This window comes from Ischnura elegans, chromosome 12 (assembly GCF_921293095.1).
Source record: "Ischnura elegans chromosome 12, ioIscEleg1.1, whole genome shotgun sequence".
Lineage (NCBI taxonomy): Eukaryota > Metazoa > Arthropoda > Insecta > Odonata > Coenagrionidae > Ischnura > Ischnura elegans.
The window spans coordinates 33933267-34005355 of NC_060257.1; the positions used below are offsets into that span (position 1 = coordinate 33933267).

The window sequence follows — 72089 nt, forward strand, 5'->3', positions numbered from 1 at the left end:
TTAAGTTTTGCCATTCAATAAGAACCATTCATTGCGTGAAGTAATAGCTATTAAATTAGAGCATAGAACCACAACCACATAAGGCAAAATACTTCAATCAAGGAGTAGAATGTCTACAAAATCCCCCATTTCTTTAAATACTTTCCCAAGTTAAGAGATGAAAATCTTATATTATGAGAGGTAAAATATGAAAGATCATTTTCATATCCTTCAGAAATCACTCATTCCAATACATGTCTTCACTGAAAGACAACAAAAACAGGAATATAGAAATATCAATTTTTTTCTGAGGTACCCTTCCATGGGAAATTCTGCAAGGGGTAAAAGGGATACTTTATAGTATATACTAAAGGGATACAATACACCAAAACTCAAAAAATTGAAAAAAATTAATATTTCCATAGATACTTCTCCTGGAGTCTCTAAATAACTTTAAATGATACTATAACTGTTCAACTGCTTATTGAAGGTGAAAAAAATGGATACTGATTTAATACAGCAAATATTTAGTGTTCCAAGGATAGCTTTAACAAGCGTCTGAAGCAAGGTCAACTTTTAACCACTTTTTTTTAATGGGTGGGATCAGAGAATTTAAAAAAATATAAATTTTGAAATGACATTTTGAAGGTGACTCGCAGCAGTGGCTCTAGCATGGGTGGGCCAGATAATAAAATGATTGAGCCTAACCTCGAGTGAACATGGATAAATAAGAAGGACAAAATACAGTTTATAATATCTATTTATTAGGTAACCTTACACTAGGGGCACCCCTTTCCTGACATGCTACGCAACCAAAATAAATTATACCTCAGACCTTAACGTGTGTTCAAGAGTGCTTTTCACATTATATTTACTTGAAAAACAGCATAATTGATTCCACTTATGGGCGTACCCAGTGAGGGGCAGGAGGGGGCAGCTGCCCTCCTAAGAAACAAAAATCATGAAAGTCTCAAATGAAAATCAGGACCGGATTGAAATGAAATTTTTCAACAAATTTTCTTTAAATCCACGAAATATGATATTAGCATAAGATATGTAACAAAAATTATTTTTAAAACTAATAAAGCACTGTTATAGTTTTCTTAAAATGTTGGCTTCATTCATCTAATCCATGCTTAAATGTTACAACTTGAATAACCATGGCTTGCCCCCCCCCCCCTAGTTTTGATCCTCATGGGTACACCCTTGATTCCACTGAGAAGAAAGCAAAAAACTGTGAAATATAAATTAATTAATGTGGGAAATAAAAATTTTTATGGCAAATTATAAGAGTGGTATTCCATATGCCTCTAACTGTATACAATTTATTTTAATTTTATACATTAGGGTAGGCCTGAGGGTGGGCCAAAAAAAATTGTTATGGCCCACTCCTGGTGACTTGAGTCTTGAAATTTCCTTAATAATCACAAGTTTTGAATGAAAGATTTTTTTAAAAACTTATCAAACTAATCTTATCAAGTACATCATTAAGTTCACTAAGTCAATTAAGGTCACTACATATATGTATTATTAAGAAAACTCACCTCACTTCCCCTCATTTTCAGGAATCCAGGGATTTGTTGAACACCCAAATATAACTCAGAGATTTTAGTTTTATCCTTCAAGAATCTTCTCCAAATGAAATTTGAAGTGAAGTTTGCCCATGTCTTGATTTGAACATACGAGTAAGTAAAAATAAACTGAACAACTGATTTGGAGGACCTGTAATAGTAAGGGTTCATGCATTTGTTTATTTTATAATTTGTTTTATTAATATATTTTCTTATTCACTGATTTAAATACGTGCTTCTATACCTATGCATCTATTCTATTATTCATCTTGGTTATTTAGTTTCTATTTATGATTTATTTTTAGTGATCCTACCCTAAAGTTAGTTTGGATAGGCAAGGATAGACCTCACCACAGACCAGTGGCATAAACAGGGGGGAAGGTTTCCAGGTTAAACCTTGAGCCTTTAAAAGAGGCGCCAAGAATGAGTGAGATGGCCTCAATGAAAAACTTTTAATAAATATTCGTACAAAATTACTGTTTTCAAGTCCAAAAATCACATTTTCCACATCAAAAATCCCAAAATTTCCAACGGAGGACCCCCATTTGCCCAGGGATATTTTCCGTACACCCCAGAAGAGCCCCAAAATCTCCAGTAACCCCGGATATGCCCCTGCCACAGGCTATGTGACATTGGCACAAATATTTACAAAAGTTTGAGCATTAGTTTGCTTAAACCAGTGAGCTGGTAGAATTGAATAACAACTTAGAAAAACAACAATATCAAAAGTCTTTTACTTTCTCATTTATTCAATTACTTAATCATCTCATTATTTATTAAATCAAGAATTTATTGATAAAAAGATTCAACCAAAGTTTGTTGGGGTTGGGAAGGTTAGTGGGTCCCTGGGGGGGAGGCATAATGTCCATTGTAGAGCAGTTAGAAAATTCTTCCAGATTTCCTGGAGAATTGCTTTGTTTTTCAGGGTTCTACCTAGTCTTTAAGATATGCATTTTAGCTAAACATACATACATGAATGAAGAGTAGTGCTATGCAAGAGTCTCCCCTTGATAGTGAAAACAAGGCTTTCATTTCTTGGCATCGTCGGGATGAGACTCTTGGCACGGGAAGAGTCTCACCTTGGTCAGAAGTCTTGATGGGACTCGAGAAATATCATACTTTCTAGACTCCCAAGCGAAGGGGGAATTTACAATGAATACCAAAATCAGTCGATAAAAAGTTTACTAAGCTATCACTTACGACTTTTACGGATTTATTTGCACTATAAAAATATTTTATTTAATGAGTTACCCTCCGCATCCATTTTTTAAAATGTGTGTGCATGATATACTTTTAGAGTTCCCAAAAATATATTTGGAAAGGTTTTTTTATTTCCCTTTCCTGACCTCAATATTTAATATTAAATTTGAATCTTGGAGTATAGACCTTAAAATTGAAATGAAAGTTTTTCTGATGCTTCCGTTTATTTATAAACCATTTTCAGGGCTTAAAATTAAAATGAGCATATGATTTTGATACATAGACATATTAAAGGATAACCTACATAAATTTTCTTATTACAGTAATACAATAAAAAAGAAACATTCTGTCATCCAGGAAAAAATGAGTCAACGCAGAATTAACCTGGAAATGTATCAAGAAACATTCTGTAGTAAATTAACAAAAAAGAAGAGACTTTAGTCTACTGCTGTAGAATTTTTATTTATCTTTCAACAATGATCATTTATGGTAACCAAGGTTCGTGGTTACCTGTCAATTTTGGTTAGTTAAATAAGAACAATTAAATTGTCAATGTCTATCTTTTATTACAACTGTTTTTGGTTTTGGAAAGATATACCATTTCTTTAAATAATCTTTTTGCTACCTTATTTTCTAAAATGAATTATTCATATGTACATAAATTGTTTTATTTTTTGCAAGGACCTGGAAGTCTTGATGGGTGTCGAGAAATCTCGAAGGGACAAGACTTCTCGAGTCTCATCAAGACTCTCCACCCAAAGAGAGGGGTGTTCAACTGTATACATTTTTTTCAAATATCCATTTACTACGCATCCTGGAGCCTAAAATTTAATTTTTATTCTTAAATACAAAATAAATAGAACAATTTTGGACATTCAAGGATACAAAAGCCATTAAACTTATAAAAATGGAAAAATTGTTATAAAATATGGGTTATGACCCCACTGAACCTCTCCTGAATCCCCAATTGACTACATTGTGGTCAAAATATGCGTATCCGACACTCACCCTCATTCTTAAATACAAAAATAATGGTGTGTTTGTGTAATTATTGACCATGCCCTCTCTGAGCAGTTTCACTGAAAATGTGTGCCCTATTGTGTGTGTGAGTAAAAGATTTGAGTATTTATGAGTGAGATAATAACTCATCCTTAGCAGGGCTCCATTAGCTCTGCAAGGCACCACAAGTTTTCATCGTTACCTTATTGAGGGCACTTCAGCCTCTCAAAGGATAACATCTGGGTGTCGTACGTAATCTGTGGTGGTCCCTGACATGGAAGTGACATTCCCAAACCACTACAGAGGTGTGATAGTGAAAATAACCCAACAACTCCAGTGGGTTCTTATCAGTTCTAAGAAGAAACCAAAGTTACTATAGCGAGATCCCTACATCTCACAAAGGTTTCCATTAAGTTGGTGCGTACGCGTAGTAGCTGTTGTAGTCCCTGGTGAGGAAGTAATATTCTCGTAAACGACCTCAGGAAGGTTTTCCGGTTTTGGTTAGATGAGTGGTGCCAAATTTTATGGCCATTTGAGACCATTTTTTCACAGTTAATCTGTAGTAGCTGTAGAGATAATTTTCCTTTATTTAAGATGGCAGTGGCCTCGTGGGGTGTCCCAGGCACCCCAGCCTAATATTAGTGCTATTTTTTCTTGCAGTTCTAACTGTAGTGACTTATGATTTCCTCTAGCTGAGTTTCTAAGCTTTCATATGGCGCCTATTAACTATGACTATAAAGTCACCACTACTTTTTATACAAAATTACTTTTGTTACATCTCCACAGAATGGGGTGAACTAGACACTCCATGCGACCTTTCTGGTTAAGGTTTGCCTCCTCAGATTTTTAATCACCATGTGTGTGTCACCATGGTGTGTCAGTTAGACCACAATCCAATATCTGAAGGATTTTAGAAAATTTTACAATCACTAGATCTACAATGCGTTCGAGATGTGGGTATGGAGAAGAATGGAGAAGGTGAAATGGGCGGAGAGGAAAAGGAACGACGAAGTGCTGGATATGGTTGGCGAGGAGAGGCAGCTTTTAGATCAGGTACGGAGGAGACAGAATGTATGGATGGAGCGAATCCTTAGCGGGGAGGGAACGTTGAAAATGGTGTTAGAGGGTAGAATGTTAGGGAAACGAGGGAGGGGAAGGAAAAGAATAGGATTTTTAGATATATTGAAAGGGAGTAGGCCTTGCAGTGAATTGAAGAAGGTAGCACTGAAAGGAAAGGGAGGCTCCCAGATCACTTCTTTAGTACTCCATGGAAACCTACCTTAATCAGTAGAATACTGTAATAATAATAACTGTTTTTCAGCCACTTTCATTAGATTTGATCGTTACTCTTTCTGAAACTTACTATAATACATAGTTGTCCTTTTATAAAATATATATATGCTTATATGCATAATTACAAAGGGGTAGTTTTTTGCCTAAATTCATATAAAAAATACAAAGTTAGCAATTTCTAATAATATTACAGAAGTTTTTCAGTTTGTTTACCGCAAAAGACAGATCTTATTCTAGTTAAAAAAAATAAATTATAGATTTCTGCAGCCTTTTTTGAAAAACAAAGAGCTGAAATATTTTGACATTTGATTGTATATTTAGAAGAGGAATTATTTGTTTCTTATATTAGTCTTTGTAGAAATTCAACAGTTTTAGAAGTTTCAAGGCTTAGTTCAATAAGGTAAGCACAGTACTTATTCACGTAAATCATTATTCACATTTTTCCATTAAATTACCATTGACGGCCTTCTAATACAAACAACCATAGTATTCAATTTATACAAGATGAAAAAGAACAAGCCGAGATACTGTGTCTTTAGAATGAACCTTCGGATGATGGAGTGATTTATTCTAATGAAAATTCTGATGAGGAAGAAGATCCATGGTCTATAAATGAGCACATAAGCTGATTTAGGGGGGGGTACAGGGGCACATGCTCCACCCTAGTCTAATCTACAATGACATCTATGATGATCAACTGGAAGCCACAATAAGAAACTGTTGCGAATGTGCCAGTTTCAAGTTCACCTCAGTTGCGGAAATGAATGTTAATACTTTCGCTACCAACTACGAAAATATGCGGCAGGACGTTTCTTGACCCGGGAGACAAAAGCTGCAAATTTTCGTCGGAGATTTTACTACGCAGGCAAATGAATGCCTAAAATATATTTCTCCTTGCTCTCCCCCTTTTATAACGGTCGTGGGTACAAGAAGTCTTAGTTTTGTGACCCAACAAAGCGGGACTTAGGCCATACTCTCAAAATCTGTGAGCAGTTACCCGGACCCCTCGTCTTATATTACCCCTCTTTGTGGTAAGGGACCGCGGCAATAAAATTGTTCATTCAGTCAGTTTTCGAAATAAATATTTGCTCCCTTCTCAAGAAACATAAACAATGAATTGTATTCTTTGCCTTTTCAGCAGTATATATAATTTTTAAATGAAATTGTACAATACATAGCAACTTATACATCGATTTCAGTATAAAAGTCAGCATGGGAATTGTCGCTGGCATTAGCATTGACAGTAGAGCTTCATTTGAAATTTGACAATTTTCAGAATAAAACGAGGAATTCAATTCTAAGTCTGCAATTTACATGAAAGCTACAATTACTCCTGTATAGCTTATTCATATAAAAAAAACATGATTGACCGCAAACTAATGCCGCTGGTAGGGTTATAAACCCCAAAAGGAGGGAGCCCAACTACCCTCGGAGTCTGAGATAAAGCGGAGGTCCCGCAAGGGAGGGTCAAAAAAGGTTTGTACTGAGAGCAGTGGCGGGTACAGATGGGGGATGACTCCGCTTTATCTTTCAGGGGGCATGTACCCCGGCCCCTCGTGGGCCCACTTATATTGCCAAACATTTCAGAACCACAATTATAACTTTTGTATACCATAAAATGGTATTGTCTTGTATATATATGTTATAAATTTAACTAAAATTTTGATTATTTTTAACTAGAATTTCAATCAAACTTGATTATTTTTTATTAGGATAAAAGTAAAGGTAACTCAAGACTCTTTTGCATGCCCCCCTTGAGTTTTTCTGTATCTGCTACTGACTGAGAGTGAGTGATTACCTGCGATACCCTTCTTCATGAATGTCCTGCAAAAATGATCCACACAGAGGGAAAGGAAGAGTCTTTTGGAGCTCAGTCGAGCAGTCATGCTAGGCATACCCCTCAACATTGCCCCATACCTCTCACTCACCTCATGTATCAGTTACGGGACAACCCCAGCCTGCTCCACTGTACAAGGGTCCTTTCCACAATGGCATTTGTTGGACAGATATTGGTCCACATCTGAAACACACCAGGGGCAGGTAGGTGCAATATCTCGGGAGATGTGATGATCATGACTCTGTGACACAACAAGGAAATTCTCACACAGGTGGATAAGGATGTTGGAATGCATCTCACCTTTGACGCTTATTTTCAGCAACCTTTCATTATCTTGATATCGCAGCAAATTACAGTACACCAGTAGCAAGGCTGATGAAATCAGTTCCCAGCATTGCAAAAAAATCATCCCTGAAAAAATATTGTGAACAATTTACATTTTAGCACATATTTCAGACCCAAATTAGTTACACTGTTCATTTCCAGCAGTTAAATTAAAAATAGCTACCTTATTAGCAGAGATTCCCAGTTAAAGTAGAGCCTCGCAGGTTATGAGTGATTAATCAAATTTTCACTTAGGAAACACTCCTTTTCTCAAATATGAATGGATAGTTAGTTCTTTGGTTTGCATTTAAAATGTACTAAAAATACCTTACCAAGATTAAAGTTCATGAACGTTTAAGTCATTGAAAGAGAGAGAAAATAATTTTACAAAAATGGAATGGTTGGCAGTAAAGAGATTCTCAACAGCTGTCAAAGTCAGGCCGATATTACAAACACCAAAGGATCGTTAATACCCTACACCACACTATACATTAGTTGCCACTCCATCTCACTCAAAAAAGAAACTTAAAACTGATCGAGGAAAACCGCTTTTTTACAGCACATAACGAACCACACACCCAGACATATATTTGACCCACCACGTTTGAGACTCCCATTTACTGTCGAATTATTGACCACTCCGGAACCTCTCGAAAACGCTCTTGTGAACCACATGACCAACGGCTGTAAACCGATGTTAACAAGTTTGACGACAAGATGAAAGGAAGTCAAACCACAATGTTGCACGATGTTGTATAGATCTTATAAATCAAAAAGAATAAAATAATCAAGTTTATGAGAGACAGAATGCACTAAAACATCAGTGCAATCATTTTACCTTCAAAAGTTTTCCATTCCTTACCAGATTTAAATTTAATTTCGGCAGATATATAAATAGGGAAATTGCATACTTTTTATAAACAGTATGCTGATATACTACAGTAAACACTTAGTACCATAATATACTTTTTTCCGCTTAAAATTCAGTTTATACACTAGAAAATGACTCCCAAAAGTCTCCCGAGTTTCGAGGGCTAAAAAATACCGCCCCCACTAATCTTTGGCCGTGACGTCATAGTTCAGTAGGAGTCCAAGATCCAAGCCCAGTAACTGCAGGTTTGGAAGAGCCGCGTTGCGTTTAAAGGAGAACATGGGTGAAATAAGGGAAAATTACAAGTGGTGCATTGTTCCTCTGTGCAATAACACCCCAGAAAAAATTTCGTCTGCATTCCCACGGAGGAAATTAGAAGAAAAGCCTCGATGCATGCCGTCTGTCGGGATGAGCGTTACGGACAAATAAGAGTATAATAAACGGAATGATAAACCCGTGTGCTATGTGAGCGAAGATAACTTTAATATAAATAATATTTCCATATTTCATCGAATGAATAACTTGAAACTGAGATTTTTTTATCATTCGGGCGCCGTAGAATAAAAACTCAACTTCTCAACAAAAATCGAGATACTTGTTTCTCGATGGGTACGATGGACGCGAATTATTAATGGCCCTTGTTCAATTTCAGTAACGGAAGGACAGAAAATTTCATGATGTTTAAAATCAAGGGAGGAAATATGAAAATATCGAGCAACGTTGATCCTCATGCATTCGTTAAGGCCAGCCAAGAAGACAGCGTTTTCTTCTATACTGTCGGCGTCAAAATGATGTTCCGCTGTACTTTGCAAATTTATATCCTGGCTTCACTGCATGCTATAATAATGAACTATACGTCATTTTAAAGGAAATTTTATCCTAAATTCTGATTTATTTTATTACCAAAAAAATTGAAAAATGTAGACACGGCCAGTGCAATAAATGACTCCGCGCACCGAAAAATTAGCCGTTTTGTCAACTTCATGAACTTTGCAACTCAACCTAAGGAAAACTACTACCGCTACTACGTCTACAGCATTCATCTTCCACATTAATTTACACTCATCAGTGCGGATTAATAAAATGGCTTTTGGGTATTTTTAGAACTTATATTTTGTTATAAATTAATGAAAATATTTAAACATTATCTTGTCCCATAGTTTACCCCGAAAGATAAAGGAAGTTGTAGATGGAAAAAGAATGGAATCCAGAGGTGGTCACAAAAAATGAATCGCAGCATTCTTTGATTTTATTCTACGCCGTTGCTAGCTTTTCAGAAAAAGTTGAGTCACAAGAGGAATGTTCCGCGGCCCTTGATTTGGAAACTGTGGAGATAGAGGAAGACGTGTGGATCAGCAATGTCCATTTAGTTGGTTGTCAGGATAAACCAAGGATCCATTTAAAGGTTGTCAGGCCATCGTATAAAGATAGGACTGATGTGCACCACAGGGGAAATGGGGTGTTTGAGGGAAAGTCAAACCCAAAGTTGCCCAAAGAATGTGGAGTTCTATGTTGCTCTTTCCCCAGTTAAAACCAAATAGAAATTGGATTGGGATGATATTTTCACCACGGGTTCCAGTGATAGTGAGAGTGCAGGTGATCATGGTCATCGTCGATGGTCATCCCTCTAGGATTTTCGATGCGGAATTTTTAAGTGACAACCGATCGCAATGACGATGAGCTCGCCTTTAGAGTAGGTTGCAGATATATCGTGAGAAAAGCTCCCAAAATGTATTAAAGACTCTGTTTGGAAAACATTCACATTTTAATGCCACTTTAGGAAGGATTTCATCACAAAAGTAACTTATCAACACCTGAAGACGTTGTATTTATTATATTGATCGAAGTGCGATTGACCGATTCTTTCTGCAGAATAGGAAGTGGCTTCGGGGTTTTTGAGTCACAAGATGGTAGATTGTGTTGGAAGTTCGTCTATATTATCGCTAATAAATTGAAACATTAATAGTCTGGCTTCCTCAGAGCTTCCTGTCGCCCTCCAGGCAAGGTATTTTTAAGTTGAAAGTATCATCGACAGCTTCGAGGTGGAAATAAGTTCACCATAAGACTCTACCGGACTGCCAAAAGAATACACATTTCACATGAGTATACGCTTTCGCCAATATTATACGCAAGTCTCACTTTGTTATGAACTATAAAACATTTCAGATGCACATCAGCTACCTTTCCATTTCTCGGCATCGACTTTCCGCGCCGACGAAGTCTATAGTTTCACTAAAATACCCTGTTATCATGCCGCCGTGCCTCCTCGTACTGAACTATGACGTCACTTTTCTACCGGCCAATCATCGGGCGTTTTCGCTTCTCACTTGCATTTGAAAATTCTCGTGAACTTTGTTGCATTAAATATCGCAAACCACGTCATAAAATAATAAAAAAAAAACTTTCACCGAGGTATGGAAACATATATTTTTATATAATTATGGGGCTATTGATCATATCTGAAATATATGCAAGTTCCCTATTCTTCAATATGCCGTAACCTAGCGTAATAATATCAGAAAAGCGAGAGATAAGTTTCACATGGAAATATTACTTGAAAGATAGCATTGAAATGCAATGCTACGATCGAGCAACCTAGAGCAAAAAAATCTTAATATTTCCTTGGCCTTCCTTCTTCGCTAAGGCATTTTGAACACCAACTTTTCAACATGCTGGTTCCCTCCTTTCAGACGATATGAAATCGGTAGTTTCGACTTAACTCTATCGAACTCAATAATGGACCTAGGCAAACTACAGAGCGAATTAATTTGTTTTATTCCTACTAAAAAATAATTAATATGTATTTTAATAATTACTTTATTAAATATTTCTTATACTTTCCATTTGGACTCCGCAAATCGTCTTCGTTCGATATATCGAATTACAAGGCGAACTTTTCGAAGTTCCTTCCTTGCAGCACATACGAAACATTGCTTTAAAAAATCAAAAATAGAAAATCAAGTACGCGTATTTAAATCTTCAGGAAGAGTAAATTTGTAATTATTTGCAGGAAAATATTAAATTAAAATCGTCCATATATTTTACATATACTTTTATAGCTGCGAACTTTTATTAGTTACTTATAGCCACCTCATGCTATATAAATTACAATCAGATATTGTAAACAGGCAGCAATGAGCAAGTTTGATCCATTTAAGACCTTCAAAATCTTCATTAGATTTATATACATATATAAATATATATATTATTACCTGATATATTTGGCCTCTCTATATGTTCTCTCTTTGCAGGTTTAGCATTCACCAAGCAATGTATTTGCCATTGGAGGATGATTGAAAAGACAGCAAGAATTAACTCATTTACATTGGTAATGTCAGATATCTAGTTAATTTAGAATCTAATTTGAATCACCGCAACCAATAACAGATTAAGTTTAAAGCACAGGCGGTACAAAAGTGAGGGGTTTGAGGGGAAAACCCTCTAGTTGAAAGAATAGAAATTAGGCCCTAAGGTTAAAGCTAATCTGTTTTAAATGCATTGTACTAAATGAGTTTTCCAGAAAAAATGACTAAATTCTTGAACAAAGTGGTACTAAAAAAAATTTAGATTTTATCTATAGTGCAGATTTTGACACTATACTGGATAGAGGGGATAGGATCAGTGGGGTAGCCACAGGAATTTTGTTCGGGGGGATCCAAAATAAGGGGAAAATGTTTTGAAAAGTAGGGTACTAAATAGAGGGTTTTAAACTAATTTTATCACTTTTCATGATCGAAAAAACTTCATTTATCAAAGAAATCTTTTGTAAATTCATGATATTTCAATATTTTGTTATCTTTTAGGAAGGAAGGTAATGGTGTTTTTGTATCTCGGAGGTGGCCCGGAACCCCCTCCCCCCCCCCTCACTACGCTACTGGATAGGATAGATATGTCAGTGACCATAACTTATTTGGTGAGGCAGCTTATTTTTGCTTTAGTACTTTCCTGCTATCTTAGGGTCATGGGTGTTATAAACTCCTGGTGGCTTCAGCCTTTGAGACATGGGCATATCCAGGGAGGGGCAGGAGGGGGCAGCTGTCCCCCCCCTAGAAGCAAAAATCGCAAATTTCTTTTAGGAAAATAATATTTTTTCAAGCAAATAATTTGAAAAACTAATAAAGAGCTGTTACAGTTTCCTTAACCCTTTCGCTGCTGTTCAATCTCCGAAAACCTTCTTCTCACATGCGGCAAAAATGTTAAAATGCATTTCGTGGGCCCATGGAGCAGGTACTTTAATAATGGGCGTGGTACACTCTCCAAAGGGTCGTTAATCCGGGACCCTATCCTTGACAAGCTCACCTTTGCAGGGCCGTCTCATCGACCCTACCAGCGGGGGCCTCCCTCCCGAAAAGTGACCGCTCTGACTGCAATTTGAAAATCAATCAATCAATCCGATCATCACAAAATGATTGTTTTCATCACACTCCTGCCAATCAAGAAAGTCTTTTAACCGTGTTTCTGTGATGAAAAATAATGGTTTTGTTAACTTTGCAAAAAACGTGGCTGCGGACCACCTTTGAGATATTACAAAATGGTTTAAAACTGGTTATGAAGTAACATTAAAATATTTTTGGAAAATTGCCAGTAAATTTTAAGTTAAAATAGTTTATTACCTGCTTGGGTAGATGGTGAGGTCAAGGTTAACCCTTGGGGTGTGGGAGTTCACTATTTTAGCTGCCAGCCAGAGCAGAAGAGACCCCCCCCTTAGGGTGGCCCAAAAAAAACTTTTTTTTGGAAGTTTGTGGGGCGACTTCATTTTATGGTGCAATTTCATGTATAAACGACCCACAAAAAAATTCGGCTCGATTGCACAATATTTGACCCTGCCGAAACGCGTTTAAACATTTTCGGCTAGGATGTAAGGCATTTTGCCTACTTTACAGGGGCTATTTTCCGTTTTCTCCGGTATTTGCTGCAGAAATTGTTGTTAAATAGAATAAATACAATACTTGTTGATAAAAATTATTATTACAAATCAGTTATTTTATTATTAATTCGTTAAAAATGGTTTACATAAAATTTACAACCTTTTTTTTCCGTACTTATCGAACATTCTTCTGTGCTTCTGCACCACTAATAGCAAATGCTGTCTCTCACGTTCATTACAGGTAAGGTTCTTCTGTAACAGATATTTTTTGATGAGGGACACACCCCTTTCGGCGGTGTCATTGACGACTTTAATATGTTTTATAACATTAAATCCTTTCAGGTACCTTTCATCGAAAATCCAATCTTCGGGGTCTCTTGACAAAAAGCCTTGATCAATGCCCGTAATGTCGAAGAAACGTCGAGAATTAGAGGAAACGAAATCGCTCAATTCTAAATCCTTAATGCCACAATTGGGAGGAAGTTGCGCTCGAGGACTGCAAACATGCACTTCCTTTAAAAAAGAGTTGACCATCGCCCTCTTACAAGGCAATGAAACATTGGGATCAAACAAAGATAAGCAAACTAATGTTTCTGATAAATACCATAAATGGTTGCAAAATTTTTTTAATGCTGCTTGGTAGTGTTTCTCTTCTCTACTAGCCAACGTTTTCAGAAGTTCAAGATCACGGGCTGGCGCACTAAATGCCACTGGACATGTGTACCAGGACTTAATGTACACGGAAGCTACAAAACAACATATTTGAAACACGTTGTCACTCTCTTTGGTTGAAAGGTTCAATTGCTTTCCAAACATCCGTACTTTGAATGAATAGATTGCCTTTGCCATCCACCGCGACTTGCTGATGGAGCCAGGCTTCTTAAACTGATAGGCTGTGGTTCCTGGAACTGAACCACCCAAGAAAATAATAACCAACTCCAGAAGTTCCCTGTAGTCGTCACGCGGCTGAAATACCTGGAAATAAAGAAATAATGATCAATTAAGGTGGAAATAGATGTGGGTGTATAAAATGTGAGGTAGTTTCTTACCTTAAGTTGGTTGCAGCAAAATATAATGATTTCTTTTTTGTCGTTGATCTTCCGCAAACTACCCCGTGTTGTCGCTGCAGTGCGGTACCGCGCTGTAAGCATAGTAAAAATAAAAGTTTAGTTAATGTCCCTGCATACGTGGAAATATATTAGCAAGCGTTTCAAAATACCTTTGTCGATATTTTTCCAATTATCCTTTAGACAATCAACAAATGGTAAAGTTGCCTTCTTAGAAACACTTATCAATGAATCAAATACAGCAGCGAGGACTAGTTCAAGTATATGGTGTCTGCAAGCAAGCCCCAGCAGCTCTTTTCCCAGTTTTCGCTGAATATGAACACAGGCTCCATTTACTCGTCCACTATTCACGGTTGTGGTATCGAAGACGAGGCCTATAACTCGCTCCTGAAGTTCCCAACTTGTCAAATATTCAACCACTGCAGTAGCTTCCTGAATCCCAGTGCCCCTTTTCAATTCCGGAACGCCAAGAAGCTGCTCAACTCCTTCTCCAGATACCAAAATTGGCAACCGATCAGCATTGCCTTCTGCATCTAAAGGAAGGAACGAAACCGCAATAAATGGTCTGATGTGCCTACAGACTATGCAAGATATTGAAAATAAATAATGGAAAGGACAAATAAATTACGATAAATACCTTCACTGCTGGGCATTAGCTTTCCATCCCAATGGACGACCAAAGGAACATCCGGAGTGAACTCTTGTTTAATCATAATTGCCATTTCCTCTCTACATTCCGACCTTTTTCGCTGTAATTGTGAGCGGGAAGAAACTATCTGCACCTCCTTCTCAGCAAAACCCAAAGATTTCGCTGTGGCCTGAGCAACCGCTTTTATTAGCATGGATCCCCCACCGGAAGACGTCAGAGTTCGATCTAACGCAGCAGATACCATTGAGTCATTTACAATGTGAATCTTGCGCTTCTTAGGCTTGCTCGGTGTAAAGTCTGTAAAATGTGTAGTGCAACAAAAATTATATGACCTACATAAATAAAATTATTCATAAATTTTAGCTTTATAATTCATACATACAAAACTACATACCATCATCGGTGTCTTCAGCCGTGCTCGTATCGGAAGCCTCGGAAGAAACATGGTTTTTAAAGAGCTCATTCGTCTCCTTTGTACTTCGTTCTTTCGCCTTCTCCGCTGCAAGTTCCTTCTGATGATTCCTTTTACGATTGTTTTCCTGCATGGCGCACCATTCCTTATCGATGCCGCCCATATACCCAATGCGGTCACTTTGCATGCTCACGTAAAATTGGCGGTCATCATCTATTTTAATGAGCTCCATAGCTTTCTTATGACCAATGTCGAGCAGCCTGTCCAGCTTGGATGTAAATAATTGTATCTTCATATCACTCTTCCTGCATTTGAGGCCCTTATCTTTTCCTAACCTCCTATATTCCCTATACACGTTAAATAGTTTCTTAATAACATCACGGGCGTTTTGAGTTGGGATGTTTGCTTCTGCCCAAAATTCCAGCAATGCGCTCCCCGTGTGTCTGGCGACGTCTTTGGATTTAGCAGTGCCCGGCGTGGAGTGCAGTCTAGCAAAGAAACTCTTCAAAACTTCTCGTAATGTAGGAAGTTTCCCATTTCTCGGCAAGTTTTCATCGAAACAGTCACCAACGAGCCAAATATTGGTATTCCTCCTAGTGATACGCCTATAACTCTTCTCAGCCATTTCGAAGAAAAATCACTTCAACTCCTAGAAAAATAACTCAGAGACACACGGTTTCACCTCTGAAAACATGAACTGCTTTCACGAATGCTACCGCTTGTTTTGTCACTGGAGTCTTCAGGGGCGGGAGAGTCGCGCAACAATATAGCTGTGATCATGAAGTGCCGTTGTCTTCTTGCATCGTCGTAGGACAATGATGCCGCCTTGCAACATTGTTCTAATGAAGCATTGACTGAGTTTACTTTTGCCGCCAAACGATAACCGTGCTGCTTTGAACGCTTTCTTGATTACCTTTTTATCCAATTATAACGAGAATAAGCGAAATCTATCATGCCGTAGAAGGCTTTTTGTCAAGAGACCCCGAAGATTGGCTTTTCGATGAAAGGTACCTGAAAGGATTTAATGTTATAAAACATATTAAAGTCGTCAATGACACCGCCGAAAGGGGTGTGTCCCTCATCAAAAAATATCTGTTTTAAGTATGGAAAAAAAAGGTTGTAAATTTTATGTAAACCATTTTTAACGAATTAATAATAAAATAACTGATTTTTAATAATAATTTTTACCAACAAGTATTGTATTTATTCTATTTAACAACAATTTCTGCAGCAAATACCGGAGAAAACGGAAAATAGCCCCTGTAAAGTAGGCAAAATGCCTTACATCCTAGCCGAAAATGTTTAAACGCGTTTCGGCAGGGTCAAATATTGTGCAATCGAGCCGAATTTTTTTGTGGGTCGTTTATACATGAAATTGCACCATAAAATGAAGTCGCCCCACAAACTTTCAAAAAAAAGTTTTTTTTGGGCCACCCTACCCCCCCCTGTGCATGTGGCACCCCCTGCCACAAGGGCTGATCTGGTAGAGTTAAGCCCCAAAGCGATCCTTACAGTGAGAGAAACAAGTGCAAGATATCCAGCTTGCAATAAATCCACTACACTAATTTCTCTCTTCAGTAAATTGGCACAGGAAAATTGCAATGGTCAATAGTTCAAAGCCCTGTACAGGAATATATTTTCTAATCGCAATTATAATGTGCTAAGAATGTGCGGAGAGGATGCTGATCAGTCTGGTTTCCAAATAAAGGTTCAGTGAAGTATTTGTTACACAACCTATAGCTTTTGGGCCCCCAAAAAAATTGTCAAGAGACCAATTGTTTTGTACATTTATATATATTGCAGCATTACTTATCCCAATGCTGCATGTCGGAGACGACCCACACTATCCAATCACTTGTGTTAGCCATCTCCTTGAAGACCATAACACTGCTAGGCCTAGTGTTCGCATAACAAAGCAAGAAATTAGAGATTACCAAAGCCTTTGTAAACTGTGCCTTTTGTTACATTTCACCCAAGTGAGCATTTTTAAGTTCGTTGTGAATAAAAATGATTTTAAATTCATTATTCCACTATCTATGCAAGTACTTTCGAATTGTATTATAGCTTAACTCTCTAGGTGCCTGAAAAAACATATTTGGCCCTGACACAAAATATCTGACATACTAAGGGCCCCAGATCTTAGGGCTTAGGGACTTATCAAGTATAAACCTGCTCAGCAACTGGAAAGCCATCATTCAAAACTAAAGAAAATCATTTGAAGATAGAACCGAGCATGAAATCTCCTCCACAGAGAACCAATAATGGCACACCTGCATGACTTGCATAAGTTAACAGCCACATTAACCCTCAGGACCACTTCTGATTTTAAAACATTAACACACTTGCATGAAGACTTATCTGACCCAGTTGGAGCTAAATTCTTTCATGCTATTCACTGCAGTTGTAAAAAAAGATTTACCTTTATGCTACACAATTCTTTCAAAATTAGGACTTAATCTCACACAAATCAAAAGCTCCAAAATAAATCACAAGATTCCAACAGAAGTTTAGAAAATTTGCAGTTTTACCCTATTCATGAGTAAAATGAGTTTGTGCTGTCACAAGCTTCACATTTCTCTTCATAAATGAAGAGTTATGTGTTTCACCCTTGTTTCCAGACACTTTCTTCATGCCATAGAGTAAAAGAACTGATGTCTGACTCATGTCAAAGAGTAAAAGAACTGACACAGAGAAATGGGTTAATTGAGGTCACCTAGTTAAACAGGGGCCATAACAACTGACATGGCAAATATTTAATTTGGAATACCTATCATGTTGTTCCGCTTGTGCAACATGTTTGAAAATGAGGATACATTACAAGACAAGAATAATGTAAAAAAAGCAGACCCATTTAGGTAAAGCAGGAACAAAAGAGAAGGGGAAAAGTAAAAGATTTTGGAGGACAGTGGATAAAACTGAAAATTACTGTGTGGAGATATAAACAGAAATAGAAGAGGATTACATTTCTATGCAGATTGTAAGATTCAACCAAAGAAAGAGACCACTAATGCAAGACAACCAATTTAGGGGCCATCAGGTATATGTGACATTATAATTGTAGAATTACCTTAAGAGTGTAACCTAAAATAGATTGAACCAATAAATAAAAATGAAGACATTTTTCCAAAGAATAGTGCTCTAAAGAGTACTACTGAAATTACAACATTCAATCATATGAAGATCTTACTGTTAGTGATGAGGATTTATAAAGCATCGCAAGTAAGGGATGTGAAAATTAAAAATTAAAGTGGGTGGTGACTTGAGCAGGGGGAGCATTTTATCAATTTGGGAAGCACATTAGAGGAAATGGATAAAGCATGAAGGTCATAAGGAAGAAAATTGTGTCAGCTAAGGAGGCGTTTATGAATAGGAAAGAGCAGCAGATAGGATCATTAAAACAGTTTAAAGTAAATACTAGTGAAGAATGTGATCTGGAGTACGGCACTTTACAGCTCAGAAACATCGTCACATTGAAAGGAGGACGAGAAAAGGCTTGAGGCTTTTAGAGATATGGGCATGGGAAAAAATGGAGGTGAAATGGATGGACAGGAAGAAGAACAAAGAAGTTCTGGACATGGTGGGTGCGTAAATTCTAGATGAGAGGAGACAGTTTGGATTGAATGAGTATTGAGCAAGGAGGAGATGTTAGAAGTATGAAGTAATAATGGGAATAATGTTAGGTAATCAATGGTAGTTAAGGAAAAAAAATGGGAGAAGGGAAAAATGATATGGAGTTAGTCTTAATAAGAATTGAAGAGGGAGTTTAAAAAAAGAGGAATTCACACTACAGCAATGATGTAGCAGGCTAAATTATGCAAGAATTATTGAAGCTTAACCAAGACCATTAAATGCTTCACTCATTCACAACTGCAAATTCTTCCCTCTGAAATCTTTCCATGTCCTGAAATTGTGACTCTAAATAACTGAAAACCATGTATTCATTGCAAACTCAACAGGAGCAGTTCAGTTAAAGAGAGATATTCATCAATTTTGACAAAGAAAATAATTTATAGAATTCCCTCATATATTTATTTAAAGATCCAAGTCAACGGTACATATGTTATCTGATTTTCTGGCAAATTCATCAATAGTTACACCTGCCAGCTGGTTGCCATACACCCAAAAAACTTAATGACAGATACCATATAAACTCCACTGGAATGTATACATTATGATCCACAATTCATTTCTCGTTTAGTTTTTAATCAGACTGAACCAAAGGCAAAATATAGCAAGGTTGAACAGAAAGTTACTCAGAACCAAGAGCGGCCTCCCACTAATTAAAACTCATCTGCACTAGTAACAGAGGTGCTGACAATGCATCATATGACTGGAACACTAACAAAGTAACAGCATGAGGATTTAATACATACAAATACTTCATGCATGTACTTCACGTAGACATTAGCGTCACCCAATGCTGCATTTAGGATCAACATACTTCATTAGGTGTATGAAATGCAAAATCTCTGTCAATATCTAACAACCAACATCTACAGAAAACAAAAGAACTCAAAAATACATAAAATATAAGGTCACTTTTGCTGTCATTAGATCAGAAATGCTCTATCAAATGGCAACACATCAACGCTACCATCATGGCAAGAAACAATACTGCATCTCAAACAAATTCTTCAAAGGAACTTGTCACTTATCTAATTCTAACAATCGCTCTTACTGAAAACTTTCCACGGGGTTGAGTGAACTCGTGTGTACACAGGTTTTTCAGATGCAAGTATAAAGCTAGATACAGCACAAAAATCCTCTGACACTTAAAAAACATCACACCTAATATTTACTACTTGGAGGCATGTGGACAAAACCCTTGCACCCTATTCCACTGGAATTTTTCAGTCCTTTGGAAAAATATTTCCATGATTAAAAAATGTACTCACATTCATTAAACATATTCATTCTGATCGCCAGTTTGAAGTTGTACCTTCCATTATGTTAGTGTCTCAACAAACATCAAGCTTCAACAGAGGTATTCTCATAAATTAAAAAACAAGCCCATAATATACACAGCACTGCTCCAAGAGAAATAGTCTCGGAGGGCTATGAACATGGATTATGCAAGACAGCTGCCTCAAAACTATATCTCCAGAGGGAGATGTCTCCCACGTGCAAATTAAGCAATACTAAAATCTATGGCTAACTAACGTAAATTTTTCATTGTACTAACACAGCTTCTGGAGCTTTTGATAAAAGTGAACATCTGTTTAACAGAAAAAAAAACTAGGTAAAATCTCTCAAAATTCAGCTGTAAGTACAAAACAAATCACAGTTTTATAAATAAACTCGGCATTTATTTTTTTATCTGTACAGCTACTTTCCTAATACTTATCATTATTTAAAAAAATGATAAAATCAAGTTTTTTAAAATTTTCACCTATTTTTACGACTTTTTGACAAATGACATAAATGTTTTAGCGCATAATTTCAAATGCTAGAAACGATTTCTTTAAAAAAAATGGTAAAAAGCAATCAACGAAAAATACAAAGTGAGAAGGTATGATTTTTTATTCATACAAAACAAAACAACAATTTTTCACCTATCTTAAAACATGAGCACTAAAATGCTGATGGAGAATACGCCACAACGCCTTATATGCGATGTCCACCCAAGGGCCCACCTCCAGACTAGACAGGCAACCCATTACACCCATACCACCAAATGGGAAGGCAGCATTTCACAAATGGAGCACCAGGAGAGGACCACAGGAAAACTTGAGTGGCATGAAACATGATGATAAAACTAACTCCACATCGCGGATGAATTTCTCGGTTCACTACTAATGCACAAACCACTGTTTAACAAACATATTTAATGCAAGAAAAAATGAGAGAACAGGTAAGAAAACACCTTTTGAGTTGAACACTCTTATTGACACGAAGAGTGATAATCAAATGATGCCACTGAACAATGGTAACGGCAGAGGGTGCAGGAAGGATTAATGGAAAAGAACAGAAATAATAGGTAGGTCATGGTGGTGGGATGGGATGGGATAGTGGAGCAGATCCTAGTTGGGTTTCCCACATTATCGATGTCCTGGACCAGGTGGTAAGCCACCAGAAACTGCAGCATTCGGTCCGAGTAGAATCTGGAATGAACAAAAGAAAGAGATCTTGCTTAACATGAAGTTACAGTAAAACCTCTACATAGTGAACCTCTTTAAACATCATAAACCTCCATACTTCACACCAACCCTATGGTCCCGTCAGATTTACATGTAAATTTTGATGCAGGTGTTTTTATTTGATGCATGTGTTTTTATGATCGGAATCACTTTTGTATATGTTTAGTTTGTTTTCTGTTTTTGAGTTCATTTGTTGTCGTGTTTTATTTATCTGTGAGCCTGTTTGTTTTTATTTTGATTTCTTTTTGCTGATTTGATGCTATGGTGATGAGAGATAAATAAGATTGTTAGTTAGAGAGCCATCTTGAAGTGAATGTAGAATATGATTAAGATTAAAATACAATTTGTCAAGTGATATTTTCCTTTGGTTTAATCGCTGTGATATGTTAATTTATAGGCAAACCTCTTTGTAGTAAACATCTTTATCTCGTAAAACCTCCACTTATCATAGCAAGGAGACTCCCACTAGATGGCCTAACTGCCTCTGTAAATCATACGGAGACAATTAGAGACTATTAATGCAGCCGCGATTATGTACATGGAATGATATTTTCAGCGATAGATGTTTCATGCTTATTTTTTTTCTTTTACACCTTTAACATGCTGTAATTTTCATGTTAACCATTAGTTATGGCCATTTTGTTCCATATGAGAGCATACCAAACAGTAAATAAGAAAAACGGTATCCAACTATTCTAATAATTTTAAGTGACTGTTCAATTAAGAGAGCACACATTATTTTCTCTCTAATCATGGTAAAATCACGCAACAGTGCTCGCTTTCTGTTACTATTAAATAATAAATATATGTTCTCTAATGCATGCATGCTTGTTAGAACACATAAATATAATGGTTTAAAGACAGTATGTAGTGCCTTTCATTTCCGAAGGATATGAAAAAATGGTGCCTGTCACTGAAACCTCTCTATAGTGAACCTCCAAACATCAATTTGCCCAAATTTTGGTCCCTTCCATTATGAGGTAAAGACGTTTTACTGTATTTATCAAACAGAGTGACGAACATGTGTATAGTTTAGACTCGCCGCGCTGCTTTTATGAGTGTACTGACTACGGTCACAATCATCCAAATAAATTCCTTAGCGATGAGTCATAGGAGGAGGGAATTACTGCTAAAATATGCGAAAACACCAAAGAACATGCTATTTACAGAAAAAAATAATTTTTTCCCAGGTCTTCTAGGGAGCCACGTGAAATTTCGAGGGGTTTTCTTGCATAAAAGTTCTTTGTCTACCTACAGTAAAAATTCCAGCGATCTAGCTTTAGGGGAACAATGAATTTTCCCGTATTACTCACATTTAGATTACCAATTCTGTGTTCTCCACATAGCGGTACATAAGCGCTGTAATAAGGCAAAACTCATGTGAATTTCGTAGCCGTACCTTACGGGGAAGTGGTTTAAAAAAATCGCTTTTAGGTGTCCATGTCCTGGAACCCCCTTTACACCTCTACTATTTTGTTAAGAAATCTACATTTAAAAATTTGAAGTTTTATTGCGGGTGTGTTAGTGGGCCTGGATAATTGAACATGACATGTAAATATAGCCGACACAATTCCCATTCCGAATCAATAACAACGATACAACTGGGATGAATGGTATGCGAAATATGCGACTTATTAGGTAATTTTTATTTTTTTGGGGGGGTCACATGGGGTTATCGGGGGACTTTAAGTGCTTGTCCCGTATATCTCGGCATCATTTACCTTCGATAAATATTTCGGCTCTTTAGCTGTAGTGCAAGCATGGTTTTTCGATGGTGTCACCCGTTAAAAATAAATATTCTGCGTTTCTCCGGGTAGCGGCACGTAGGGGCAGCAAAAAGACGTCACTCACGTTATTTTGGTGTCCGTACGTCGTCGGGAAGTGGCAAAAAAAAATTCCGAAATATTTAAAATCGTGTGTTGAGGGAATGCAAACTTCACGGCGGATGTGTTGTAAGTTACCAAACGTTGTAGGAGTCGCGATTTCAATGGTAAATCGATTGTCGTTAATTACTCGCAATTCGAGTGACTTATGGAAAATTAAGGTAGCCAAAAAATTGAGTAAAAAATCTAGTATCTTGCATTAAAAGGAAGTTGACCTACGATTATTGCAAATAGGTCAAAGAAATTCCGAAGTTCGGGCCATAAGAAAAGCATTGGAAATTTTAAAAAGTTAAAAAAAACACTTTAAATCAAAATATTGCAAAGACAACCACACCAAAAAATCAACTAAAAAATCTAGTATCTCATACGTTAAGGACTTATTCCTACAACTATTTAAAGGTTGTTTTAAAAAAATCCAAAGATAGGCCCATAAGGAAAGCATTGGAAATTTTAAAAAAATATAAAAAATACTTATAAACAAAATATGGCAAAATGTTTCACATCAAAAAATCGGCCGAAAAATCTAGTTTCAGTCAGTGAAATTTCATGTTCCCGTGACATTTGCAAGTAGGCAATGAATGGAAAAAGTTTTAGTCCCATAAGGCTCCAATGTTAATTCGGATCGATATATCTCGAAAACCGATCGACTTTTTCGAGTTTTCGGACTTTTCCCCCCGATGAATATTTTTTCTCCACCCACGGTGAAAATTTCGTCTTCCCAGCACGTCCGGAAGTGGTCGGGAATTTGTATACGTGAATGAGTGAGTGAATGAATGAGTGAGGTATCTGTCACACATCGGGTTGTATATAATATAGATGTACAAGGTGTCTAAGGTGGAATCTGCAATACTTCAGGAGGTGGTACTGGAAACAATTTAAAGCATTTTTTGCATTAACATGAGGTTGCAACTCCTTAGTTACTGAGCTACGGCAACGCAAACACTTTTTTGGATGCACTTTGCAGCTATCTACCATGAAAATGTTTTATCTTGGGTGCCCAGCCTTTTCGATATTTTATTAAATGCTCTGGATTCTTAAGGTTGGACAAAAATGTGGGGATATAATTGTCTGTAATGGTTAATCTCAAAATGGGTGAGATTGCACAATCGTGTTGTTTAATTAGGCTCAAAGATTTACTGTTTCAGACACTTATAATAGCAAATTTTCATCCAACCTTAATTATTTAATGTCCTTAAAATACAGAATATTAAATAAAATGTTGTAAAGGCTGGATGCTAAAAAAACCATTATCATGGTAACTGCTACGTGCATCCAAAAGCATGTTTATGTTGCCATAGCTCAAAAACTAAGGAGTTGCGACCCCATGTGTACTTACAACAAATGCTTAAGTCTCCCCTACCACCTCCTGAAGTATTGCAGATTCCTCCTGATACACGCTGAATGTATATCTTATTATTACAGGAGATAGGTCACTATTTTTTTATGAAATCAACCAATCACCATGCCAATGTTCAAGCTAGGAAAGGTTTTGAAGTTTCAGTTATGCGTCTAAAGTGATGGTAATTACATCACAGTGGTTCAACAGGGTGTTGGTAGAGAGTACCTATTCTGGATGACGCTGTCTGTTAAAAATATTGATGCAAAATAATGGCAATTTGGTGATTCAGCACCGATGACTATCCAGCAAAGGAGAAGATAAGTTGGCCTTTTTAATTCTGGACACAAGTTAGACAAAAAAATCAACCCTCTGCAATCATGGACCGCAAAAGTTTTAATAACCCAGTTACATGTGTTAATTTGCATAAAATCTCAAGCTCCACAGTTGCAAACAAAATGTTTCCAAATGTGTCCGCTAAAGGATTAGTCGATTTTATAAAATACATCTGAGTTATCTAAAAAAAGCAAGATATATATACAGTAACATTACGATTAAGATATACATATTTACTAAAAAAAATTAAATATATACACAAATAACCAACCATGTAAGAAGCCACCTAACATAATGGAGCAAAATTGTTGCCAAGCTTTGACCACTCTTCCTATCCAATACAAGACAGTGTAAGAGTTATGCAATCAAATTTAGAGTTTTAAAATAATGGATGGAATCAGCTATCCACATGAATTTTCTCAATAGGTTTGAATTTCAAAGATCTGTGCATACGCCTATAAATACCAAGGGCTTCAAATGTTCACTGGACCACTTCACGACAATAAAGAATGAGCAGAATGTTGTTTATGCTGCCTCAGTTGCCCCCATAAATTTCTCATAACAACCCTGGAATTTTCGCTGTTATAATTTTCTTTTCCTTCAATATTGATAATGATATTGGCAGAAAATATAATGGCATTTGAAACATATTTACCATTGTCTCAAGGAAAAACATTTTATTGAAGTGAATCCTGTCTCGTGGGCAAAGGGAAGATTTTAGATTCAAGCACAAAAAAATATGATGTAACGATAAGAAAATTTTTCTTCCCACTAAATTTTACACTCAACTGGGAAAGTAAGAGAAAGCCAAATACATATTTACTACTTTTTATGGCAAGATACTCGAGGTTCAAGGTTTTAACACAAAAAATATCATGAGTGTCAAAGACACGCGCAACAAAACAATTATTTTTAGGTTCTTCATTTTTTGGCCAGTTTTGCAATAAATTATCCCAACAGAATCAGAAGATACATATTACAATAATATTCCGCCCATTACATCAACAAAATGCGTAAATCAGATAGTTATTCCATGTATCTCCACCAAATAAATTAAAAATGTGACATCTCAAATTGGCTATTCTCTGTTCATTTTATCTTTGCGGGTGAGCTGGTGTGGCTAAAGCAAGTGGAGATGAGGGGAGGGAAGGTTTCTCGACATGTGACTTTCCCTTTGCAAATCAGCAGATAGCAGGCGTGGCCTCAGTCAGTCACTCTCAGACCTCTGTTGAGTTAACAACGTGAATCTGCTCGGGGAGCAGTGTTGCCAAACCGCACGCATTCTCCTTGTATGCCTTTAACGCATTCACTGATGTGAACATACCTGGTACATTCGCATGGCAGGCTGCTGTAAATGTACCTTTTCTTCCTGCCTGTAATGCGCTTAGCGCTTTCACCACATGTGACGGGTTTCCGTAGAGTGCACCGCAGTGAAAGGGTTAAGTGCCTTTCACCAATGGTGCCGCATTCAGCGTGGTAGCTGACAATGTGATGGGCTTCCGTGAAAGGATTATCCTCAATACCTTCCCAATTAGTAGCTATAATGTCTTGGCACCGGGGCCAAAATACTAGTGGCCGCCCATGACTCACACTTTTTCAGTCACTAACTGGAGCGGATATGTACATTAGGCAACGTTCAGTTCCCCCTCCTCTCTCTCTCCGCACTACTCCCACCCCATATGCAAAGCCTTCCGAGAGTGTCTGCGCTATCACGAAAGCTCACCCGCAAAACATAAAGTGAATAGATTAAAATAATGCAGACTCATTCTGTAGGAGGCTGCGAAAAATATCAAATAAATTAAACTTTCTCAGCAAATATAAGAATAGAAAATAAAACAAGCTACAATTAATCAAAAGAATTGTAAACATATGTTAGCAAAAACTTTCATAAAAAAATGATGATCAAGCAGAGACTAACATACAGGCTGCCATGGAATAACCCTCAAAATGAAGGGCCCTCACAATATGCTATGACTTATTTCTCTGTATGACACCAAAATGTCTACCTTAATTATGGGCCACTTAAGTTAAGATGCACACACACCTGTCTTTGCTGTTGCTTCTGCATTTCTTCCATTTGTGACCTCTCAATTTCTATGATGACAGGAGCAAATAACAGGGCTGATGAAGTGAAGAAAATCCAGGATGCATTGCAGCTAAATTTATACAGTCCTGAAACAAAGCACGAAGTATTTAGTAAAATAATGTAACATCAACAGGAACAAATAAAATAAAGACCCCAATAATACTATTCGTGACATTCTCATATTCTGAGCTTCAATATTCATTCACATCAACATTCACAGCAACCAAATTTCTTTTTGACATCTTCCACACTACAGTGCCTCACTACACCGTCTGTTTAGAAACCAACCCTGTGTCAACATACACCCAAGCAAAGTAGAGCTTTAATTAAGCCTGAATCACACGATCATTTTTTTTCGTCGCGAAAGTGATCATTATCGCGAGCACTGCGCAAAATGATCGTCGGCGGCAATTGTTTTTCGCGATGGCGATCGCAATGTGGATTCCCATCGCTATTTTCTATCACTCGTCCGGTCGCTTTTTCCGTTGCTAAAACCGTCACTAAAACCCCATATCAGCCAATCAGATAGCATGACCGTATGGTGTGATTGCAGCGCCACGTTTGACAAATGTGGGAACGGCATAAATAAACAAACACGCTATATAATTTCGTAATGAGGGTCCTATGACAACGAGCTGTGATATTGGAAATGATGCGAAAAGCGACGGCGGGAGTGACCGTGTGATTCAGAAAAATGATCACAAGAGCGATTGCTTTTCGCGACGGGAAAAGTGATCTCGATAGTGATTACTTTCGCGACGAAAAAAAATGATCGTGTGATTCAGGCTTTAGATTCCAACATTTTTTCATTTCATTTTATGAAAAAATTACAAATAATAGTTGCACACAGTTCAAATATATTACAAAATGTTCAATAAAAATGATGAAAGCAATAGCATGGATGGTTATACATATTTTACAACTTACACTTCTGTTACCATTAGAAAGATTCAGTATTTTAGCTAGTTTACTATACAATTCAGATAACTGCCACCCCGTTCAAACCATCTCTTTAGAACAACTAGGTCATCACTGATTGATATAAAAAACAACACATGCACTAGTTACATAAAAATCTCAACAAAGGCATCTGTCAGAGTGACCCTCAAAATAATTATTAAATATAATAATGACTCTAAATTATATCAATCTAGGGATAATGGCTTAAACCATAATTACCAGGTCAGTCATACCGTGGTAAAGTCATTACATAGTTATATATTCAGGGATAAGCTAAATGAAGGAAAAGCAAAATGGATCTTTATTGCAGGGGCCTTTCCCCATTCTTATGAAGGTCAAAGAGTCATTTTTAAATGATAATACTGGAGCTACAGCCAAGGGGTAATGAAAATAATTGTGTGATTCAGACTGGTCTCAAGATTCATACTACCCTAGTGATCTGGGCAGGACACAACACCACAAGAATCTAAACTGGATCGTTTCCAAGTATTCATACTAGTAGAGTCAGATTGAGCAGGGGTGCAGAAGAATTAAGGCTATGGAGGGTTTTAGGCGCAACTAATACTGGGGGATCTGAGGGTGTGAAATACCTGCCGGGGTAAGTGGGAGATGCAGGGGCCCTACCCCAAAAAATTTTTCAGATAAATTGTTCTAAATGGCTAGTTTTACAGTTTTCTGAGGGATATTTTATTAATCCTTACACAAATCTATTAGTAATATCCAATTGAGTGAAATGGATTGAACTTAAAAATTTCTCTAAGCTCTGGGGCAGGCTTTATCCCCCAAGCCACCTCACTGTACCACTGAGATTGAGTAGTTCATCTACAAGTGGGTCTAGGATCTTCACTACCACTATCTCTGAAAATGAAAACTAAGGACATAGTATACAAATGCACCACAAAGGAGTGAGGAAATAAATCAATCAAAGATGACTGTGGCACACTTCAAAAGTGAATTTTTTCATCATTTTAAAAGATTTGTGACATTCTCACCTCACAGCCTTTGTAACATAAATACATTCTCAACTTGTATAGGCATGTCAGCTGGCAAAACAAAATATAAACAAACCATTTGGAAATAAAAAACTCATGACCAAATTGACAGATTAAAAATGTTGTAACCAATACATAGTATTTTATTCATCTGCTACACAAAAGCATTGTGGTATAAATTGTCAAAAAATCAAAACTAAGAAAATCGAAATCATAGCAAAGAGAAATCAAGTTCAAACTATTCCTCTCGTGAACAAAAAGGTAGAAATACTAATAGCCATTTCCCTAAGGCTTTGAGGAAGACTTTGCTGCTTACTAATCTTGCGATGTTGTGCAGCTTATTTAAATAATTGGTGGCCAAATTCTTAACATTAAAATATTTTACAATCTATAGTGAGGCATATCAAGTTTTTCATTGGCATGGGTGTCATGGTTACGTATATCAGCCCTTTTAGAATATGTGAGCAGATATTTCTTTGCTGTAAACCGATCCTTTCCTTAAGCCATTGTATTGAATATCTTACTAGTCTCAGTAGCATTGAAACCCCCATGCAAGAAAGTTGTGTCATCAGTGCATAGAACACCATAAGTGGATACATTCACTGGCAAGTCACTGATCATCAGTACGAAAAGGAGGGGAACAAGTACTGACTCTAGAGGAACCCCATTCCTCACCTTGGGGAATTGGGTACTGTAATATCGTTCGCAGGGTCAGTTTATCCATTATTCAAGAACACATAAACTAGCAATAGTCATTACTTTTGTAGGTATTTATAATACTTATTTATATTTATTTGTAATATTCGAAGGCAGCTAGGGAATTGGTTTTTCCTCCTAACCATAAAGGATTTTGATAAATGCTAGTTGTACTTTTATTTGAGCTTCTGCTTTTTATACATAGATAGCTGGTGACTTAACACCCTTTTTAGTCAGCTTGAGGAAATAAACCCACAAAAAAACTTTAATTGGCTTTCCATGCCTTTTCTGGCAGCTTGCGGGGTTAGATGTAAATGAGACATCAGCCGCCGAATTCATATAATTCCCTTTGATATACTGGAAGGCATAGTCACACCCACTAAGGAACTATGCCCACCTTTGTAACCTTCCTAGAGTCATCTTGAGTATGCCTTTGTTATCACCAATAACGGCAAGGAGTGGCTACAAAGACAGGCATTGTTCTACACAGTACATCAAAGGGAATATAAATTCATCAGCCGATGGTTTATCCTGACTATGTTCAAATGTTATAAGCTTTGAAAATAATGACTATTACTAGTCAAACATCTTGAATGATGAATAAACTGAGCCTGTTAGCGATATTTCAGGTATCATTCATCTGCACCAGTTGCTTATGATTGTACAGATAAAGAGGATAGAATTTTGAGTTCAGCGCTATAGAAGCCATAACATTGCAGCTTTTATTGAAGAATTATATAACCCACGCAGTCAAAGGCAGGTGACACATCACATAGGTTCACATTTGGTAAGAGACAAACTTGCTTTTCTTCATACATATTGATAATGTGCGTAATAATACTTTCAACTGCTTGAATTGCTTAGCCAGTGCTCTCAAATTTTATTATACAATCAGTACACACCCATGTGCTATAACAAATCTGATGTAAGTTTTGATGAGATTCATTGGCATACAGACAAATGATGCAATTACAAATATGAATACACAAGTTACAATACAACAATATGGTAAGCAATTCGTAGAGAACCACTGCTATGCAATATATACACACCTTTAATGGCAGTCCATGTAGCATTTGCTACCACACCACTCGTCTCTCTAACTTTATCAGGAAACATTTCAGTCAGTCCCCAGAGTCGCTCAGAAAGGGTCTCATCCAAGTCCTAGTAAAAATTAAAATAACATGCCATGAATGTTACATAAGACATAAAAAACAAACAGTTTTACTATCATAATGTGGACAGCACATCTCACGGTAATAACATAATCTAATTTTTCATAAGAAACCCCATGTTACACTTAACTAGTGAGAAACTATGTAATCTGTCTTTAGGAGATATAGATAATAAAAATGCCATAAGATAATTTACCTCTGAAACGCTGCAATGAATGATTTAGTACTCTTTCCGGTTAATAAAATAATTTTATCTTCATCAAGCTAACAACATATAGAAAGCCATCCCGCAAAAAATGAACTCCATAGGAATATGAAAAGACCTCAACAATACATATACAGCAAATAGGTCACAGATAGTATAAGTATGTGGCCCTTGAGGAGCTCTTCGGTAAGACACAAGCTAGTCAACTGGCCATGATTATTCCATTATACTACTAAACCAAGAAGACAGGTTACAGTCCGCATTTTCCCCTCATCATAAAGCTTAGCCAAAACAATTTAAATATGATTGTTCCTTAAGTTAACAACGCAGAAAAAATTCATCACATTTAGCATGGATGGGTTCAATGAAGCAACCTCAGGCATTTGAGATTAATTGAAACATGGCTTAGGTCTCGTAATTCGTCAATTGACAACAAATGAGCACAATAAAAGTAAAAGCTTTGAATAAAATCAAACTTCGAGATAACATTAAAGCACTTAGATAGCCAGGATGCCTTGGTTGCCAATGTATGTCCATTTACTTCTTTGTATGGCATAGAAATCTACACCGAGTAACTAATACTGAGTAATTCAAACGGCAAAAATTAATATGTAAACCGCAATAGTGACAAATTATTGAAGGAAGGTACTAACTAAAGCCAAGTTTCATAATCCAAAATACATAATCTAAATTCATACCTCATCATCGGAGTCATCGTCGGTATCTTCAATATCTGGCGTCAAGTTAACTTTTTCTGGCGTCAAGTCTTTACTACTCGCGGTCAGTGATTCCATTCCACTATCTCCTCCGTCCTCAGCAGGAGCCATAAGAACAACAGATGATTTAAAGTTGCACAAAAACCTGAGGCACTTTTAATTGAATATAAAGAAACCTCGAACGGCTGAAGACCCTCGTGTGGTAGATCGCAGGAAACTGCTGAAGTCAACTACTGAATGCTGAAAATCCGCAACTCCGCTGTTATAGAGAATGTCCAGTGATTTAAAGTATCAAAGAAGATATGCTCTAAATCAAATACAATGTGAAAATCTTGAATTCAGGCTTCGGCCAAATAAATTTACAATTTTGCTATAAAAAGATTTTGCTAAAAAACGCGGGATATTTGAAAGGACTGCGAGTCCTCTACAATTACTGCAAAGGTAGCTGTTACTTGCACCATATTTTCTTACATTTCATCAATTTTAGGTCGCTATGGAGTCTTCAGGACAACAAAAATACAATGGGAGCAACATTGGGAGCAGAAAAAATGGAAAAATTCCTAAGATTCCGAAACCGACTTCCAATCAATACGTGACGTGTTTGAGGCCTTGGTAAGCGGGTGGAATTGGAAGTTGTTCTCCTTCATCCCAAGCGGTTTTTCTTTAGTTTATCTCTTCTAACATTCAAGTTAATTCCTTAGATTTCTTTCCACAATCATGGCGGCAATTTCGATTACCTCATTTGTATAATTTCTGGAAGTATATAACATTACATATTCATTTCACTGTGCCCAAATCCACGAAGGTTATATTTATGAGTTTCACAAATATGATGAAAAAGATTTTTTTTCGTCGAATAAGGTGTAAAAATTGAAAAGTCCAGTCTAAAATAATATCATAAGCTCCTATGTAAAATGTGGCTACTTATTGAATAATTACAATACTTTATTTGAATTGAAACTGCCAGGATTAACTACTATAATTTGTGCATTGTGTATCTGATCCAAAAAGGATATCCTTGAAATATTAAAGGAATATGAAAAAAATACTGCTGCTGAGAGTAATGATGTGACAGGAACACATTGCTCATGCTATTTGCATTTGACTGGAGAGGCATTTTCAAGCAGAAATTTCAGGGGTATTTCAAAACCTATTTTTCAAAATAATTTTGGGCGTAACTTTGAATGGTCCTACTTCTGAGCATGTGCGAATATAACATTATTATTATTTCCAAGCTGTCATGACCCAGACAGCACAGAATCCTCCGTATCTAATTCGTATGCAGATAGTATCCATTGACGGAAAGCGACGGAGCGGTAGTCAATGGATACTATCTGCATACGAATTAGATACGGAGGATTCTGTGCCATCTGGGGAGGGACAGAACCACATTAATTGATGTGGTCCTCCCCTTGCGTAACTTTGAGATATTTCCTCTTTGTGTATCCAAGAAACTTGCTCGGCAGGGTCGCCTATGTTTACATGGTTTTGACCTTAATTGCACTCCATATTTTTGCATGAAGGAGGGTCTCTGTACGTCCCCCCTTCCAGAATTTGGGTATTTATTTGATTGTCGATATTATAAACAATGTACTTGAGAATGACGTCTTAGCATTGAAATGCGTCATACCAATAAGTAATTTTTCCAGTGAACAGTTACCAAGGTTGTGTATTTTCATTTCTGGGTCTCTGTACTTCGAGCAGTGGTGTAACTATGGGGGGGATTAGGGGATAGATGCCCCCCAAAGACTCAGAGAATTATAAAAAAAACATTTAAAACTAATGCCTAGTTTTGACGGATTATAACAGCATCTGCTAAAAGTTAAAATTTTAGTGCCGAAATAATGTAAAATGTATTTCCAGGCATGTCATTTTTTCAAAAATTTTCCAAACTCCTCAAGTATGCTGGTGGTATCCCCTCCCCTCATGGACTTCTCTCTTCTAATCACAAACAGGCCCCCCTTTCATTCTATCTAAAAATCCTAATCTCTTCCTCCCTCTCCCTCGTTAACCCAACATTATTCCATCTAAAACTATTTCCAACATTCGCTCCCCACTCAGTACTCATGCCATCAAAACCTTCTGCCTCCTCTATGTCTCATTAACACATTCAGTGCGGAGCAAGTCAATAGGGTGGTTTCCTATTATTTTTTTATTGCCTAAATCGAAAGATTATTACTCCTGGAGTACGTATTTCGCGCTTTTAGATTTTTAAATGACGATATCTATTTTTCGCGATTAAATGAAAAGTGAAAAATTTCAAGCGCGCAAAAACGCGACGCGTAAGTAGGAAAGTCCGTGCGCCGCATTTCTGGTTCCCCCTCTCTCCTTGTGAAGTGACCTTGATCGAGGCTCTGAGCGCTGATAGGACGCAGGATGCTAGCGGATAGCTGAGTACCTTCCTGTCTGGTAGCGCATGGCTTAAAAAAGGTTTATTAATACCTTATCAAGCGAAGAAAACTTTCCGACCTTAGCCAGTTTTAATAGGTGATTATTAAGACATGTTTCCCTGATCTCTGTGCCTCATGCATGCATTGGTAACCTCAGACGATGTATAACTCCTATCCTCTCGTGTAGAAACTAGGTCCCTGTGACGTCACGCGGAGCGGAATCGCATGGGCGCCAATCTGGCCTTTTTCAAATGAGGATAAAATTTGACCCTTGCCATTCGTCTAAACCGGTATTTCAAAAACCAAATACAGTAAAACCTCTTTGTATCGTAATGGAGGGGACCAAAATTTGGGCAATTTGATGTAAGGAGGTTCACTATAGAGAGGTTTCAGTGATAGGCACCATTTTTTTCATATACGTCGGAAATGAAAGGCACTACTGTCTCTTAAACCATTATATTTATGTGTTTAAACACACATGCATGCATCAGTGAACAAATATTTATTATTTAATAATTACAGAAAGCGAGTGCTATCGCATGATTTTTACCATGAGTCGAGAGAAAACAATGTGATCTCTCTTAATTCAACAGTCACTTAAAATGATTAGGATAGTTGGATATCTTTTTTTCTTATTCACTGTTAGGTATGCTCTCATATGGAACAAAATGGCCATAACTAATGGTTAGCGTGAAATTACAGCATATTAAAGGTGTTTATTTTAGTTAAAAAAAAAGTTATTAGATGTATAATGGGTGTTTCACAAAGGACTTCGTGTAAACCACTAATGAGAGAACTAAGACTGTTAACTATTGCATCTATGTATATATATTGTGTAGCAATTTTGGTGAAAGAAAATATTCATAAATTTAATACTAATGAAGAAATTCACCCCTATGGCACAAGAAATGCATACAATACTCATGTAACTTTTCACAAGAAGAAGATATCTTCAAATAATCCTATGGTTATGGGTACCAAAATCTATAACTTACTACCGACAGAGTGAAGTGTACAAAATCGACAAAAGTATTGTTAAAAACTCTTAAAAGAGTATCTGATAATGAAATGTTGTTATACTGTAAATGAATTCTTTAGTGATGATCACAAACAATGTTAAATTGAATCATTTTCTTTATGACCCATGTATACTGTGATGCTTTTGTACTTTGTATCTAAATAATTATGTTGTACTTTACATATTGACGAATCTGATGCCTACATTTGTATGGTCTGCGGAGAATAAATTATTATTATTATTATTATAAGAAAAAAAATGGGTGAAACAATTATTACTGAAATTGTCATTCCATGTACGTAATCGCGGTTGCATTAATGGTCTCCAGTAATCTCGGTACGATTTGCAGAGGTAGTTATCGTAGTAGAAATCACCATTCTCAATTGACACTTCTAAAGAATCTTAATATTCATAATCATAACACGAGAAGCAGAGACAATTATGCTGTGAGACAACATAACCTTTGTATTTTTAATACTGGTCCTGTCACCATGAGTTGCAGGATTTATAATAACCTACCTGCCTCATTAAAAGATGAAAAGGTGAAAGGAAATTTCTCCTCTAAATTAAAGATGTACCTTTTAAACAATACCTTTTATTCTATTGAGGAATTCCTCAATTCTTAATTGTTTTATTGTAACTGTGTAACATTCTTTTATGTATTGTTCATTCAGAATCTCTTGTGTGAGTGTTTATCTTTTTTCACGGGTCCTATATATGTTTTTGCATATCTTTTGGCACCAATAAATTTATTATTATTATTATTATGTTGGATCATCTCGGAGGTGTGATAAGTGGATTACGATATAAAGAGGTTCACTACAAAGAGGTTTGCTTACAAATTTACATGTAAATCAGACGGGACCGTAGGGGTGGTATGAAGTATGGAGGTTTATGATGTGAAGAGGTTCACTACTTAGAGGTTTTACTGTAATTTGTGTATTATGAATACACTAATGGTGGGCAACGAATCTCAATCAATGCCTATCGTTTTCTTTGATGAAGGAAACTACCCTATTGACGTGGTCCCATCCAAGCCGAGATACGGAGCACATCAATTGACGTGCTCTGCTGGTCGGGCCAGGAGCCCTTTCTCTGCCTCTGTACGTGACTAATATCCAATTCCTAGTCTTCCGATCGTATGTATGACCTTCAGCAAGCTTCCCTCCATCGAACCGTGAGTGCTGTTTGTAAAAAGCAGTATCTTTTTTAATAGCAAAAGTATCTCCTTTTGATTTAAAGATACAGTGTCCGGCGTGATGCGGTGGAAATCTTTGATATTCAGCTTATTAAAACAACTTGTCTGTTTCCAGACTCTTTTATTTTCACCGACCATGCCGAAACCATGTTCGGTGAAAATAAAAAGAGTGTGGAAACAGACAAGTTGTTTTAATAAGCTGAATATCTCTTTTTTACTTTCTTCCCCACCCCTATTCAGTTAAACCTCTCATTTACAGGATAAAATCGGTCCTCGAAAATGAGTCTGTTAGTGAGAGATGTCATTGAGTCAGAGGTGACCTTTAGAAAAAATCATTTTTACACTTGATATTACTATTATTATTATTTTTACACCACAAGTATTATGGTGTAGGAATTAAAGCCAGCCGAATGAAAACCTTTCAAAAAAATTCAACTTTTTGAGAGATTGATCAAAAAACCCATGGCGATGGTGACTGTAAAAGAGTAAAATTGCTCCTAAAAAGTGTCTGTAAGTCCATATACCAGAGGAAATGCATATGCTTCTGCTGGGGAATTGAATACTGTCCTTAAGTCAGAGGAGTCTGTGAACAGAGGTCCAATAGTCCCCGCTATACCTCCATCTCACAGTCCCAAACTATCTATTCTCCCCATCTCCATTTTATATTTTCTAGCTTATCCACCCTCATAATCTTCCAAACATTCATTATCCCTACTTTCATTGCTGCCTTCTTCTTGGTCTTTTCTCTTCTTTCTTGGATGCTGCTGCTGATGATAAGTTTCTGCAAGGTTTTACACATGTTGATGGCCTCAAGGGCCTTGCTGCTGTGAACGACACCCCCATGTTACCGATTGATGAGTTTCCAAGGCTCATTTGGTTATGCTCCATGTTCAGGGAATAGATAGTTGGTAAGGTTCCCACCCCCATTTCAACAGTGATTTATATGTGACACAATCATGTGGATTCCCTTTCGTCTCGCTTCTACCCTTAGACCAACCTGGCTTGGGTGGTCCTACCGGGAGAAAATGAGACTTAATTCTGCCGAGGCATCTCATAGATCATAGCTCATGTGTCATAGGAATGAGCAAGCCTTTCCAATGCCGCAAGGTAATAGTCCAAGGGAAAGGTGAAATCTGTTGACAAGTACAAATTTCATTTGCTAATTCTTCCCATTTCCCACGATATTACGAAGTTATAGATTCAATGCTGGCCTCAGCTTCTGGTTACTGTACAACCTCTTTGGACACATTTACTCAGTTTATGGATTAAAACCATGCCCAGTATTAAATACATTTGAACACATTACTACCAGATGAAGACATTTCCTCATGGTTTCTTCAGTTAGAATTGAGGGAGCTTCTGACCTAGAGTCACAGCTAGGCAAAATACTGGCCGAGGAGTATTTAAATACAAAATACCACTCCAAATAGATTCGAAATATGTACAAAATACTGCTACAAATGTATTTTAAATGCAAAATACCTTTGACTTGGGATTTTGAAAAACAAAATACATTTGTATGGAAACTTCGAGATCTAAGAAAAAATATTACCCGCCTTGGAATGCAATGGATAGTTGCAAACATGAAGAAAACTATTCTAACGAAGAAATCTCTAAAGCATAATGTTACAGAAGTGTTATCATTCCCACTTTAAAAGTATTTTACAAATGTAATTTTTATTTCAGAATGGGAAACTACTAAAAATCTATATTTGAAATACAATATACAAGATAAATTCAGGTCATGTATTTGAAATACCAAATACAAATTACAAATGTATTTCAAATACATATTTTAAAATAATTGAATTTGAAATATTACCCAGCCCTGCCTTGAGTAACTCTAGCCAATTAGAGATATGTACTTCATACTGATAGTGCAAAAATTTTGTCAATGCAAATAAATATCATTCTCTTAGATGGAAATAATTTTTTTATTCCATTAAAGCAGCCCTAAGACAGTCACTCACTCACAGTCACTCTTATTGGTAAAAGTCATTGAAAAACCTCTTCTTCTGCAAAGAATTCACATAAGTGAAGTTTCAAAAATGAAATGATAAAAGCTATCAAAAAATCGAATAAAATCGTTAATACATTTTTTTATCGCAGAGACTTGAAGAGGAGTATTTCCAAAGAGTACATAATAACATTTTCTAAGTTACCACTGAGGAAAAAAAGAATACTGAAACACAGCAATTCAAATCAATTGAAAGAAGTCCCGCACAGAAAAAGCTTTTTCTTTCTTTTCTTATCACACGCACCAATCACAACCACCAGCACTCAGTCTCCTTAACTCTGTACAATATGATGCTACATTAACTACTAGCAGCTCTTAAGTTTTTTCCTTTTGTTGCCGATGGTATCCAATTTCTTCACCTTGCTGCTGTCCGTCATATCTTTAAACATTTTCAAATCGGCACAAAACAGGATCTGTAAAAGAAATAAATTGTCAATTATCATTCATAAATACTAGCTGGCTGGCCAAAGTGGTGGTCCTTGCCTGACAAACCAAAGGTCGTGGGTTCAAGTCTCACCTGAGTAGGTATATTGCCCCTATTGAAGGCATGGGTGTTTGTGATAGCATATTATTATCAATTGATAGAATACCCTACATAAACGCCTTGAATGCATTGTTTTCATGAGGGAGAAGGTGAGTAAATAAATAAATAACTATCTTAAGCTCATTTTCTACATTTGAAGAGGTCATTTTTGCATGTATATTTAGAGTGTACATTTCAAGGAATAAGTTAACAATGTGTTACATAAAATGAAATCACTTTGCATGTTCTACAAAATTCACACAATTAATACCGATCCGAATTTCACTCCATAGGCATTTTCAAGGCACCAGCAAACTAATGGCTACTGGCATGTATGCCTTGGAGACTTCATACCCTCATCCCCCAAATTTTATCCTTCATGGTGGCTTCCCAGGATAAATCTGTCGATGAGAATTTCATGGGAATCTATCCTCTGACACTTCATTTTTTGATATTGTTAACTTCCATAAAGTCTGCCAATTACCAACCATGAACTCAACTTGCACTATGCAAATTAAATTTGCAGTTGTGAAAAGTGGAAGAACAAACTTAGAAAGGTTCACTGACATAGGTGGATTTAGGGGGGCACGTGCCCCCTCCCAGATCCTTAAAAAAATAGATGAGATTTTTAACACAAATATTAACAAATTTTATATTTTAATGTAAAAGTTATAAATATTTACCACTGTATTTAGCACTTCCCTCTTCAATTCAAAATAAAGCCAGAATACTTCTTAAATACTCCATGAAAACCTACCTTAATCGGTGGATTCCATAAATAATAGTAATACCTAATTTGGAATTTCTGCAATTCATAAAAAGGCCTATTCCCTTTCATTCTATTTAAAAATCCAATTCTTTTCCTTCCTCTCCATCATTTACCTAATATTCTATCATCTAACACTGTTTTCAACATCTCCTCCCTGCGATGTACTTGCTCCATCCATACCTATTGTTTGCTTCATATCTCATCTAAAAGCTGCCTCTCCTCACCCACCATATCCAGCACTTCGTTGTTCCTCCTCCTCTCCATCCACTTCACCTTCACTATTCTTTGCCACACCCACATCTTGAATGCCTCCAGTCTTCTATCATCCTACTTCCTTAGTGTCCACGTTTCCGCACTGTAAAGTGCTTAACTCCTGATCAGACTCTTCCCTAGCCTTGTCTTTATACTCTTACATAATGATCCTCTCATTAGCTCCTTCGTATTCCTGAACACCTCCTTTGCCAGCAAAATTCTCTTTCTGATGTTCTTATTACTGTATCCATTTTCCACTAACATGCAGCCTAATAGTTGATTTGCTCTAAGTTTTCCTCCACCCACCTTTATCTTTAGTCTCACATTACTTGCTCATGATGCTTTAAAAAATCGCATGACCTTGGTCTTCTTGTGATTTATCCTCATCTCATACTCCTCAAAATACTCGTTCAACATATCCAATAGAGCCTGAAGCTGACTGGCTAATCAAAGTCAGATCATCCACAAACCTCAAAGATTTGAACATCATTCCTCCCACTTTTACTCCAGCTTCTAACTCATCCCACGCTTCACTTACCATCTCCTCAGCGTACACGTAAAAAAGCAGCGGCGATAGAGGTCAGCCTTGCCACAAACCTTGGCCAACGCTTGCCCACCCAGATTCTCTGTCTGCTACTCTGCTACCCTCACTTGCACAGTCTGGGCCATATACAGATTACGAATTAGTCGCCTATTCCTCCAATCTACACGCATTTTCTTGAGAATATCCATTAACTTAACCAAATTCACTCTATCGCTTTCTTTTTCACAATCCACGAAGTAGGCATACATGTCCTGGTCATATTTTAGGTGCCTCTCAAATTGATGACAAAATTGATTTCGATTAACATTGAAAATTGAGTTTTAAATGCCAAAGCTTGAGGAAATCAACATTGAGCAATGATCTACAAGTTTCAATCCAAAGTCGATTTTTCTACTTCAATCTTGAGCACTAAATTTGATTTCTGCAGGAATATTACAATGAATGATTCACTAGTCATCCACTGAATGTGCGATTATCTCAATCAAATTTAAATGGGTTGCCACTCGCAGTACTTGCGGGGTCACGATCATAATTTCACAGCCATAATCAGGGATGTCAACCAAAATTTATATTTGTGATGATTGAATCAAAGCACAATGTAAAATTTCAATGCTGATCCTAGCGAATACGAACACTCAGTTGCTAATATTTATCATGAATAGAACACTAAGAGCTCGTTTCCACCAATTTTGAAGACGGAAGCGACCAAAAAGAGGTAAAAAAAACCCTTAAGGAATGGACAGGGGCTATCTCATTTGGTAATGGAAAAATAGATTTAAATTAAAATCAAAAATCGAGTTTTAACACTAGAACTACTGATTGAGTCATTTTGACTCCTCGCAATTTAAAAAAAAACGTGTACTATTTTATTTTCTAGAATTATTTTAACCAAAAAGCCTTATTTTGTGTCAAAAATGAATAAAAGTATAGAGTAAGTATATTATACTATATACTTACTCTATGCACTATATCCACTGCAACAGCCTCCTTTGAGCTCATAAACGAAATACTACTAGGCCTAAACGACAAGCTACTAACCCTTGGAATCTTCTTTGACCTAAGTAAGGCTTTTGATCTCATTGACCACAACATTCTAAAAAATAAGCTCTGTGCTTTCGGCATCGTTGGTTTGCCCCTTAAATGGATCATGTCCTATCTGAGTGAAAGGATGCAAGTTGTCTGCTATTCCATCAGTCACTCTACTGTTAAATCCAGTGCAATGAAACTCTCCTGTGGGGTACCCCAAGGGTCTCTCCTGGGACCGCTCCTATTCCTATTGTTCATCAATGACCTTCCAAACCACCTATCCCATGGCAAATTAATTCTCTATGCAGACGATACATCTGCTATCATCACAGCCGACAGTGCCCAAAACCTAATCCATCTCAGGAATATTACTGTCAACGAAATGCAACAATGGTGCAGCAAAAATAACCTCATGCTCAATGAAGAAAAAACAGTCTTCCTTCAATTTCTGCATAAGAGATCCAATAAGGTAGATCTCTTCCCAAGTAATAATAAAAATCCACACGGAAACAGCATAAGTACCTCTAAGTTCCTTGGACTTATCATTTCCGAGACCCTAGATTGGTCACATCATATTCAAGCCACAATCAGCAAAGTATCTGTAGGCACCTTCATAATCAGGATGTTAGCACCAGTTGTGTCTCTAGATACTTTGAAGAAGCTGTATTTCGCTAAAATACACACCCACTTATCTTATGGCATTTTGTTCTGGGGAAATTCAGCTGCCTCAAGTAAAGCCTTTTCTGCACAAAAGCAAGCCATCAAGGCAATGTTTCAAGTCTCTATACGTACCCCAGGTAAACCTCTTTTTTCCAATGCAAAAATCCTCACACTCCCTTCTTTATATATCTTGACATGTACTTGCTTCATACACTCCAACTGGGACAAATTTCCTGCTAATGCCTCTTACCACAATTACTCTACCCGCTCTAGAAATAATATACACGCTCAACAATACTCAAGTTCTCTCTGCCTGAAAGGCCCCTACCACTCTGCCTCTACAATTTTTAATCACCTCCCTGAGGAAATTAAATCCCTCTCCTCACCTGCCGTGTTTAAATGGAGGGTAATATTCTATTCAGAAAGTGCTACTACAGTGTCTCTGAATACCTCGAAGACTCTCATAAAGACATGTGATATTGAAATGTATTTTTGTACGGTTTTTTTTCCCTTTTCTGTATTTTTATTGTATATATATACTTATGGTAAACGCATCTCCTAATATCTTTTGTTTTTTTATATTGCATCTTTTTTTGTATGCAAATCTTGACGTAGCCATGCATTGTATTTTGCCAACGGTGATAAATAAATATTATTATTATGATAAAAGTCACGGAATTTCCGGTCAGAATTTGGAAAATTTTAGCCAGGGCAGTGAAATGAAAACTGTGAGGAGTCAAAATGACTCCATCGGTAGTTCTAGTGTTAAAGCCAAAGATCAAGCAATGATCTTCAAGTTTCGATCCAAACTCGATTATTCTACTTCGATCTTGATCATTTCGTTAGAGCTCAACAGCATCACAACCAGCCTATGATAATATCATCTATCCCATGCGAAGACTTCTCTAAGACCGGTAAAATTGGAGAGGCATGCTCCTGATTATCAAGAAAGCATCTCAATCAGTTGACTTTTCTTAAAAGTTTTAGTGTATCCGAGTGGTTCCGATAGGTGATCCCAAAACTTGCTTGTGCACGCAGAGTAAGAAATGGGCAAAAAATGTTTGCGCATTTCTTACTCTGTACCACTAATAAGACAAGCATGTACTTTTTGAATGAATAATAAACATGCTTCAGTACAAACTGTTTTTAAAAAAACGAACCAATGATTTTTGATTAATTGATCTTTAGGCTCAAATTAAAATTTTTGTTGGACATTTGAGCTTTTTACTTTGATTAAAGATCGGTTGCTGAAAAAATCGATTTCCACCAACGTTTTTCCATCACTAAATGGGGAGTGAAACAAGAGCACATTCTCTCGGACTCGGACTCGGTTCCCGGCCGCGGTGCATTGTAACCTTCAGAGGACCCACCTACGTGTCCTGATCTCGTTCTTCAGCTTCTATGACGGCATCATAATCTGTGATTGCCATTGTGACCTCAGGGCATTGCCAACTGCAACGTTTTTACTCGTGGTAACTAACTCGCCCCACATAACTACCAACATCGTTATGATCTTTGGTCTAAGTATAATACACACTGGTCACGAACATACATATTTGCTGGTATTTCGAAGGAATTCATACAATACGTTTTATTTCGTAATTCTAAAGAGCAACATGAGCTCTTTCAAACAAAATTGCTGCATAAAACTGCCAATCGACGTTGATTAAAATTATTGCACTCCAAGAACAACATCGACGAGACATGCAGGAACATTATGCAGTACCTACTTTAAAAATAAGCAATCCACAGGCATCGATTGGCTTTCCTTTAATTTCAGGTCATAACTAAAGTAAGTGATGAGGCGTTGAGCAGAATGGACGAGAAAAACAATAATTTCAATTAGAAATACGCAGATTGAAAATAACACGGTAATTGCCACGGTATTTGATGTAAAGTAATAGAAATTGTTTATCGTCCCTTTAGAAAAGATTTTTTTAAGGTGAATTAAGCAAGATTGGAAAATTTGCTCCACTTGCATCGTAAAGCACACGGAACACTTGGGTGCCCCTGGGAATACGCAACCTACACGTCACCTTCGTACAACGAAATCCCCCAACAGCAGGGGTCTTCAACCTTTTAATGCAACGGCCAAAATTCAATTTCACATCTTCCGGAGGGCCACAAAGCTCCACGACACTTTACCACTGCATAAATAAAAAAAAATTCACAGCGCAACAATCCTTATTGGTTAAAAAGTTCAATCAATCAATGCTATTTTTGACATTTTTTTTTACTAGTGTGTCGATATTTGGTTCGCGATACAATATTTGCATTAGACTCCAGGGGCAGCACGAAATTAGCCAGCAGTGCACGCGTTGAAGACCCTTGCCCAACAGCAATTTCAAGGTTTTTCCAGACGTAACAAATGCATTGTAGTATAGAGGTTTGACTCTATTTCTAAGAAAATGACAAACTCTACCTTTTGATTATGTTTTAAATTCATCCTCCAATCAAATGAATAATGAAAGATTTACTATTGTCCTTGGCTGTAGTTCTTATACGAGGGTAGACTTAAAAATACGGTCTCCAATTTTTTGTCATTAAATATCATTTATTAGCATTGTTGGATATATCGTTGGAAAGGTCAAGGCTTCAGCTATTTTTTGATGTAGTCATTCAGGTGCTCGATGACTTTCCTGATCTACATGATGATCTTTTGAATCCCATCGTCATACCGGCTTCCTCCCGAGTTGGGAAGGTAGGTGTTGGGCTCCTCAAGCACCTTGTCGTCCATTGTGAACTTCATCCCTTATTGGTGCCACTTCAGGGCGAGCAACATATGGAAATCACTGGGTAAGACGTTGGTGGAATACGACGGGTGCCTGATCACCTTCTATCCAAGCTTCGAGAACAGTTCCTGTGTCTGATTAGCCGTATGTGGGCGTGCGTTGTCGTCATGAAAAGAGACTCCCTTCATCAGCATCCCTGCATTGTTCTTGATAGCGCGTCGAAGCTTTTGTAGTGTTTAGTAGTATCTTTCTGAATTGACAGTGGTTCCCTGGGGCATGAGATCCACTAACAATACCAGGGGTGCCGACTTGAAAAATATATTGGGGGGTACCTCGTGTACCTTGCCCCGGTAAATTTTATAAGTACATAGTGAATTTTAAGTTTTTTAAGCATTTTAGAGGAGTCATTTGATCAAAATTAGTACCCTGATAACTCGAATCTCGATATCTGGACACTCCGGGGAAAATTGACTATCCTCACACATTTTTTCTTCAAATCGGTAACGAATTTTTGGGGGGGCTCGGGCCCCCTCAGGCGCCATGGAGTCGGCGCCACTGAACAATACTCCCTTTTGGTCCTATAACACTGTTGCCATGACCTTCTTAGCTGACAAAGTTTGTTTGACCATTTCCGGTGTTGGAGAGGTCAGGTGGCACCATTGTTTAGACTGCTGATGGTATGGTGAAGAACCCAGGTTTCATCCACCATTACAATGGAGTCCAAAAATCATCTCTTTCCTCTTCAAAATGGGGCACAACTTCTGTGCACTGCCTCAGGTGGTCTTCGGTGAGCTTTTTGGGCACCCACCTGGTGGTGGACGTTTGCGCGGCTGGAAAGGATCTCATGGTACCACTACCAAGTGTTTTTAACATCCATACATTTTTCACTGAAAAACTTCAACAAATTGGCGAAGAATTTCGATAGGCGACACCTTTTTCGCTGTCAAAATTTGCTAATTTCACAACTGGACGGAGACGTGAGGGGATGCTCCATGGAAATGGCTGCTATGCCAACAACGAGCAGTCGACAATTATTCGTAGCAGTCGAGAATGGTTGAGGAGAAACCAAGGAACACAGTGGCATTGTCAGATTGCACCTAGAGCTTCATGCGGTTGCGCATGAAGAGAGAGAGAGAGAGAGACCTTAGGTTTACCCTCGTATTTAGTAAAGGAAAATTTCAAGATGAAACAACTAAAAAAGCAATTTGCTGTAATCATCACTTCGAAATACAAACGTATTTTAATTATAGGATGATTGATACATCAATCAGTGATGACAATAACAATTTCCATCCAGACCATGCAGGGGCAGTCTTGGGTGACTGGGGGCCCTCTGCTGGGGCTAATGATGGCACCCTTCTAACAGGGTGATTCAAGGGTTTGCCCCCAGAAAATTTTAGGAAATTGTACGTCACTATTCTTGCTCTTGAAAAGTAGATAAAAGCTAATAAAAAAATAGCGATTTCATAAGAAAAAATACAAAGAATTAAGTGATTTTCACTGTTTGCACATGACACACTCAAAATGTCTTAGTTTATAAAATCATATAATGTATTATGGATCTATTTTATTTAATTGATTTGCTCCTTGAAACTGCAATGAAATCTAAAAAAACCTTATCGAATAACCCATTCAAAAAAGCATCAGATTCTCTTTTATCATCTTACACCTTTAATTTATTGATAATTAATATATTTTTTTACTACATATGATGTAAATAAAGCAACCAATGAAAATGTAGAATTTTATAATACCAAAAACACTTTGATTCAAGTAATCTGAGCTTTTTTTATTACGCCTTTCATACACGCTTCACGCGAGCATTGTGGAGGGACCCCATAAGCTCGTGGCCCTCTGTGTTTGCCGACCAGCTGACCTAGTCAAACCGCCCCTGACACCAGGCATTTTAGAAAACATATTTACCGTATGAGCCCAGCCAGCGAGGTCTCCATAGAGGTTCCGAAAGAAGCCCCCAATCTCATCATACACAGCATGAGTAACAGTCTTGTACTTGGCAAGATGTGGAGTGTAACGTCTGATGGCAATTTGATGGACATGGGTGTCAACAGGAACAGCACCAAGATGCCCAAGAGACATAAGGCAAATGCAATCGGCAACCTGGAAATCGGAAGACAATAATGAGTTTGATAGTTAAACCAAAAATATGCTGCCATGAGGTAGAAAGGCTTCATTTATTATTACAAGGTATATTCATAAAGTACAAGCCGTTTGCTTATATTTAAATATTGGTACTCCAGAACACAGTTTTACTCCTGCAGTGCCATCTATTGATTCATTGAGAAGCCAAAGCAGCATCTTATTTGTTTCAGAAGTTGTTTGCTTGGCCCGTGGATGCAAACAATAATGTCTGCAATAGTTGTTGATCCCGCCAACTGTGAAGTGCGCTCTGTCACACAATTCTTGTATACAAAAGGATTGTCATTTGGAACTCTTTGACCACTCACCGTACAGTCCTGACGTTGCACCTAGTGACTACTTCCTCTTCTCACACTTGAAACAGTGGCTCGGTGAACGTTTCAAAACCGAAGAGGAACTCAAGAACGGCACTGTCAATTGTTTCTACTCTCAGGTGGCGAGCTTCAATGCAGAGGGGTTCAAGAATCTGGTGCAGCGGTACGAAAAATACTTAGAAGTGAAGGACAATTATGAAGAGAAGTGAAGTAGGTTTCTAGCTAACTAAAAGTGCCAATAAAATGTGTTTCTTATGAGTATATTTTTACCTGTGACCACACGGCCCTTACTTCACGAATGTGCCTCATATTATTGCTATTCTAATCATGGGCATACCCAGCGAGGGGCAGAGGGGGCAGCTGCCCCCCTTATAAGCAAAAATCGCAAAAGTCTTTAAGCAAAATCAGAACTGAATTGAAACAAAAGAATTCACCAAATTTTCTTTAAACCCACAAAAAATGATACGTATTAGTATAAGATAATTAACTAAAATGAACCTATTTTTTCAAGGAAATAATCTCATAAACTAATAAAGCGCTGCTAAAATTTTCTTAAAATGTTGGTTTTATTCACCTTTTACATATTAAAATGTCACAACTTGGCTTGCCCTCACCTAGAGCATCGCTTGCCCCCCCCCCTCCCTCGTTATGATCCTGGGTACGCCTCGATTCTTGATTCTAATGGTAGATTTACATGGAGCATTTTACGAATCACCCCTCCCATAACCTCTCTCTGATCAATTCGCAGAAGAAGAAAAGACCATATTTTGCTAAAGCCTAAATCACTTGATCATTTTTTTCATCACTTTCGAGTGATCAATCCAGCGATCACTCAAGTGATAATTTGGAAATGATCATCGCACTCAATCGCTTTTTCCCAATAGCTCCAGTGATAAGGATTCCCATCACTTTTTTCATCACTCGGCTAGTCACTTTTTTCCATCATTGAAACCGCACATCAGCCAATCAGAATGCATGGCCTTATAGAACGATTGTAATGTAACATTTGACAACTGTGGGAATGACATAGGTAAACTTGGACAACTATCTGTGAGAACACTGAAATGTGATGGAAGGAGTGATAGAAATAATGATTGTACGATTCAGTAAAGAGTTGCCTTGAGTGACCTCTTTTTGGGATGGCACACTAAGAGCGACGAAAAATAAAGTTGTAAGATTCAGGCTTAAGAGAAGTATAGAGAAATAATCGAACAGGAAGGAGACCCTGCAGACGTCCACAGAAGCGATGGAAGGATCAAGTGAAGACAGATCTGCAGAAGCTTGAAGGAGCAGAAGACAAAGCCATGGACATGGAAAATTGGAAGTGGTTGATGAGACCAAATACCACCTTGGGTATCCAAGGCCACGGGAGTAAGAAAGAGTAATCAATTCCAAGTAAGACGCATCATCCATCCTATTCTCATCCTCTTCTACAATTGCTTACCCAACATTTTTATCTTGACATGACTTTTAACATCCCTTACCGGCTAAGCACTCACTCATTCCAAGATCTCTGCTCCTCCCAGGGGTGGGGGCACCCAGCTGGGACTCCCCTCACCAGGGGATTCAGGGATCCTCTCACAGAAAAAATTAGCCCATCAATATAGCAAAGAAGATAAATATAATATTTAGGGAAGCAAGGTTTGTTTGAGCTACTAAGAACCATATGGGAAAGCTCTAGTCTGTGATTGGAAGGACAAGTGCAGCAAAGTATTATTTAAGAGCTTGGGGATCATTTGTATTGGAGTAGCAGTAAAGATGACTTAAAGGAGACATGACTTCGCTTTTGACTGTATTGAATGTGCTCTAATAAGAAATTCAGCTAATTATCTGTAAAGGCCGTTTTACACGGGGCACGGAATTGCGCAGGTTAGAGCTGCATTATTTTCTAAAATGGCGTGGAATTGCACGAATGCATGAACGAAATTAGATCAGGGACTAGTTTGCCGTCTTGCATCCACGCATTCTCGCATGTGTTCTAGCAATTCACTGCTTCATACGACGCAATTTTGATTGCGCCTTCGCACGTATGTCAAATGGTGCAATTCCGTGTACCGTGTAAAACGGCCTTAACAACACCTATATCTTTCTCAGTCAAAAATACAGGCTCTGAATTTAAAGAAAAGTCACATTTAAAAGGGCCTATGTTAAAATAAATTAAATCCTTTAATGGTTAGCGTGCCTATTTGTGCACACCTGCAATGGTCTAAAGAAATGGTTGCAGAATCTGTGAAAAATTTCATGTCTGTCCTATGCTTGATTAAATTGTATTTGTGCCTATTGTAATGAAATGGACACAAAAAATAACTACCCTCAAAAAGGGGAAAGTAGTGCTGAAGTCATCAAATTAAAGATGAGCTTCCAAGTAGTGCACAGATAAAATATTTAATCCATGGCAAGTTAAAGTCTTTGCAGAATGACCTTTCACCAATTTGCAAGAACATTTTACAGTCATCAGCAGAAATATCAAATCCATCATTCGTTGGGTTGATTCACTGAGTAAGTAGCATAGAAAAGTATGCTAGCTAGAGATGGGGATGTAAGGAATGCTGGATCAACAATCAATAGGTTGAATACATAATATCAAAGGACACCACCTTGCAGCACACCTAATGTAACTGGAGATCAGTGCGAAGAGGCACCTGAAATTGTAACCGCAGCATTCTATCACTCATAAAGGATTTGATTAGAAAAATGGTCTGTGTGTTGAATAGTAGATTATGTTAGCAAAAAAGGAGAGTGTGATTGTGAGAGTCCAAGGCTTTTGTAATATCAAGAAAAAATGCATCAAGTAGCAAATGGTTTCCTAATGATAGGACATCATGCTGTTGAAGGTCTGCCAAGTTCGTCAAATATGACTGTCTAGGAAGTAAGCCATTTTTTTTGCTGCAAAGGACAGGTGAATGAATGTGAAATAGTGGAATTTGTATGTTGATAATAATTCTATGTGACAGCAGAGAGGATAGACAACAAAAAAATTGAATGATACTTAAATACTTAAAATTTAGGAGGCAGTTATATGAATAGGTATAATATATTTTTACCATTTATTTTAGGGGAATATGCTGAGTGACAAACAGTGATTCAATAAAAGAATTACAGGAACTACAAGAGAGGCAGCACAGTTGCAATTTAAAACATGGCTTAGACCACCTGGACCTGGGGATTGGTGAAGAGAAATTTTGAAAGTTACAGAAATATGGTTCAGCATACAATTGTGATGGAAAGCGCGCAGGGCTGGATGTGAGTGGGAAAGTTGCATGCAGATGTAAAACAATTCTAGAAGAATTTAAGAAAAAATAGGTCAGATCAGAGTTTGTGGCATAATTGGTTTCACAAGAAATAGTGTCCATGATGTGAGAGAGATAACTGGGATGAATCACCAAATTCCATAACTGTTTGGCATTAGAGGTAATGGTGATAACATCACAGAGTCACCCACAATGCGCAAATTGTACGAAAATTCCACAGAGAGAGAAAACGTTTGCCTTGACAGGAATAGTTGACTAGAAGTGCCCGAGACTGAATGAATGGTTCTGGTTGATAATTAAACTATGGTACAAGTACGTCAGTGCTCACAAACATAAGTTGAATGAACATGTAAGTCAATTACAACACAGAGGGTTTTCTGGTCTGAGTGGCTGAGGTTGATCATTGCTGTGCTATCATTGCTTCCAACATAACAAGAGTGCTCACTGGACATTTTTGAAAAAAAAATTTAAGGTCATCAGAGTTATATTACACCTTGCAACATTAAGGGCAGATTTTATAATGCCTATTTAGTGTTATCCAGAACATGATACTGTCGTAAACTTAACTAAAACTTTTTAAAGTTAAAGTAATGAAAAGAAGTTCAAAATAACAGTTAGTTAAACAGGAGCCTCAAGCAGAAGACATAGTCAGCTAAGATTTATTTGCATAAAAAAACTAAGCTAGACGTTAAGAAACCAGCCCTAAGAGATCTTAGACCTCCAAGTTCTCCTTGAATTAAAAAATCACCATTAAAAAAAACATTCATGTACAATAGACTAGCACACATAGAATAGTAAACATGTGCATTGCCATGGATTTAGAAACAACTAACTGGAATTCAGGATTACCTAACTTTTAGGGAACAGCATAAAAAAAACTTGTACTCGCCAAAAATGCCAAATTTCAAATCTTATGCACATAGGAGATATCCCTTATTCAGTATTAATTAACATTACTAAAGATTTCCAATGATTACAGTAGGTTTCCATGGAGTACTTAACAAATATTCTGGTAGTCTCCCCTACCCTCATGGACTTCCCTATTCAATTCTCAATAAAGCCTATGCTCTTTCATTTTTCTTTCTAAAAATCCTATTCCCTCCCTTCTTCTCCCTCGTTTACCCAACATTCTACCCTCCAACACTGTTTTCAACATGTACTTCCTGCTAAGTACTCGCTCCATCCACACCTTCTGTCTCCTCCGTATCTCATCTAGAAGTTGTCTCTCCTCACCCACAATGTCCAGCACTTTGTCGTTCCTCCTCCTTTCCATCCACTCACTTTCTCCATTCTTCATATTAATTATTAACATCTATAAACTTTCAACTGTACTGAAATACATGGACACCATAAATGTGAGATCATCTAGCACACATAGCATTGAAATTACTTTTTGGATTATGATTGTTTACTTCCATTGCTTGGTAACAAGAGATTCTCAGTTCTATTTGGAATTCTCAAAGAATAGTGAATTTATACTACTCGTAAAAACCTCTTGGAGTAAAGGAATAGATGGTTCAAAAAATTCTTAATCATGGAGGAATTGGAATGCACAAGGTCCATGGAGTATTACGATGTGTTCTAGACTATTTCTACCTCAGGAAAGTAGGTTTTTGTAAGCATAACAATCAATCCTGCATTAAGAAGAAAGTGGATGATAGCACCTCAAAAGGATTTGAAGACAATGCCACCTCCGTCATTGCATTTGTGTTACAGTAAATATCAGTCAATACTATGGAGTACAGAGTTTAAATTTATCATTTAAGTTTAGGGTAAGTTGATGTCATGATGCAAAGAACCAATGATTGGTTGTCAAGGCATCAATATTAATGAGGAGAAAACAATGCAAATTGAAAGTTGAAATTAAAATTTATCTGGATTTTTTCAATGACACCCTTTGAAACCATATAATACCCACAACTATTTAAATTTTATGGATATACCACAAACATACAACTGCTCCAAAAGTTTTTTCCAACTTCATGCATCTTATACATACGCCCTCGCAAAATAAACAGACTTAAGGCAAATTGCAGTCAAATTCCAACATCCTCACTCATTTGATATGAAAAAAGGATAAATAAAAGGAAAGAGTAATTATTACCTTAGCTCCAATCCCTGATAATTTGGTCAACTCAGCCTTGGCATCTTCATACTTGAGAGATAAGAGATTTTCCAGCCAGGTATCTTGACCATTCTCTGAACTGGTGACAATCTCCGCTGAGCCTCTTATGTACTTTGCACGATAACCGAAGCCATTGTCTCTCATCCACTTTTCGGCACCCTCACCAACCATATTTGATGGGTGAGGAAAGCTATAGTAAACAGTTCCGTCCACTTCAGCAATTGGTTCACCAAAATTGGAGCACATTTTTTCCACCATAGATGATATTCTGAAATGTCAACAGGAAACAAAATTAGAAATTAATAAGACTGGGGAACAATTTTTAACAAATTTTCTATTGACTTCAATTTTTAAGCTACTTCAGGGTAAAATAGGCATGCTGACTTAAAAACTGTAGTTAGTTTTCTACCATCACGTCAACTTTCGCTACACCTTGTGTGATTGTGATCACTCTCTACTAGATTTAGTGTCGATCATAAGAGGCATCATTGCTTTCCAATTGACAGCCATTAACCTTGTGTGACTGTTGCCCTAGGAGGCCAGTGACAGATGCATGGTTCTCTAGTTATGCAGGAGATATTATAGTTAGACGTAGGCACATACTCCAAAATTTGCTTTGTGGGGAGCTTCAGTGTTGAGTGGGTTGCATACACTGATATTTTGTTGTCAATTCACACGCATTGGTAAACCATTCATTCATTTGTAATAATTATGAATGAACAGTATGTAATGCAAGATTTCCCTTTAAATTCATTCATATACAAATTTTGTATGTCATGTGATACAAAAAGAGGGTATCTCATAGCTTGAAAAGTAGTTAACTTATTTTCTTGTCTAGAGGCCGAAAGCTATTCAAAAACAAGTCTCAGATGTAAGACAACAAATTGTGTGATTTAAGTAGTACCAAAGTGATTTCATGAGTCCTATCTATACCCAAAGGGTCTTTTTCAGCCCAATTAGTAAACAATCACAAAACATATTCCCTATCGTGAAGCCAGATCATTTTCTCTCCTTCCCACATTTCTGATGGCTGCCTAGTATTGTGAATAAACTAGCGATAATCTAATGCTAGAAAGACAGCATTATAAAGACAAATTCTGAAGGTAGTTTAAGTAAAGTTTTGGAGTGAAGAAAACATTTTTTTGTGCCCTTCTATATGTAAAACTCTGAAGTACATACATGTTGTTGATGGGTAAAAAACGAAAATAGGTACATTTCAACTGCTATGGTACTATGAATGAATCCCCCAGCCCATCATTATTCAGGGTACTTTCTTCGGCACACCCACCAGTATAACACAAACTCTAGGTCGTAAACTTCCACTTACCTCTTCTTAATTTTTCTTCGATGATAATTAACTTCATTAGTCCAAGAGAAACCCATGGCCTTTGCTTTGCTGAACTTAATCCTCTAACAATTTATATCACCTCTTGCATCCAATAATTAACCTGGTGACCCACAGGTGAATCACCAATCAAGTCCTATCGTCAACAAATAGAACCTATTCCACAATTTGTCAAACCCTTTGCTCACTGTATCCAAAATATAAAAAAGCAGTGGCAATGATGAGCAACCTCATCTTATAACTTGTCCTACTACAGCCCATCCTGATTTCAATCTGAAACACTTTGGATAATAAGAAAGGCAAGAGTGTTCATTGGAAAACATCACACCCACCTATTAGTATAACACACTCATTTTGTGGAAAGATTACAAGAATGATGAAATTAATTTGTATACATTACAACAAAAAAATGAAACTCCCATCATAATACCCTCTGTTTACTGGTGTTGTTCTCTATCCATACAAGACAAAATACAGATACACCCAAACTTACGAACAGAAGACTTGGTCATAGGTGGGATTGGCCCGAAGTAGGAAATGACTTTTACTGTTATTAAATCATTTACAGACCTAAATCTAGCAATTTAAGTATACCGGGACTAGCCACGGTGATAACTTTTTACAGAGTCACCTGCAATGCACAAATAGTGCGAAAAATCCACAGAGGAAAAATCATTCGCCTTCACTCAATCATTCGCCTCAAGGGATCCGGGTTCGAATCCCGGTCAAGGCGAATGATTTTTCCTCTGTGGATTTTTCGCACTAAATCTAGCAAGCCTAAAATGTTGCTGAGCCAACTGTTATAAACTCGATCAGTGAAGTTAAAATACATTTTAGATTTAAATAAAAATAAGGAAGAATATCATTATAGGAACATATTTCTGCATTATGTCATGGCATTTTCATGAAGAAATTTTGGGGATTTTTCAAAATTTGTTTAAAAAAATAATTTTGGCCGCAAATCTTACGGCCTTAAGTCAGGGAGTACTAGTAGAAACAAAGATCAATTTTCGATACACAAAATATAGGTGATTCCTAGAATTAAAATTCAGGATTAAAAAAATACCTTGTTATGTGATTGTTGGTTGCACATATGAATGAAAATATGTTCTCGATTGGATCCTGTTTCAATATCCTCACACCATAAAAAGTTTTAGCAGCCTCAGCAAAATGGGGATCCCGTGCACTCCACTCTTCATATAAAGAATGGAGGTCAACATCCAGTCGGAGGTATTCACGCAGAATGTCTTCTTCTGCTTCAACTTTCAGAGATTCTTGAGAAGGTATCTGGATTAATTTGCTTCCCTTCTGAAAGGTATAAAACATATCACATTCATAATGAACATTCATTTGTAGTGAAGAAGTCCTTTTATTACAAAGAACTAGTAACTCATCGAAAAAAAAGTATTCAATTCATGTGCAAAAATTCTATGAGAAAATTCTATTCGAACACTGATTCGCCAATTTATGGTTCAGGGCTTTAGCCAGTTACAGAGGTGTCGTTCCCCTCTGTGAAAATTTGAGGACTATACCAGGCAAAATGGTTTGGACTGCTGAGCATTTAATGCAACTAGCAGCGTGGGCATACCCGGCAGGGGGCAGTTGCCACCCTGCTAGAATCAAAATTAAATTTAGTTCAAAGAAAGTTTTGAAAATTTTTCTTTAAACCAAAGAAAAGTGATATTTGCAAGAAACATGTAATTAAAATAAAAATATTTTTTTTGAGCAAATAATTATAAAACCTAACAAAGCACTGTTATGATTTATTTTCAAATTTTGGTTTCCATACAACCTGAACGACCTTGGCTTGTCCACCTCTAGTTTTGATCCTGGGTACGCCTCTGACTAGAAGTCCAAGTCATGTGCACTGTGCCACAGCTGGAGTCGCATTGCACGTTGGAAGCTTAAGTGGCTAAAGCTTGCAACTAAAAATCAGGGGATCCAGGTCCAAATCCAAGTGAAGGTAAATTATAATTTATCTGTGGAATTTCCACACATTTTACTCATTGCGGGTGCTTCCATAAAGTTATCACCTTGGCTTGCCCTGATATAATTAAATTATTCAATTTATCATTGGGGCTGAGCAGGTGAGGCTAAAACTGAGAAGGGGAGGGTGCTTTTCATTTGAGCCTGGACACTATTAGTGGAGTTCCCTGATTGAGGAGGGGAAGTACTGAGAGACAGCTGGAGCAAACTTAATGTTGCCAAAGTACATAGCCACGCTTGTTAGCAAAAGATAATGTGTGATTCAAGGGTGGCCACAGGTATTTTGGGCCATTGCCAAGACAATATACATATTTACTCATTTGGATTGGTCCCTTCACAGAGGCCAAGGAAGTGGTCAATAGGGTGGTTTCCTATTTCTTTTTTATTGCTTACATTGAAAGATTATTACCCGTGGAGTACGCATTTCACGCTTTTAGATTTTTAAATTACAATATCTGTTTTTTGCGATTAAATGAGAAATGAAAATTTTTACCGCAAGAAAACACGATGGCTAAGTATGAATGCTGGGAAAAGCCTGTGTGACGTCATTATGGTTCCGGCTGCTGCTGTGTGAGGCCACCTTGGTGCGAGGATATGAGCACCGCTGCGATGCAGGCTACTAGCAGGTAGCGCTTGGCTCAAATGAGGATTATTAATGCCCTATCAAATGAAGGAAACTTTCCGACCATAGGCAGTTTTAATAAGTGATTATTTAGAGATGTTTCCCTGAGCTCTGTGCCACATGTATGCATTGGTAATCTCAGACGATGTAAAACTCCAATCTACTCGTATAGAAACTAGGTCCCAGTGACGTCACATGGAGAAGCATCGCATGGCCACCAATCTGGCCTTTTTCAAATGCGGTTAAAATTGACCATTAACATTTGTCTAAACTGGGATATATCAAACCAAATAAATTGTACATTATGAATACACTGATGGTGGGTAACGAATCACAATTTATACTTTTCGTTTTCTTTGACGAAGGAAATTACCCTATTACCAGGTATGGCAACAACATTGGCAAATTCATGATGATAACACAGAGGTATCAAAAAGGTATCAAAAAAGGTATCAAAATTTCCTAAGAGTTCATCCATGCCTGCCGTCTCCTGATTGGCAAAGGGGAAATCACATGAGAAATTTTTCCTCCGCTCACCTCCTCACTTGCTTGGGCCACATCTTCTCGCCTCAAAGATAAATTCAAGTGTGTCTGGTGAATCAATATTTATTTGAGGTCTAACAATTAAGGTAGGTCCACAAATAGCATGTTTACGAATTTCCCTAACACCACCCCAGGGCTTAATTTCGGTCGAACAGCATTCTGGCACTTCTCAGGGGAAATGGGGTTGAAAAAAAATCTTTTTTTATACTTAGTATAATATGATTCCTCACTATGAGTGTGATTATTATAAGTTTAAAAAAACTGAATTTTTAGGAGGGGGGCTTATATTTCTTATATTTGAAAATCATGTGGAATAAATGGGTTGGTTGGCATGGTAACTAAAATTTTAGAAATTAAGCACTACCCCACACTCACTTTGAACCTCACTCTTCATTTCACCATGTATACCATAGGTATTTAACCTGGAAAATTTGTAAGACAATCCTAACCAGTAGTGGATCCACACACGACAAAAGCAACTTCAAGGAAGGTAAGGAAATATGGTAAAAAATAGGTACACACTAAGACTTCTATATGAAGATCTTTAGGTCCTTTGGGGCACAGGAGTTGATAAAATTTCCGGCTAAAGTTGCTCTCATGGGGACCACCGATGATCAGTCCGTCTCATGAGAGTTCACCCTCGACTCTGAGCCTAATCCGTCCCTTTCCCGAGGTCCCAGCTGGCGAGGGATGATCCCAAAACACTGGGTGGGCCCTCACCCATCTAGGCCACGTGTATCACAATAGGGTAGTTTCCTTCATCAAAGAAAACAAAATTCATTGATTGGGATTCATTACCCACCATTAGTTTATTCATAATATACAAATTATTTGGTTTTAGAAATACATATCAGTTTAGACGAATGGCCAGGGTCAATTTTATCCTCATTTGAAAAAGGCCAGATTGGCGCCCATGCGATGCCACTCCACGTGACATCACAGGGACCTAGTTTCTATACGAGTAGATAGGAGTTTTACATCGTCTGAGGTTACCAATGCATGCATGAGGCACAGAGCTCAGGGAAACATGTCTTAATAATCACCTATTAAAACTGCCTAAGGTCGGAAAGTTTCCTTCATTTGGTATGGTATTAATAATCCTTATTTAAGCCAAGCATTACCTGCTGGCAGGGTACTCTACGCTACTGCCACACTCAGCAGCAAGCAGCCTGCATCGTAGCGGTGTTCATAGCCTCGCACCCAGGTGGCCTCACACAGCAGCAGCCTGACGTCTCATGGGCTTTTCCCAGCATTCATACTTAGCCGCCGTGTTTTCCTGTGCTCGAAAATTTTCACTTTTCATTTAACAGCGAAAATAGATAAAGCCATTTAAAAATCTAAAATCATGAAATATGTACTCCATGAGTGATTATCTTTTGATTTATGCAATAAAAAATAATAGGAAACAACCCTATTTTCATTTCACAGTTCTTCTAGTGCTATAGACAATTTATTGCCTTTATCATCTTGTTGATCACACCAGAGATTCAGGCGTTTTTTGATCGTCTTTCTACAATGATTTTTAAGAATATTGTCCAATCTGCGACATAAGTCCCCTTCTGACTTTGCAATGCTGTAGCCATCAACTGTAGGGAGAGGTGGGAAAGCCCCAAGGTGATAGAAACTATCGGATATATCAGCTCCTTTATCACCTAGGGAAAGCCCTTGCAGGCCAAGCGTTGCCAAGTCAGAAGGGGACTTCAGTTGTAGATTGGAAAATATTCTTAAAAATCATCGTGAAAGAAGATAAAAAAATGCCCGTATCTATGGTATGATCAAGAAGATGATAAAGGCAATAAATTGTCGATAGCACTAGAAGAACTGTGAAATGAAAATAATACTACATGTGGCCAAGATGGGTGAGGGCCCTTCCAGCACTTAGGGTCCGTCCCTTGCGAGCTCGTGTCCTTTAGAAAGGGAAGGATTCAGCTTGGAGTTGAGGGTGAACCCTCATTAGAGGGACTGACCATCGGTGGCCCCCATGAGAGCAACTTCAACCAAATTTTCTTCTGACTGTAAATTATATTTTCTTCCTACCTTCCCTAAAAACCTAAGATTCTTACGGTTAAAGCATTTTTTAGCATCCCCTTTCTACTCAGTATTCACAGCATCCAAACCCTCTGTCTGCCTCTAATGGACAGTGTTTGCCATTAATTGGTCAAATTGCATGACTGATTAGTTGCTCTCCCTGTTTCTTTACTGTTAATGCATGAGCTGCCGATCATTTTTTCGAACTATTAATGATGGTTTTTTCCTTACATGTGTTTAAGATAGAAGGATTTTATGGTGTTAACACAATTATTTGGCATTATTACCTTAGCTTTCTTCTTGGGAATACATTTGGTGCTCACGTCACTAAATGTTTGGTAAAACAGAGTATCATCAACGTGTTTCAGCTTCCAAACCCTGCCAGCGAAGACACCAGTGAACTCTCCAGTATCCTCAGAATACTTCCACCTGTCCAAAACAAAATATTCAGTTGGTTAAAAGAAATACTATTACGGTGTGGATTCAATATGATTAATAATAATCACACTCCAATGAATATGCAAGCATATAACTCTTAAATTTAAATACAGGGGAAATGGCGTTTAAATGCAAAATTGGTTGTGACATATATTAATTCCATATAATTATGAGCATGCCATAGCATAAGAAAAGTGTTTGCTCCAAACCATCGGTTTGCAGAAAGGTATTCTGTGAATATAAGAAAGAGGAGGGCATGGTCTTTTAGGCAACGAAAGAAGTTTAGGAAAATAAAAGAAAAATACGGGGACATACTCAATGGAAAACGACGATTAACCATGAAAATGTGAAGGAAGTAAGAGGCTACTGTCACTCTATGCAGAAAAAAAAACAATTTGAGCTTCGGAACAAAAGAAAAAGGATTCCACCAGCCACTTGAGAACCTAGCAGAAAAGACTGTACACAAAGAGGAACACAAACAAATCACAATTATGAAACGATTTTACCGAAAACTCTGGCCTCCTAACAACGATAACTTTAGCTGAATATCGGATTGCTTGCATGGAGTTTCCTTCCACGAATCATTTTTCATTGTGAAACACTGGCGTAGTATAAATTTCCTAGTTGATTTTCTCAAAACACAAAGGGAGGAACGAAACGGCGGGAACCAAGTGATCAGCTGGAACATTTGAGCAGCGCAAAGCGAAGAATCCGGAGTGCACCTGTTTCCGAATTCGGCCGCGGCTCTGCCGTCATTCTCCGTCCGTGAGTAGTCCTCTCGATGCCCGTAAGATAGCGCTTCGATCGCTTCACATCCCCCTTTTGGCTGAAGGGGGGTCAGTTGTGTTTAGTTGCGCGGTAGGGGAAGACGTCTACCACGTTGGATGGTCAACCCTTTGGATGCCAACAACCCGGTTACTTTAACTTTGCTGATTCCAGGTTCTGTCGCGGTTCGGCTTTCAGATTCTTTTCACTGGGAGTTGGTTGTGAAGATGTGCTGGTGAATCTCATACAGGCTCACCTCATATAGTAGGTGTGGCTCTTAGTAGAAAAGTGTGTTAACCTTTGAAGTGCTTGGATGTATTTAATCCATACGGGCTCTGCCTGTCTACCACCCCATTGCGAAGTGTTTTGTGTGTGAAATGGAATCGTTCGCGGAAAAGGATATTATTTAAGCCGGTCGTTTCAGCGTGTCTTGGATTTTATCTCACCCTACGGAGCATCTTGGTTGGCCGCTGTTCCTGTCTTGCAGATTGATTTATTCGGCGCCAAGATGACACGGAGGACGAAGCTGGTCTACCCTTGCAGAGTAGAAGGATGGCTTAACGTTTGTGGTAAGTTTAATTTACGTTTATCCCGTTTCTTCATGGTTTTAAGGTGTGATATTACATTGCCACCTCCAATGAAGTCGGAGACATATGTAGCCGGTTTTTTCATATCGAAATTTAGTTGAAAATAAGCTATAATTAATGTGATAATATCCATTCGTGTTCGGAAATGTAAGTCGCTGATTTTTTAGATGAAATGCATTACCATCTTCCGACTCCTTATCCGTGTGACCCCCCTCGTCTGTCTTTTAAGATAAGTTTTAGCCGGTGTTTGTACCGAAAATCCTTCTCCAATCATCGTCGATGGTTGTGAAAATTTCCTTCTAAAATATTTTCACCTCTTTATATCGTAGATTGCAAGTTGATATATATATATATATAACGTACCTTCGGACGCTATTAATTCGTGAATCGCCGTTTTTAGAGATTGACCTCCTAATGGTACCTTCGTTTGAACCAGAATCATTTGTAGCCGGCTTTTCATACCTTAATTTCTTTTTCCATTTATCTTCGATTTTTGTGGAAACCCGTCTTCATATTTGGCACTCTTTTTTTCTTGCATCCTCAGGTGAGATTTCTTGCCCTGCTAACAAGTGCATCTTCATGTTTTATTGGTGTGACCTATTCCACTGCTAATTTCGCGTTTTACCCAGGATCATTGCTTTTCCAAATGGACATTTTTTTAAATCACAGGAAAATATCTATATATCTTGTAGACCTCTATGTTTGATCGCACTTTTTGATTGGTTCCCAACGTTCCGCCTTTATGTGTATGGCCAAGTCGATGTCATTCTGTGATGCTCGGTCCTTAGTGGAGGTAGGTATACACTATCTCGTCAATTTGGTTAAGGTTTTCTTGTTCAAGTCAGTCAACGTTATTCGTGCGCACAGCGCATTCTGTGACTATATTTAGAGGATAAATGTTGATGCTTGTGGGCTACTGTGCGAAGAGGTTAAAGCCGTATCCAGCATCAATCGATGATACTTGCGAACTGGTTTAGTCTGTGGCTCGTTCTTTGTATTTATATCCCGAGAGATGCCCTCACAAAAAAAGCGCCAATTAATCATTTTACACCCGTAAAGGATTATGATGTACATTTTTTAAACATGCCGCATCTTTAGTGGTGAAATTTACAATATTCGCATTGGGAAAATATTTTCCAAGACCGGGAATTGAATCACCGACCATAGGCTTACCGAGCCACTGGGCAGGATACTACGCCAAACATTCGTTGTTTCTAATGGCAATTAATGTGAGTTTCAGCACCGTCCAGAAGCAGGACTGAAATATTACCGCTAAAGGGTTAGAGCGCTGACATGCGGTTCACCACTGATCCAAAATTGAGATTCTCTACTGATTGGACCATGAGATTCACTATTCAAAACCAGTTATGCATTTTTTGGCTACCAGTCTTCTATGATAATTATATGTTACGTCTTCCATGGGAATCATTGTAAAATTTGCAGTTTACCTTGATTCTGCTTAAAAAAGGTATCATTACTCTCGGTTCAAGTTGAATGTGGTATAGATGTGTAAATATTTTAGGATGTGTCGGTAGACGTCGAATTCCATCGCTGATAAGATATCACGTTGCTATTAAAAAAACAAAGGTGCGATTGTTGAACGCGTTTCCTTGGCAACGTTTATTGTCGGTTATCCTTGTGGCTGTTGAGTACAAGTGGTCAGTATTTGAGGATTTTGTGAATTATGAGAGCGGACCAATCAATATTACTTACGAAACCAACGTTTATGCGTATTAGTAATCCTCAGAATGCTTCGTGATATTTTGGAAATTCAAGTTTCATTCATAATCCCTCCTTAAATGGCTTGAGATACTTGAGATACACCACATCTAAGTAATGGGCCGATGACATGACGTTCCTCGAAAAAGCGGACTTAAAGGATTACCTATTTAACCTGTTTGGAAACCCAAGATGCACCACGTCTCTTTATTGTCAGTGAGCATTGTTGTAGATTCCTTTCTAATTAACCGATACTGAGCAACTTGGTTATTACGGCCTCGGCCGTACCGTTTACGTAGATATAACAACATTCGTTCGTAAGTACCGCCAATCTTAAAGTGTGATCATTGATGAAACTTCGGATTTATCGGCAATAGATTCCAAGGCCTCGTTTATAACGTCAACAAATTCCGGTTCCATGCAACCAAGAACTGTCCAATAAAATTCACATTTTTTTTCAGCGGGAGGACTTCATGTAAACGTGCGTGTAAGTTCTGAATTTTTATTAACATGCTGTATTGTGCCTTTACTTAAACATTGTACTGTATTCATTGCATAAATACACTTCATGTTGATGACTTTTTACTTAAAATTTAAATACCACAACACGAGGGGTGGCGAGTTACAAAAAATATTGGGGGCCCATACTGGGGGTCTTGCCTCGGGAAATTTTATAAATAGTGAGTTTTAAAGTTTTTTTAGCATTTTAGAAGAGTCATAAGATCAAAATTAGAACTCTGAAAACACGACACTCCGGGGAAATTCGAGAAGCCTGACACATCTTTTCCCCCACATTTTTGAGGGGGCTTGGGCTCGCTTTAACGTATGATTTCACGAAAAATCGTTACTTTTTATTTCTCCTATGTCATTGATCAATTACTTAAATAACCCTTTCATAGCTTTAATAATTGTGTGGTCCCTTAAATGACGTTATAACCAAGTTATACTGTATTAGGAGTTCATCCATGTTTCTCGGGTATGAATCCGTTGCTATAGTAACGTCGTAAATAAGCATTATCCAAGGAGGAGGCACGTAGCCGTATATTTTTTTCGGGAGATAGTTCAAATCTACTGCAAGTCCCTTGTTCAGTTCCGTAAGTGGACCATCCGATTTCTATACCCCTGATAACTTTATCGCGAGAATTCTCCACAGCTGAGATAGTGTGATATTATGCACAGGAAAATAAAATTTTAATGTTATCGGACGATAGCATTTAATTGAACTTCGTTGATCACTCGGTGTACAATTCGGTCTGACAAAATAAAGGCTTACCCGAATAAATTTTGGGGGTGCTGCAGCCCCCAAATTTTCTGGCCAATGGCCTGAATGAGATAAAGTACTGCCATCGTTTTGGGGTTACTGAATGTTCTGTGAACGGAGGATTGGTTTGCGGCCCGAAACGTGAAATTGGTTCATGATGGTTGAAGTAAAACTTCATAATTTCGCATGAAATTAAGACTGGGGTGCAATAATTTTGTCGAGTGGAATAACATTTTAATTACTGACCTGAAGATATTGCAAGCTAAGAAACCGGCTGTGCATTGCATTTTCATCTTTGGAAAATATTGTAAGTATTTAAGTTTTTATTTTATGTTGATTTGCCAAGTTTACTGAACTACTTTAAAGTATAAAAATATGAGTTTGTGGATGAATTTGTGGTGGTGAATTTATTTCAATCTTCTTGGCTACAGGGTATCTATTCATGTCAACTTTGAGGCTGCTGAAATGTCATCTGGTTGCTATGGATACGTAAACAGATGGCTTTTTTTCGATTCAAATCACTCTTCTTCGTTTTCTTTGAAGCTAATGTGTATGGATACGTGTTTACGCGTAAGCTTTAGCGGAAAATGCGTGTTTATTCTATAAGCACCTACTTTACGTGCACCAGGAAATGTACATACCTCCCGCTGAGGGCTCTCAACCTTCCTAATCCGCCGGTTGGGTTCTCCTTCACGTTTGTGTCCTGATCATTGTTTTCCTTGAGAACGCAGGCAGGTATTTTTGCCATAGACAGTCGGGTGTGTGCGTCTGGTTGTGATAGTGGGAGGCCATAGCTCACCTATCGTTCAAGGACATCGGCCTCCGCCAGACTGCAACGGATTCCCCCATTCAAATCTCTCTCCCACATGCCACAATAGCCGCCGCCCTCTTGCCTTAACGCGGGAACCTGTTCCCGTATCGCAGCGCATATTTTCTCGATTATGGACGCGATCGCGAGTTGCGATTTCGGCGAAATTTATATTGATGGGTGGCATCTCAATATCGGCCATTCCTCATTGTGTGGGGATGCAAAAGGCCTGTAAAATACGACCGGCGCGGAACGACGTGAAACTTATGTAGTTCGGGACTACGAATTTTACAAGAGAGGATTCTTCGGTTGGCCTCTAGGTGCAATGGCATCTGACGCTCATTAAACTGGCTCGCAAGAGTCATATCTCACCAGGGGTGCCTACTATTAAAAATATATCGGGGGGCCCATACCGGGGGCCTTGCCCCGGGAAATTTTATAAATAGCGTGTTTTAAAGTTCTTTTTAAGCAGTCATCTGATCAAAATTAGAATCCTTAAAACTCAACTCTCGATATCTGGACACTCCGGGGAAAATCGACAAGCCTGACATATTTTTTCCTCATCCCCATAACGAATTTTCGAGGGGGCGTCGCACAGTGGTCCGGATCCGGAAAAAGGTGGACAAAAATCATTTTTTCGACTTTCTTGAAACTCACTTAGACTATAGACGTTATGTAGTAATATGTCTGGGGTATCACCTTTCATGCTTTCTTTTTTATAAAAAAAGTTGCTTGCTAAGATATATTGCGTCAAAGTAGCTCTATTTCTAATGGAAACTTGATTGTTCCGTTTTTTCGAAAATTACGCATTTTAGATTTATTTTTGGCTTTATGCCGCCGATTATATTCGTAAACTTACTTTGCACTATAGTAATATAGACATTTTACTGTCATAAAATAAATATTTCAACCTTATAGAGATGTTGATGATTGCTGTAGAATTATTTGAAGGGGAGTAATTTTTTTAGGAAAAATTCGCATAAATGTTGAGTTATAAAAAAAGTGACGTCGATTTGCGCGAATTCGGCTATTGGTGACAATAAAGTACAGTATTATAAAGATATTAGTAAAGAAATCAGCTGCAAATCTGTGCGAGTTAGCGAATAACAACGATTTATATTCCTAGCCGCGATAGACGTGAGCGTCGACACGCTAGCATCAGCGCAGTGTAGGCACATGGTAAAATGTGTCTCCCAATGTTTCATGGGCCAGAATCACAAAAATAAGAATTTTAGCATTTTAAAACCTATTTTATACTTTGTAATCATCCAAACTTTATCTGTGTGTGGACCAATAGAATAATTTCGGAACAATTTGAATTAGGTTAAGCGCAGTTGGGACGCTGGGAGAGGAGATAAAATATTTTCTTCGATCGCTTCTCAGAACGACTTCAATCGCGATTTGGTAATAGATTGAGGTAAATACGACAGGCTACATGCACTGCTACCGGGAAAACCAACAACCGCCTTCCCTTTCTTTCAATCCGAACGGGCAAGAGACCCGTTATCCGAACACGTGTCGGACCTCAGGGAAGTGGAAAGGGGTCTTTAGTCGGGACATTTTGCCATCTTTTGTCATTTTGCTATTTTTCCACTTGGCGCACCACCCAACTTGAGTTTATTGCTTTTCTAGGGGTTGTCTGGCTTGCAAGTGAAGCTGCACGTGTTAATAGATGAGGTCTTTACCCTCCACCCGCTTCCTTTTGGACGGATTTTATTGCAGGTCCGCCGCTAGTATGTATTTTCGCTCAAAATCCAAACATCACATTTTCTTTACGGGGTCCAACCCTACCCCAACAAGTTATCCAGGGGAATACCCACATTTCCATTGGTAAATATTACTCCTCTTTTTAACCCCATCCAAATTTCGGTCGAAACATTTTGGTGCCCTTCAGTTTCAACTTTTCTGTCGATGTGAACACATATCCATCACTAATTGCGAAGTCCTATTTTGGCTACAGTTTTTGTGATTTACAGTGATCTCGCAAAGAAGTTATAGTGTTGTGATAACTAAAAAAATTGTGATTAAGTGATTTATTAGTTCCTGACAACCACAAAAATAAGGATTATGGAGCAGGTGTACTATGTTTCATTTATTTCCATTTCTTTTTTCCGTTTTTTTTAATTGGTCTGAGACGAGGCACCGCTCTAATTTTTCATATTTTCCCTTCTATTTGATATTTAAACTTTTTAGAAAGAATACTGTTGTGTAGCTTTTTGCAAACCTGTGTTTTTTATTGTTGACTGTCAACAATGTCATGGGCATTTACACGGCGTAAACTGCACGAAAAAATGATGGAGAAAAAAGAGAAAACCATAGATGCTCGAAAAAGGAATTTGAATGCAATAGAGAGTTGTTTCAGATTACACGGAGACGAGGAGGCAAAACTAGAGCTTAATAATTTTTTAAAGATGATTTTTTTTTATTCCAACGAGAGAAGATGGCGAGCTAGTTCGCGATCAAACTCTTCTTTTTTGAAGAGGAATTGCACTTGGTTGGACAAAATTGTTGATTTCCCTGATGTTGTATTTCGCAACCTTCAAAGCACCTCAGGTTCGTATTTTCCTTGTATTCTAATGGTGATATGGGGTCCCCTTGGATATTGTTCTCGTAGTCTTATTTTTTAATAGGTACATACGAATTTAAAAAGAGAATGGGCCTTTTAGTTGATGTGCCGAAGCCAAAATATGGCACATCCAGTGATGGAAACTCAGCGAGGCGCTTCTTCAAAAGTTCTCGCCTATCGGCTGAAATTACTGGCGAGGGTCAATATTTTTGAATGCTTTCTTTTCATTGTTGCAATATAACATCTTTTTATTATTGCTTTATGCAGTACTTTTCACATGAAATAACGTAGTTAATTAATTTTCAGGAGGAGAGGAAGAGTTAATCTTTCAATTCTCAACAATTTTAAGGTCTTTGTCTTGCGGATTTTTGATTGATTCAGTAAAATTTAAAAAGTTCTGTATGGATACAGCGGAAAATTTTGTGAGACATTATGGTTGGTTTTACATGCCACCCACAGTGCACAAAGTGTTAATACATGGTGCAGATGTCATCGAGTCGGCTCTTCTTCCTATTGGAGAACTGTCGGAGGAGGCCCAGGAATCTCGCAATAAAGACATTAGAATATATCGCGAGCATAACGCGAGAAAAATATCTCGACTTCACACTAATGAGGATATTTTCCGGAGACTGATCCTAATATCGGATCCTTTTATTAGCACATTAGGAACTGAACTAAACAAATGCCGGGGCCTTAAAGATCTTCCGCAGGAAGTTCGTGATCTCTTGGTCTTGCAAGAGTCTCAAAATTCTTCGAGTGAATATGAAGAGGACGATGGGTAGGATTCAGAAGAATCTGATGCTGAACAATTATAATACATAATTGTAAATTTATGAGGAAATAACCATGCTTTTATGAGAATAAAAGAGTAACTTAAATACTATTTTGACACTTATTTAGTAATTACTTTTTAGTCCATACAGAAGAATCTCACAAAATCTGGAAATCGCACCTCTTTAACGTAAGTCAATGCACCCAAAAACCCTACTTTCAGCCGATTTTTTGTTGATTGACTAATTTTAAAGATCATTAACTCATTCTATACAACTAATTATCATTTATTTTCATATTTTATCATGATTACCGTTTATCTATGCAGTCAGCGTTACAATTAGCCAGTTAATAAGTTAAAATTCCACGATATCGCATGAAATAATAGTTTTTTCGTAAAAATAACTGCAGAAATGAAAATAGCTCGCCAAAAAACATGAAGGGAGCAATTTTTAAAGACATCCAACGAAAATCTGATTTTTGTCCAACTTTTTCGCGATCCGGACCACTGTGCGTCGGGTCCCTCAAGCCCAATGGAGTCGGCGCCGCTGCCACTCACTTCGCTTTCGTGCAAAGCGATCCGAATTTCACGAATTAATAAGCTATCACTAAACCCGTTGTAATTGCCGTTAACCAAAATTTACAATCGAGATGGTGTCATTAATCGGGTTAAGAAATTATCAATACCATTCCATACCGATGACATTGCCCCGGCAAACATCGAGCTTCAACATGACGTGGTGTGGATTCCTCATTGCTGTACCCTTGTTCTGGTAATGGAGATGTAACACACTTTCATCCTAGGCACAGGGTATGTTCATTTTGATTTGCCACCGTTATGTTTAAGTGTGCCTATAGTGTGTGGCATAGCAACCATTGGAGAGTTGTATTCATTGCAATTTTGTACCATTACTGGAGGTATTGTACCCCTTCATGTAGGCTAACACGGAGCATTTTGCAGTTTACCTCCCCAGTCTCTCCCCTCCCTAGGTTTAGCTTCCATCTTCCATTCACAACAAGGCGTACTCCCTTCCATTCTATCTATAAATCGTATTATTTCCTTTACCTCGAATGCTTACGTACTTATTTCATCATAACGCTGTATTCTTCATTCTCCTCCATATCTTCCTTTCGTATGCCTTCAGTCTTTTCTCGTCCTCCTTCCTACTGAAAGGTGTACGCGTTTCTGTTCAATAAAGCCTCAAACCTCAAGATCAGGATCATCACTAGCCTTTTATCTGAACCCGTTAAATAACGATCCTCTCATCATATCTTTCATGTTCATGATCATCTCCTTTCCCTGCGCAATTGAACTCCTTGGATTTATTTCTGCTGTGTAGCTTTTCCCTCTAAGGTTTTTAATTGCCAGTGTAAATTGCGTGTGTGCGTGAAGTATGTGCCATAGCAAGGCCGTCTATTCGTTGCTATTTTTTGTTATGATTTATTTGTTGGGATTAGAACCTCAAGCGATGTCGTGAATTCCTTTTGTGATGGGGTCCATACTCGACTCGCGAAGGACTACGGTTGGATGTGGAAATATTTTCTTTTTACACGGATTGAAAATATATTTACAAAGTCTATTTGTTTTGGAATACCTTGCGCCGATAGCGATTTCGGTGAAATTTTGATAAGGAATATCAGCATCACGAGATATCTTAAAATTTTCCTGGCGAGGACTCATTCTCAGCCCAAGAAGGAAGACGCTGTGTGTGAAAATATTTTCAGAACCTGGTTATATCGAGTTTAGGGTTTGTGCGATTTTGGTTCGAGAACGTGAGGAGTCAGAGTATTACCCTATATCGTGGATTTATTCTGGCGTTGAGTTCAATTTCTATCATAGAAGTTCGGCTTTGAATATGCATCTTGTTGGCTGGGGGGAATTGTTTATGAATCACTATCGCCAATCGAAGGTGCAAGATGATTGTTGCGTTACCATGGCTCGTTTCGCGGTTCTGGCGAATTTATTGATGTGAAATCTCTGTTGTTAATTACTTGATCAGAAATGAAATCATATAGGGAATTTCATATTTTCTGGTATTTAACTTCTGCCCAACATGTATAAATCCACATAATACCCTGCGAACCACCGCTAGGGTGTTTGGCAGGGGGTGATCAATCACCAGCATGCATTATGCAATAGGGTTCCCACGTGCACACCACACGGTCCAGAAAGCGTTACGCATACTAAAACATTATACTACCACATGCTGTTATAAATAAAAATAAATTTCAGAAACATGCTTTAAGGTATATGTACTTAAGTTAGTAGGCTACACTACACGTCATCTAATCTATTAGTGAGTTCTAACGCTGCCGTTATAATCTCTTATTGATCGTGGAAAAAAAGAAATTCTGAATCTGTCTGTACTACAGTCTATTTCTCTTATTTTATTTATATGAACTGATCTTCCTTTGAATGTATAGTATCCATACGCATTACGTTCTTTTTTCTTCAGATTTTGCTTTACAAAATACAGTTTCTGTTTTATTTTTATGTTCTATTGTTGTTTATTCTGCCATTAGAAATAAGCATAAAAAATAAACCCGGTGTACGGAGCGGGAGTTAGTGTATTATTGTAAAATGCCATGGAATCAAAAAATACCGAATTTAAACATTCTTTTCGGGTCTAATATTGTTTTGGCATGCTTTTGAAAATGCACTAATAGATTGCATGATGCTAGTGGCGTTTAGTGTTGAGTATTCCAACCCTTTACTGGAGCCGAAGTATATTTTTCCATCCAAGTTGTATGGTTTCTTTCCAAGCTATTTTCAAGAGACATTGGAAAATAATCTTGAACACGTGTCTAAGAATGTATGATCTTAAGTTTTCCCCGCGTATCAAGTGCAGAAAAGTTTCTCGGGTTTTTCACCGGTTAATGTTCTCCATGTCTCCCGACGTTTCGAACAGCGACGTTTCGACAGATCTTCTGAATAAGATCCCCTGAAGATGAGCAGCAAGTCGCTGCTCGAAACGTCGGGAGACATGGAGAACATTAACCGGTGGAAAACCCGAGAAACTTTTCTGCACGTGTCTAGAAAAATTACAGTATTTCAAGAACGCCTATATATTCTATTGAGGACAGTCTTCCGCTACGCCATGCGAGAGAAGAACGGCAGATGCTATCTTCGCTAACTCCGTTATCTACTGCTAACTTCGTTTTTCGACAGGATCTTCTGTTACTTCCTCTGCCTTGCTTTTAATATAATGATGCGCTGAAATATTTCGATATTCTTGAGAGATAAGACGTGAGCGTGTTCTAAGACAAAACCTGGAATTTGGTCTATGTTTGATAAAAAAATTCCATTACCTATGCAATTTTCACTCTTAACTCTACCATCACTTCTCTATACCTCCTATGAGACCCACTGTTTTCACTTTAAGTATATACTTTGATAATGTCTGATAATGGTATAACGTATTGAATCACCTGCTGAGAAAGCCTCGTGTATATGCCCTAGGTCATATATTGATCACAACAACTAACTCTCCGTGTGATTTCTAGCATTAAAGACTTCTCTCTTATGGTTCCGGGTTAGGTATCCGTGGGAAACGGTATTTACGTTTCCTTGGAGATCGTCCATTTTTGTGCTGGCGCGAGTGAAATGTTTTCAACTGTTGAGTCAGGCGCGTAGCCAGGAGTCCTCCCAACCACCCACATTTCTGATCGCAGACGTTCCTTCGGAATTTGCCAAGTGTTACGGAGCTCTAGGAATGCGTAATAAAGGGATGGTTTTGCTTGCTTTGCGTCGTATTGTAACGTTTCCACATTGTGCTTACCGTTCGTTTTGAGGCTCTCCGTCCGTTCTAAGGAAGAAAAGAAGAGAAGCATTAGACATTCGACTAAGTTATATCGTTTGGATATATGTGTTTTTATTTTTATTAAGAACATTCTGGTTGGAAACTATGGAAACGTGGTATTACAGAATAATGATGAAGATCAAAATCATAGTTTGTGTGAGTAATACGGAAGTTGTATGAAAATCTTCGCATTGCTATTGATTTATATCTTGAATAAAAATTAAATCGTTTGTTGAGGTAAGTTGAATCAACGACAAGGCAATTTTATGTGTGTACCACTGCA

The 72089-nt window shown here is 37.7% G+C and overlaps 3 protein-coding genes across 3 annotated transcripts; all 3 read right to left on the reverse strand.

Annotated features, from left to right (window-relative positions):
• Positions 1-13073: 13073 nt before the first annotated feature.
• LOC124168660 lies at positions 13074-15694 on the reverse strand. Its single transcript, XM_046546923.1, has 5 exons — positions 15052-15694; positions 14646-14954; positions 14161-14541; positions 13991-14082; positions 13074-13916 (listed from the first exon to the last, which is right to left on the reverse strand). The coding sequence occupies exons 1-5, from the start codon at positions 15692-15694 to the stop codon at positions 13095-13097; spliced, it is 2247 nt and encodes a 748-aa protein (XP_046402879.1). The 3' UTR covers positions 13074-13094.
• A 4877-nt stretch (positions 15695-20571) lies between these two features.
• Positions 20572-32069, reverse strand: LOC124169080 (mitochondrial import receptor subunit TOM22 homolog). Its single transcript, XM_046547556.1, has 4 exons — positions 31574-32069; positions 30548-30659; positions 26806-26933; positions 20572-21170 (listed from the first exon to the last, which is right to left on the reverse strand). Exons 1-4 carry the CDS (start codon positions 31700-31702, stop codon positions 21108-21110), a joined length of 432 nt encoding a protein of 143 aa, XP_046403512.1. The 5' UTR covers positions 31703-32069; the 3' UTR covers positions 20572-21107.
• Positions 32070-38112: 6043 nt separating this feature from the next.
• LOC124169411 (N-glycosylase/DNA lyase) lies at positions 38113-60251 on the reverse strand. Its single transcript, XM_046548006.1, has 6 exons — positions 60036-60251; positions 59379-59520; positions 54979-55220; positions 52547-52835; positions 46644-46838; positions 38113-38627 (listed from the first exon to the last, which is right to left on the reverse strand). Exons 1-6 carry the CDS (start codon positions 60215-60217, stop codon positions 38520-38522), a joined length of 1158 nt encoding a protein of 385 aa, XP_046403962.1. The 5' UTR covers positions 60218-60251; the 3' UTR covers positions 38113-38519.
• Positions 60252-72089: the final 11838 nt, after the last annotated feature.

What these genes read in the sequence shown, in the direction of transcription:
- LOC124168660 (XM_046546923.1), bottom strand. Translation starts at nt 15,694, where the DNA reads ATGGCTGAGAAGAGTTATAGGCGTATCACTAGGAGGAATACCAATATT. An exon ending in GGCTGAAGACACCGATGATG is followed by an intron (nt 14,955 to 15,051) that starts GTATGTAGTTTT and finishes CACATTTTACAG; the next exon opens with ACTTTACACCGAGCAAGCCT. An exon ending in TTGGAAAAATATCGACAAAG is followed by an intron (nt 14,083 to 14,160) that starts GTATTTTGAAAC and finishes CTATGCTTACAG; the next exon opens with CGCGGTACCGCACTGCAGCG.
- LOC124169080 (XM_046547556.1), bottom strand. Translation starts at nt 31,702, where the DNA reads ATGGCTCCTGCTGAGGACGGAGGAGATAGTGGAATGGAATCACTGACC. An exon ending in ACGATGACTCCGATGATGAG is followed by an intron (nt 30,660 to 31,573) that starts GTATGAATTTAG and finishes AATTTTTACTAG; the next exon opens with GACTTGGATGAGACCCTTTC. An exon ending in TACATGGACTGCCATTAAAG is followed by an intron (nt 26,934 to 30,547) that starts GTGTGTATATAT and finishes GCTTTGTTTCAG; the next exon opens with GACTGTATAAATTTAGCTGC.
- LOC124169411 (XM_046548006.1), bottom strand. Translation starts at nt 60,217, where the DNA reads ATGTTCCAGCTGATCACTTGGTTCCCGCCGTTTCGTTCCTCCCTTTGT. An exon ending in TTAGGAGGCCAGAGTTTTCG is followed by an intron (nt 59,521 to 60,035) that starts GTAAAATCGTTT and finishes TGTTTTGGACAG; the next exon opens with GTGGAAGTATTCTGAGGATA. An exon ending in TCGCTGGCTGGGCTCATACG is followed by an intron (nt 38,628 to 46,643) that starts GTAAATATGTTT and finishes TTTCTTTTACAG; the next exon opens with ATCCTGTTTTGTGCCGATTT.